Here is a 64,122-nt window from a genome sequence, read left to right on the forward strand (position 1 = left end):
TTTTGTCAAAATTCAAAATGTAGTAAAAGCAAAGTTGTTATCTGAATGAGTTGGATCTACTGATGTAAATCATATGATTTACCATTTACCAAAGATACATTCTTTCAAAAGCTGCTTATTTGTTGTAGCACCTCGTAATGGTTGACTGATGCCAAATTTGGCATGGTAGTACCAAGTCAAGCAGTTAACATACTTACAAAGTTTCATAATGATCGGTCATTCCTAAGCCTCTCAAATGGTTGCTGATATCTGATTGGCTGATGGCAGCCATGTTTTGTAAGATCTTTTGGTGATTGCACTAGGTTTTGATGCAGGACACAAAATTTCAACTCAAATTGGTTTAACTGCATTTGTGTACCAAGTTTAGTGAAGATCATTTAGTAAAAATGGCTACACCCATATAAATTGATAGATTTCTTTGGTTATTATTGATGCAGAGACTCCTGAGATTCTTTCACACCTAATTTGATGATAAGTTTGCAAAAGTAGGTTTTACAAAAAATCTTAAATGGCAGGGACTCCAATTTGGCCAGATTTAAATAGAAAATATATGTTTTGTTGGGCATGAGCGATCAAATCAAAATAATTTTTCTTCAAGAGCACAAGACTAACTCATGAGTTCTGGGCCAAAATGTTTATATTTTGTTACAGTGCCACCATCTGTCCAGTAGGCATCATTGTGATATCCTGAGTAGTGGGGGTGCATATGAACATACTGGCCAAGTTTCATATTTTATTTACGGTTTTTGCTGCCCATTCAGTTTTAGGGAATGTTACGGTTCAAGACTGCTGAGTTGCAATAACTGGCTGCCAGCACAAAGGCCGAACACGTTTAAAACACCACAGCGTCCTTTTGCACAAAAAATAAGTAATTCATTATAACATTGCACAAATCGGTAACACACAAACAGGACAGAGCCAGAAGGACAGACCTTTCTCAGACCAGAACCGATCTGAACTGACTAAAAGTAATTCTTCTGACCTCACACAAAACGAGGACGGGACAGAGAGTCGAAACAAAAGGGGAGAAAGGGGGAGGTGAGTCTTCCGGGCTGCTGCTGACCTATCTTGACTAACTGAAAATAAAAAGGTGAAATAAAGAAAACAACCATTTACCACAATGCCAACCAGCAGTGTTAACCGCTTTTAAATAAACCACTATTATTTCGATAAACAGAACTAAAATCGCAAGTACAAGACAAAAGAACAAAACCAATAGTCACGTTGTGTTGAGGTGCGTGCCTGCAGGATCAGAGAGAGAGCAGCTGCCTCGAATCGCCAACGGTACTCCGTACCGTTCCGCACTGCTCAGGACTCATGGGAACGGTTACCATTTCTGTTTCTATCTGTCGGGCTGCTAAAACCCCAACTAGGAAGTATCTAAGAAAAACTAGTGATGACAGCAAGTGATGCAGTGGATCAGCGACGCCCTTTGTGCATGTAATAAACATGCGCAAGTTGTTTTCGTTGCTCCCCATTCTGTTTTGTTTTTATGTTCTGTTTCGTTGGCTGACGATATGGACAAAGATTCTGTGTACTTTGGTCTGTTTTTGGTTTCTCTTTTTAGCGTATCCTCCACTGACAATGACACAGTTTCGGGCATTTTTATTTATATTAGCTTCTCGGAAGAGGACGTGAAGAGACCGGATGCACAAAACTGACGTAATGCTAGCTCGACACAGTTCTGTGACACGCAGGTCATTAACCCATTACATTACATTACATTACATTACAGGCATTTGGCAGACGCTCTTATCCAGAGCGACGTACAACAAAGTGTATAACCATAACCAGGAACAAGTATGACGAAACCCCTAGAGAGAAGTACCGGTCCAAGTACAGGGAACAACCGCATAGTTCAACTTGGACCCTGATGGTTAAACTGATTAACACTAACAACGAGAACGGCAACAACGCAATCTATGGAAAAATAAAAATAAATAAAAGTACAAGTACAAGTAGTCGTTAAGACAGGCGCATCAACTAACTAACCTATGAAACAGCTGCCTAGTTACAACCCTAAGTTTAGTCATTTACAGGGGGGAAGGGAGGGATGGAGAGAGGTGCAGCCTGAAGAGGTGGGTCTTCAGTCGTCGTTTGAAATTGTTCACAGTCTCAGCTGTTCTGACCTCCACAGGGAGGTCATTCCACCATCGTGGGACCAGAACAGACAGGAGACGTGTTCTGGAAGTGCAGGTGCGAAGAGGGGGAGGTGCTAGGCGTCCTGAGGTAGCAGAACGGAGGGATCTGGCTGGCATGTAGGGTTTGAATATCTTGTGAAGGTATGCTGGGGCTGATCCCTTGACTGCCTGGTATGCTAGGACCAATGTTTTGAATTTGATGCGCGCTATAACAGGCAGCCAGTGGAGGGTAGTGAGCAGGGGAGTTACGTGGGAGTGTCCGGGGAGGTTGAAGACCAGACGAGCCGCAGCATTCTGAATGAGCTGCAGGGGTCTGGTGGCAGATGCTGGTAGTCCAGCCAGAAGAGAGTTGCAGTAGTCCAGGCGGGATAGAACCATTGCTTGGACCAGGAGCTGGGTTGAGTAGGTGGTGAGAAAGGGGCGGATTCTGCGGATGTTGTATAGGAAAAATCTGCATGCCCGGGTTACTGCTGCAATGTTGTTGGAGAGGGACAGCCTGTTGTCCATCATCACTCCGAGATTCTTGGCGCAGGGTGATGATGTCACTACGGTGTCCCCTAAGGAAATAGAAAAGTCGAGGAGGGGAGAGGATAGAGCAGGAATAAAGATTAGCTCCGTCTTTCCTGGGTTGAGCTTCAGGTGGTGATTGTCCATCCAGCTCTGTATGTCCCTCAGGCAAGCGGAGATGCGGGCAGGGACCTGTGTGTCCGATGGGGAGAAGGAGAGAAAGAGTTGCGTGTCGTCGGCATAGGAATGATAGGACAAGCCATGGGCAGATATTACAGGGCCAAGGGATCTGGTGTACATGGAGAAGAGAAGGGGACCAAGGACTGAGCCCTGGGGAACTCCGGTGGTGAGGGGACGGGGTGGTGATACCTTCCCCGCCCAGGCAACCTGGAAGGAGCGGTCAGAGAGGTAGGACTCAATCCAGTCAAGGACTGTGCCGCAGATCCTTGTTGCTGCCAGGGAGGACAGGAGGGTAGAGTGGTCCACCGTGTCAAATGCAGCGGAGAGGTCTAGAAGAATCAGGACAGAGGAGAGGGAGGCTGCTCGTGCGGCATGGAGTGACTCACTGACCGAGAGGAGTGCAGTCTCAGTCGAGTGGCCAGGCCTGAAGCCAGACTGGTGGGGATCAAGCAGGTTGTTCTCAGAGAAGAAAGCAGAGAGCTGGTTAGATGCAGCACGTTCCAGTGTTTTGGATAGGAAAGGGAGGAGAGATACCGGGCGGTAGTTCTGAATGACTGAAGGATCTAGTGTGGGTTTCTTCAGCAGCGGGGTGATGTGGGCCTTCTTGAAGGATGAGGGGAAACATCCAGAAGATAGGGATGAGTTCACGAGGGAGGCGACAAAAGGGAGGATGTCTGGTGTGATTGCTTGAAGGAGAGATGAGGGGATAGGGTCGAGGGCGCAGGTGGTAGGGCGGTGGGTGAGCAGAAGCTGGGAGACTTCAGTGTCTGAGAGGAGAGAAAATGTGGAGAAACAGGGGGCGGAGGACACAGAGGGGGCGGAGGACGCGGAGGGGGCGGATGCAGTTCAGTAACTATGGAAGTTTAAACTACTTTATGATCGTGATCCTTGTAGGCTATTCATCAATTGCACTAATTAGTCATATGTTCAGTTTTATGCTGGCCAACTAGATTCTTGTGTTGACATACGATGAGTAAAACAACTCCACTAACTCTACAACTTATCGAATCATGCCAAGTAAAATCACATATTCTTATATGTAATTTGGGTATAATTGGGTTGAAAATATGACTGTAAATCACTTGCTTTGGCAGAAAAAGACAGGAGATTTTCCATTGTCGTGGATTTTACCTTCAATGGAGGCAAATGATTAAGTCAGGTCACAAAGTAATTCAGCAATACAACTTTTATTTGGCCAAATAGGAGAAACCGTTCAAGCACTCATTTCAGAGTTCAAGAAGGGAGTCTCAAACTTCTGTTCACAAGTTCTGCCTTTTATATCTTTCTGTAAGCCGTCTTACCAACTTTCTGTTTTCCTGAGAACCTTTTTGCTTCATCCCAGAAACCCTGACGAAAAGTCTAGGTTCCTGGCACCTCAAGGCGGGGGAAGGTATTCTTATTCTCTCTTGCCATCTTGTTTCATACAGCTTATCTTCATTTGACATCATACACAATACATGCAGTATTCAATAGAAATGCATAGGCTATTGATTAGGATATGACATTTTGCAAGCAATGGTCATACACCTGATTATATGCTTATAGCAATGGTACTTTTAGCTATGAATATTACACCATTTACAAAGTATCCCTCAAGTCAAGTTTACATATTCGTGACCTTCTCAGACCCCTGTGTCAAGCCTCTTGTCTCCCCTTGGTACCAAAAATTATTGCTCTTTAAACTTAGTACACACAGATCGTTATCTATCTATCTTAGCTCATCCACATGCCTTTCAGTTAAATTAAGTTTCTACTATATTTAGTGGATGATATATAAATAAAATGGTTGTTTATGGTGATTAAGTTTTCACGTATTAAGCCACACCCACATTCATCAATCATAACCAAACTGTTTTGAACAAGCACTTGGATCAAGACCATGGCTTTTCAATTTCATGATAATCTGTCAGTTAATTTCTAAGAAACAGTGTGTAGTGCCCCCTGTTAACCAATTAATATCATATCTTGCAATCCGCTTTAATGTACGATTGGAAACGTCTGCCAAGTTTTGTGATGATCTGATAGAAATTGAGAGATACAGCCATTTTTGTTTGAGGAAACCACATCAATCTCAAATTCATTTGGTTCACAGTTTCTGTGCTTCTTATCCCATTTAGTTACAAAGCGTATTTAGGTAACCCGAATATATTCTACAAGTATCGTTCAATTTGGTGCAGAAACAAGAAAGCTTTAGGGACAAAACTGTTTTTCGTAATATGGAAAATAGAAAAGAAAATCCAATATGGCGGACTTTAAACTGAAAGTAGCAGCATTGTACAGGTTACTCCTGAGATCATGTGTAAAACATTTCATATGAATTAGACAAATGGTGTAGGAATTAAGGAATTTTAAAGGGGTGACAATTTGACATTTAATTATAGCACCACCATGTGGGCCTAGGGGAAATATTACATATGTGCGTACCCTCTGTATTTGAATCTTGCTGCCAAGTTTGAAGTCACCTATGGCATGTACCCCACAGGAAATTGTGCAAATGTGAGGAGAACAACAATAGTAAACATGATGATAATAAACGCACTGGAAAACAATAGTGGTTAAAGCCATTTTTGACAAAAACAAGAGGGTTCCTGTAGCTTCACTGCTTGGAGACCTAATAATAATAACATTAGTGAAAAATTACCATTGGTGACTTTGCAACTGTTGGCAATTGGCCCCAAAAAAAAACTTGGCGAACTTCCCAGTTTTGCTGCTGGCATGCGCAGCCGTGCTTCAATGTTTGCGCAAATGCATCTGTGTACACAGTGGATGGAACCAAAGCCCTAGAAAGAGTTAGTTATTTCATTTCCTGTTATCACAGGGAAGAAATTATGTTCCTAGTTTGTTAGACATGAGCATTGCATTTTAATATAAACTTTTTTTAATGTTTAAATTTAAGTATTCTTCAGTTTACTTCCATATAATAAACTACTTTAGTATTGGGACTTCATGTCCAAGATCAAATCTGGGTCCTGAAGCAAAACCAGTTAAAAACCACTGACCTAGCAGACATGAAGAAAAAAATAAAACAGGTTTTGTTCCAAACACAAGCTTTTTATTGTTATTTAAATTTTTATTCCATAAGATTGGGAAACTGCCATAAAGATGTTGATGTGGAGCAGTGGGGGAGGGGTATGCTATTTGTAAGCCACCATCTACCTCAAAGCATCAAATACATTACCATATGACATTAGTCCTTGATTCATTCATGTCCATGATCTGACATCCAATAATATGAAATATAGAATTAAGTTTTGGCATCTTCATAGGTCAGGTCAGATGTCCAACAAATGACCTTTTCTTATTTGTATAAAAAAATCCTTCAGCCTTCGGCAAATTTGTAAATAGTACCTGGATCACTGTTCATGTGGAATCACAGCTCTTTTCCCTTTTCAAACAATTTCACTCACCTGTGTGTCATTGACAAAAACATTTTCAAAGCAAAAACCCCACTAGTTTTTCAACAATTGTATCATTTAAAACTTAACAATGAATTGCAACATTGTACATAAACAATGTCTTGCTATATAAAGCCTAATACATAACATTTGGTTTATACATATTTTTTCCTCAAGTGAAATTTACAGGACAAATAAGTCTAGCCATAAAGTCTACAAACACTGATTAAATGTTTACTACTGCTAACAGAATGAGATACTCAGTAAAAAACACACTACAACAACATACAGTTATGTATATTCCTATTTCACCAAATGCATGCAATAACTCACAAACATTAAATTACTCTACCTACCAATGAGGCAATAACTCATGAACATTAAATTACTACACTAATCATACAATGTCATTATATGAAAGTAAGACTTCTCAAATTAACAACCCATAACTTCCCAGAGCCCTTGAAGATTAAAGCCATCTTTCAGCTTCTCGATGGCTATGCCAAGCTCTTCAGAAAACACAGGTTCCCGGTCTTGTTGCTTTTGAAAGAAAGAAAACATTTGAAAAAAAGAAACTCAAAACCATTGTTTGTGTGTACCAGAAAATCTCACACACAAAATGTCTCACAAAGAAACATTACCTTGTTGCCATCAGCAAAGTATGCCTTGGGGGTGGGAGTGGGGGGGGGGGGGTAGAAACAAAACATAATTAATAAAAATGTGCATGGATTCATTCACCAAAGCATTTCAATCTAAATTCATAAAACGGATTTTTGAAGAACACTGTGGAGGTTGCAACCTGCCATTAGCAATGTGCTATTATGCTAAGTGTCAAAAAATCTTGAAGAAGAGTGTGATGCTGCCTACTTACTGTGAAGGCATCAGTTTGCTCATCTGGCTCTATTTCCATATCATCAGGAAGCTGTTCCACTGTCAGCTCCTCTAATGGTTGAGGCTGGAATTAAAGTTGGTTAGAATTAAATCAACTCCACCACCACCACACCAGTAAAAACCTAATTTGGCACAACTGATTCTGCTAATTAGTAGCTCAACAAGATCTCTAGCTGTTGAATGAGGAGTGCTTTAAGTGCTTTGATTATAGTGAAAACCTATGGGGTGGTAGACCTCCAGGAAGAGCGTTGGGCAGACCTGTGCTAGACACATCACTTAAAATTGTTCTGTGGAGGTACAGTCTGAAGGTTTTGGTGCATTTTGAATATGTTTGGCAGACATTTTTTATTGGAGTGGCTCAGTCAGAATCCAGTCTCATTTTCACTCTCATAACATTACAGTATTACCAGCTTCACCAGGTTGACATGCTAACGCGAGAAATGTCTGCCCAAATTCTGGGGATGCACTCTGATATTAAACCATTCACTTAATTTTTTTTCTATTCCGTTACTTCATCGGTCACATATTTCTGATGAATCTGAAGCAACTGAATTCAATTAAGCCACAATTTCACACATCCATAACATGCCTACTACATTTCAAGTTTTCACCATACCATTTGGGAGATATGAGCATTTTCCCAGATTAAATAATAAATAAAAAAGTAAATAAATACATATGCAAGCAGCAATGACGGGGTCCAAGCAACCTACCCTAAATAGCAAAAAAAGGAATAGGCATTTTAATGGTTTCATTACATAGTAGAAAATGTAACGTATGCTTTTTGTTCATATTTTGAGCTCCATAGCACCATCATGTGTTTTGATTTAGCCAATACTGTAGTCTTTGAGTGCCTATCAATGCATATACCAAAGTACATCATATTAAGTCAAGCCATTTTTGATTTATTAGCATTTTTGTAAAAAGTCACACCCACTGGTAGTTTATTGGCTTACTGCGGCCATGTTTTTGGCATGGCAACTTTAAAAAAAAGATTGTCTCCTGAACAAATTTTTTCATGCTGCATTCCAATATGACAAACGGCCTAGGAGGAGATTTAAGTGTTTTACAAAAAATGGTTAATATTTTCCACCAATTTTCCAATATGGTGGACTTCATGGGTCCTTAAAGCATATTTATTCACTGTGAAGACTTGTACCTATGTACCAAATTTAGTAACTCTACATCAATCTACATGCTTCCAAAATTTGCACATTCAAGGATCTGTTATAGCGCCACCATGTGATTGATAGACACCATGTTAACAGAGCTTGCACTTACTCTGACCCTCAAACCAGCCAAGGTTGGTGAGTTTTTGTCAATCCCTGCTGATATTTAGCCCTTGGTGTCAAAAACTAGAAGGAGAAAAGGTGAAAAACAAACCATCCAAAATGGCAGCCAGTTAATGATGGGGCAACCCATAGAGATGATAAATATGTTCCAAATGAAGCTATTGATCACTGGATAAAGTTAGATCTCTGCAAAAGAACTGCGATTTTATGTGAATTTTTAAATTATTTTCATAGATTGAGCTCTGTAGTCCCACCATAGGTTTATATTTGGCCAATAATGTAAAGTCTAAGCCTCTGTGTGCCTGTCAATATATATTCTCATTTTATGTCAAACGATTTTTGATTTCTAAGCATTTTTGTAAAAAGCCACGCCTACTGAATGTTCATTGGTGTATTGTGGCCACTCCGCTTTGCAGCAGCAGGGCACCTTGCACCCCCTCCCATCCGAGTAAAGGGATCACGGAGCTTCTCCACCCTAGCTCCCCAGGGGTGGAAAAAACTCCCTGTCCCTCTTCGAACCTCTCCCTCACTACCCATCTTCCGCCGTGGTCTATAGTCTATAGTCTCTACAGACTATACCTGGACTAACTGCCAACAATCCGTGAATCATTTCACTTAAAATCCCCCCTTTCATGGCACTCATGTTACATGTACCCCCCATTCCAATCTCAATTAGGCATTCAAGTGCTGAGTAAATTGCTTGAAAGCAAGCCGCTACTACCTGAAAAAATCAATCCTCTCTATCATCTACCCATCCTAACTTTTACCCCTGCTTGGAAACCCTGTATATGTTAGTTAGCTTACAGTCTTATGTTCTTCAAGCTCATTTCAACAGCTTTCTAACACAGTTTATGGCTTCCTTCTAGCTGAAATTATGGCTTAGTTATTCTGCTACATACCCAGTTACTTTCACTTTGCATTTTTGTTAACACACAAGTGGCAGCTTAGTGCACGCTTCATCAATTGTTTATTGGAGCATTGGTTATCAGTAAATCCTTGCATAAACGACACTGCAGTACTGACAAAGGGGATTATATTACTGTAAATCATTTATGATTTTATTCTATATATCTTTTAATAATTTAAATTCTCCTCCTTGTGGGCTCCGTGATCAGAAATATTGTACCTCTTTGAGCTAACAGCTACACCAGTTGGGGAAACCTTTTTACCACGCTGGACAGCTTTTTTTTACCACACTGGAGAAGGTGAGAGGTCAGCATAATCTCACTGTTATTGTAGAGGGCACTGCCTGCTCACATACGCATGTGTGTATGTGTCTGCGTGTGAGGCTGTTGTAAATTCTGTGATGCTAAACAAGTGTCTCATATATAATTTAAAAGTTGTGTGCAAAGGTACTTTTGAGGGTGGCAGTGTAGTATAATTGGTAAGGAACTGGTCTTGTAACCTAAAGGCCGCAGGTTCAATTCCCAGGTAGGACTCCAGCTGTGGTATAAATCAAGTGCTTTAGGGGATTAAAGGACCTCTAGGCCCACATAGTCAGTCTTAATATGTCTCCCTGATACTACCTTATGATTGGCTAATGACTAGTAAATTGAATCTTTGCACATGGTGATTAAATTAATCTCATAGGCTGGAACAACAGTTCTTTGTCTCTGAAAACTATATAAACTCATGCATTGCACTTAAATTTTTGAAGACTACTTGTACCTCTTCCCGACCGGTCATTTTATTAAATTATATATTTTGTTAAGAAATTCCTACAGTGCCATTTGGAGAGGTTTTTTTTGGGGGGATGCTTGGGCCCACCTTTGGGAAAACACAAGTCAAATTTTACTGCTTTGTTTAATCAAAAGTTTGTCCAAACATTTATCCTGGTGATTTATATGTCCTGGGGTACAACTGAAAAAATAAATCTCAAGGTGTCCTCCAGAATCAGAAGTGGATGTAATCGCTACAAACGATTTTTGGATTTTTCTAAATTGTTTATCGGAATAAATGTGTCCTGTATGTTTATACGATGAGACTCCCATAGGATTAAGTTAGGATTTGGTCATTTTGGTGCAAGTGTTCTTTATTTCAAGCTTTGAACCATGTCTGTATTGTTTTGGAGATAATGGGGTTCATTTACAACCCCAATTCCAAAAAAGTAGGGACGGTAAATGAAATGCAAATAAAAACAGAAAGCAGTAATTTGTAAATTTACTTTTGACTTTTATTCAAACAAGGTATTTCATGTTTTATCTAATCAATCTCATTGTTTTTTGAAGATATACGTTCATTATGAAATTTATGACTGCAACACGCTCCAAAAGAGTTGGGACAGTCGAGTGTTTACCACTGTACCATTTACTTTAATGACACTTATTAAGCGTTTGGGCACTGTTGAAGACACCAGTTGGTTAAGTTTAGCAAGTGGGATTTTCCTCCATTATGCAAGTCTAAAGCTATGCAGTTGTACGGGGCCTTCATTGCTGTATTTTGTGCTACATAATGCGCCACACACTCTCAATCGGAAAGGGATGTCCCTGGAGAAGACGGCGTCTGGATGGCAGCATATGTTGCTCCAAAATTTGTACATATCTTTCTGCATTAATGGTGCCGTCACAGATGTGCAAGTTACCCATTCCATTGGCACTGACACACCCCCATACCATGACAGACGCTGGCTTTTGGACCTGACGCTGATGACAGCTTGGATGGTCTTTTTCCTCTTTGGCCTGGAGAACACAACGGCTGTTTTGTCCAAAAACTATTTGAAATGTTGACTCGTTGGACCACAAAACACGCTTCCACTGTGCTACTGTCCAACTTAGATGAGACCGAGCCCAGAAAGGTCAGCAGCACTTCTGAACAGTGTTGACGTATGGCTTCTGCTTTGCATAGTAAAGCCTTAACTTGCATCTGTAAAAGTATCGGCGAATGGTGTTGACTGACAAAGGTTTACAGAAGTATTCCCGAGCCCATGTCATGATATCCATTACAGACGCATGACGACTTTTAAGACAGTGACGTCTGAGGGATCAAAGATCACGCGCATTCAGAAGTGGTTTTCAGAATTACCCTTTACGCACCGAGATTTGACCAGATTCCTTGAATCTTTTAATTATATTGTGCACTGTAGAGGGTGAAATGCCCAAAATCCTACCAATTTGTCTTTTGGGAACATTCTCAAATTGCTGGATTATTCGCTGATGCATCTCTTGGCAAATTGGCAAGCCTCGACCCATCCTTGCTCATGAAGGACTAGGCCTTTCTTGGAGGCTCCTTATATACTACAACATGACTGCCTCACCTGTTTAACATCACCTGTTTCACATCACCTTGTTATTTCAACTTGTCACATCATTATTAGTCCTAAATTGCCCCTGTCCAAACTTTTTAGGTACGTGTTTCAGGCATAAAATTCATAATAAACATATATCTTCAAAAAACAATGAAGTTGATTAGGTAAAATATGAAATACCTTGTCTTTGTACTGTTTTTGTTTTAATACAAGTCAAAGTAAATGTACAAATTACTGCTTTCTGTTTTATTTGCATTTAATTTACCGTCCCAACTTTTTTGGAGGTTGTAAGACAAGGGGAGATTCGTACAAAAAGCCTTAGGTTTTAAGTGGGATTTAAGGGGTTAAACAAGTATAAACAAGTTTTCTATTGAAAACTCTACCATCACAATGTAACAATTTTGTCAGGGAAATTTCATACATTGGAGGACATTACAGTGATGGCTGATCAGTGACAGACAGAAAAGTGAGAATTTTGTAATGTTCATAATTCAACAATGTTAAGGGACTCCAAGCAGTGAAATCACTTTCAATTTTCCCACATTCAAAAGCCAGAACTGTCAAGTTTTTCAAGGAACTTCAGGAACCTCGATCCAATTAAAATAAAATGCACCTTTTCCTCCATCTCATAGTCCACTCCAAAGATGGGACTTGCAGAGTAAACCTTGTGGAGAGAGTTAATCTCTTTCACTGCATCCTGTAGTTTCTCCATAGGGTCAATCTTGAAGCCAAGTACATATCCTCCTGTCTTGGACAGTTAGAAAGGTATAGAGACATCAATATAGAAATTATGTACACAGCTCATTAACTATAGCATGTGGTAAGAATGCTTTTTTAATGTGCATAGCCTCACTTGTCAGCATCAAAAACCTATTATAAAACACTTTAATTTCAGCATATTCTTAAAATTTCATTATTATAAGATTCACTTATTAGTGCCAATAAAGTGACCTACTGTGAATAAGCAGTTAAAAAAACAGGCAACACTTACACATATGGTAATGTAACTATTTACCTACATAAAAAAAGTTTTTCAGTCACTTATTTGGCTAAACTGTACTGCATGGATATGAAGCATATGAAGCTAAATTAAATACAAAGAAGGCGGCATATGCACCACACCAAGCTACAGCTTTTATCAATATTGTTACTACAAGAGTTTGTAGACATCTGGTATTAATCCCAGATCTATCTCATAGATGCATTATTTCAGTGTGTCAAAAGCTGCAAAAAAGCTACAACAGAAGCGACCAACAGATGGTGATATTTCAAGTGTTTGAGTGCTTTGAACAGTGATACTTTCTTGCTGTAATTGCCTCAATTACTCAATGTGTCAAGAGGCATCGGCCGTGTCTGAATCACCACACTTGCCGACTACTGAGAATATCAAGTGTGCTGATTTTAACACAGCAGTTGTTTCTACCATCCCAATCTAACAGTTCATCCCAAAAACAGGAAATTGATTCAGCAGTGAGTAAAGAACAAACTAAGCTGACTTGCACAGACTCATAACAGTACTGACGATGCCTGCTTGTTTTTAATGAAATGGCAAACCCCAATCCAAAATACGGATTCATATAATACATTGGAACAGGATAAGAACATAATATGTTCAGAATCACCTGCTGAGAACTCTCAATCACCAGTGCCAGTCCAAACTTTGAGTCCCTAATCCTGATGGAACGCTTAGGGGGAGGAAAGACAAAAATAAGAAGTAAAAATGTCATCCAATTAAATATGTATAAATAACTTCACAACATAAAGCCTACCATGAAAACACAATGAAGTAAAAGAAATAAAGGGCTTATGTGGCAGGCAATATTGTTTTAAAAAAAAAAAATAGAATCAATGTTGTAATTGTCTCATATCTGCATTAACAAATAACAGAAAGCTGCAGAGCCAAAGGTTTCAGAGATACTGTTGATACATACAATCTGGAGGTAAGGTATGCTGACATTGAAGCTCTCATTCATGTTGGCATGCCACACAATTCTCACATTGGTGATAAAGAATGTTCCCAGGTTTCCCTGCAAGAGAAAGATTATGTTAACACAAAAGATAAATAAACAAGAGTTTCACAGGGCAGTTGATGATTGTGTTTTAAGTATGCATGTATAGGTATAGGAAATGAAGCATCACATTTTTTATTATATACTGTCTATTTTGTTTATTTTTTATTGTTGTTTTATCTGGTCTTTTTCCACTTCTCTCTCCATCTGAGAGTGGTAAATCCCCATCTTAGGGTGTAGAAAACCCGATTAGAAAAATCCCAAACACATCCTTGTGCTTTTAGGAACCAAAGCCACAACCTCACAGCAATTTTGATGCAAAAATCCTGAAGGGATTGATGGGTTATGATTAAAAAATTGGCTTACAGAAAGTGGTATATGAACAATTATATGAAATATCGTATTGATCTTAAAGCCATTTTGTTACAACTTTGAAGGTATGCTAAGGGTCATTATCCTGCTGGAAGACCCAGTTGCGACCAAGTTTTAACTATCTAGCTGATGTCCTGAGGTGTTGCTTCAGTATTTCCAGATAATCCTCCTTCATCATGATGCCACCTATTTTCTGAAGCGCACCAGTCCTTTTCCAGCAAAACACCCCCACAACATGATGCTGCCACCCCCATGCTTCACAGTTGGGATGGTGTTCTTCAGACTAAAAGCCAGAGAACACTCCTCCAAATGGCTAGGTCTTCATCCTGGTGATCAAACTTCATTCTGGCTTTTTTATGCCAGTCTTGGAGTAGGGGCTTCTTCCTTGCACGATAGCTTTTCAGGCCATTGCAATGTAGGATTCTCTTAATGGTGGATGGAGATAATTTGGTACCTGATGCCTCCAACTCCTTCGCTAGTTGAACCTTTCGGACCAAAGTTTGTTCAGCCCTGGGAGTTAATTTGTGCCTCCTTCCTGAATGATGTAGTGTCTGTGTGGTCCCAAGATTTTTATATTTGCATACAATTGTGTGTACAGGTGCTTGTGGTACCTCCAGTAGTTTGGGAATTGCTCCTAAGGAGGAACTGGACTTGTGGAGGTCCACAAATTTTTTTCTGAGGTCTTATGTGCATGTGTGTTGTGATACAAAGTCCTATATGCAATTAAATGAATTCACAGAAATGATAGTATAAGAACTGATAATAGAGCAAAAATCAATATCTAATTAGCCTATATTTTCTAGTCAAAATGTTTAAACTCAAAGCTAAAGAGAAAAAAGTAGCACATAAGAAATGTTCTCCTGTTGACTTCTGACTTGCTGAGCTTGCAACTCTGAGACACTGCTGCAGCAAACTAAAAGGTTGGGGAAACTTTTAAATTTCCTATAAAGTGTCCCCAGACCTGTTTTCCCATCTGTCTGCAGTCCGAGGAGAGACTGATGTTATCCCTTTTCTAGAAGGTATTTCAAAGACCAATGGCATATTACTACTACTTAGAAATAGGAGGAAAACAGCTCTTCATTACAAGAGTATGCCGGCATTTAATATGTATATGTTTATATTATAGAACTGAAAGTTGTTCCTATCTGAAAAAGAGGAACTGGTATACATAAGATGATCTTAAATTGTAGTTTTCAGAAGATGGATCCTTTGATATGTGTGTAAAAGGGGTTTAATTGTTTAAAGGGGGGTTGATGAAAAAAAATCCTTTAACCCCGTAGCGCAAAGCCCCTAGTGGTCGGCACGCCGGCGTGCCGAGATTACTAAACTCAGACATTCGGTGCTACTGCAACCAAAGTATGAGTTAAAAACAGAAACGCATTGTTTAAGTTTCATTAGTAGACGATACATGACAACTATGCCGAAAACTGAGTTTCACAGCCCCACCATTGTCGCTCTGGTCGTTCATTTAACACGCACCCCCTTGACATAATGGACAATACTGTCTATCTTGGCATTCATAAAAATATTCTTTCACCACTAAAAAATCATATTCCGTCATAGCAACAAGATAAACCCGACAATAGCCCTAAGATATGCCAATACAGCAGTGAAGATGCTGATCACTGAATAACAAAATAAACAAGACAAATTCTTCTACAATTATACCATGTCATCCTACTGTCAATATCTGCGACTAAATATGGAATAAATATACAACTTTACCATTGGTTTTACACGTAGAGATGTCCCTTTCGAGACTGAGTGGTCATATATTGTCTAGGACAATCTGTTTCTGAAATATACGCTCATGGCTGGGTACCTTCCAAAACAGCTGTGCATGATACCACACATGCTGTTTACAATGTCGCCCTTTTGTATAACAATCTGGCTTGATTGACAATTAATTTATCCAATAGGTGACAGTATAAGATATCGAATGATGTATAACATGTCTAATTTCACTTTTGGAATAGCGTTTCATAAACCTGTGTAACCCAGAGCTCTGAATCATCATCACCGTCTTACGCATTCACTCCGTGGTAGCAGTAAAAGACACTGCACCTGGAAAAATGTTATCGATCAGTTTCTTCTTATTTTGTGAAATATTATTATTACTGAGGACTTCTGAACATAGCTAAGCCATATGTTTGCTGATAGACCTAGCTGACATAGTTTTCTTGAGTAAGTCAGAACAGGAGAACGACAGCGTTGATTGTCTGTCTCTGTCTTTCAAGTGAACACAAAAATAATTTCATCATTGCTATGCAAGTATTACTGGCCAAAATATTTGGGTTATATACATTATTTTTTAAATTGTGTGACTAAATAGTCCAGTAGTGTTTATGTTTTCATGCACCGGATATGACGTGAAAGCTGGAACATTTCCAAAATGTGGTGGAAGGCTGAATATTGTTTTAATGTCATCCCATCCCCATACAAGAATACATTACATACTGTAGAGTACAGAAAAACATACTAGAGTTAATGATTACACATTTAGGTACTGTACCACAATGTGTGACAATGTTTTTGCATTATTAATAAATGTGTCATCTTAAAGCTTCATAAGGAGCACATATATATGCTTTATAATGGATAAAAAGCATGTTATTCATTTTTGATGAGAGATTTTGGATATGTTTCAGGACCCCTAAATATTTTAGACCACTGTACTGATGGAAAGCTTGTAATTCCCACTTGCAAATGATGCAACAGTGAGTTTCTTGAGTCAAAACAGTTGTTTTGTAGTGAAATACATGATTACGTTGTGATTTACAGAAATGCATAATTAGACATTTGGATAGATTTGGAGATACTGGGTACACTGCTTAGTTTTTGCTTCTTAGATCTATAGTAGTCCACCCTTAGATTTCATGCTCTTGTGACCAAGGAGTTTTTGATCCAGGACATGTATATAGTTTAACCTGTTTTATATAAGGGATCTTTCAGTATTTCATTGCTAACTAACAAAGAGTAAATTGAATTGAAGTTACACTCTCCATGCTGAGTCATTGCTTTTGCACAGCTATACCGAGGGAGTGCTTGGCCAGGGCTGGTCAGAGAACCTGGTGTGTCTAGCCTGCACAGATAAAATTGTGTGTCTTGCTACAGCACTGGTGTATAGGCGAGTGACTATGAGGTACAGATATCCTGAGTTCTATGCTTATGTTAGGTCCCTGAAACTGCTAGGTGTGCAACGGTAACAGTCAAAAAGGAATGCTAGGTTTAAGTGAATGTAGTTTATTTCACAGTGTATGCAATGATGGTAATATACAGATGCAAAAGAGTGTGTGTAGTGAGATGGCTATATGCGAATGCCATGTAGGAGTATGTACTGGCAAGTCCTCCCAAACCATTTCACCTTTCCCCTTATATACTAAAAGATTAAAGCAAAACACTGTCATCAAATAAAGACACATTCTTAACAAAACAGTACAAATCAATGATCCTGTTTCCATGTTTCCTGTTTGCTTTCCTACAATACAAAACATGATTACACTGTATTATGGAGAACCTAAGTTTTACATAATGCTGATCAGTAGGATGTTTTCAACTGAGCATTGTCTATTCATCAGACCCTGCTTACTCCCTGTGAGCACAATAAACAGACTGTTTTCATTTGGGGGTCTGATAAGAGGCACACTCCTGTAAATCACTCAACAATCTCTTCAATTGTACAATTTGTATTCCACAGTGCAAGTGGCAGGCTGTTCATTGAGCAAAATAGTATCAAGTTCACAACTTTGTAGTCCTCTTGATGTGCAGCAAACAAAGTAAGTAAGGCCTAAAATAAAAATGTGCCATGAGACCCCCAACAAAAGACTACTAACAGGCAATATTCCTGAATCCTTAACATATAGCCGTACCATGAACAACATAGCCTACAGTGCCTTCGGAAAGTATTCAGACTTGCTTGTTTTGAGGGTTATTTGCATTAAGTTTTCTCTTCAGCACATGAAACACATGTTAAACTCCTTTGTTGCTTTAGCAGTACGTTTGGGATCACGGTTGATAGGTTTGAACAATTAAATTGCTTTCAGTGTCTTAACTTCACATTCTGAATACACATTCCCATACTCACACTCTGTAACGGCTTCCCATTGTTACAGACCACAGCCACAAAGCCACAAAGAGAGTTCAATCGCTGTTTAAAAGGATATACAATAGCCACAGATCAAAGCGGTGTTACCAGCAGCAGAACATTTTGGTGTCCCTGGGAAGTCTGGTGCAATGCATATTCCTTCCTGGGAACGTTCACACAAGGCAATCACCACACCTCTCAACAGAATATTTAAACCTTCACTTATAGCTGTCTCGTTGAGATTCACACAGAACGCTTGTCCTGGCATCGTGGTGAGTCTCCCTTTGCTCATCGAAATAAAACCTTTTCAATTGGAAAGTGGTCCTCAGCGTGTTACTTCACCTTTCCCGACTTGGTTCCACACGAGAGAAGATTCCCAACACTGTCTTGCCATAGGATAAATTGCTGTCCAATGAGTTTGGAGCCATTTGCTTGCACTTGAGCAGGTAAGATGTTTCTGTCAATCAATGAAGACAAGAGAGCCAGTACTCATGGTAGCCAAATCACCCCCACCAAGTTTCATAGATGAGGTGGTATGCTTGGACAGTTCCTTTTGCTCGCCACACTTTTCTCTTGCCACCACTCTGATACAAGTGATTCTTGGTCTCATCTGACCACCAGAACTTTACGATGCAGTCCCGATAATCATCTTTCATTGTTGTCAAATTGTGTGATAAGATCTGAAGAATTCTTCAATAAGAACAGAGATTCCATCCTATGATTACAGTAGCCAATGTCATCTGACGTCCACTTATCCCACACACTATTTTCATTATTATTATTATTATCGTAGAGGTTATGACCCACAGGAAAACTACGGTTAAGAGTAAAAGCTGTTCTCATGAGATTTCCCACAAAATATTGTTAGGTTGCTTCATACAGCACACAGCCAAGGTGATAACCAGACTAGGGGAATTTACCCAAACATTTACCCAAAAACCCATCTGGGAAGCTTTGATGTATGGGAGACAATGACTGATAGAGGGTATGCACATGACGTCACAGTAAGTGGAAGTCACTGCAGTTACACCCACTGAGTGGCAGAAAGACTACTGAGTGGCAGCGTTCGCGTTCAGCTTGAATGCTGTGAAAGCACAAAAAACACATCTAAAATGGGAAAGAGCTGTTGTGCGACTGACTGTACAAATAGATTCAACAAGAAATCGGAGCTATCTTTTTACAGACTGCCGAAAGCTAAAGAAAAGAGAAGAAAATGGATCACTGCAATTTGCAGAAACAACTGGAATCCAGGCACCGAAACGTGGATTTGTGGTTGTCATTTTGTGTCAGGTAGGCTAGGTTGGATTTTTGGGTAAAATCATACCTTAAGTTATGTACTGTATTGACTACTCATCAATTAAATATTTAGCATCTTTCATTTATATTCTGTGTAACTGTAAATGTTTTGTCAGCATTTATTAAAAAACATCCATGATGATGAGCCTTGTGTTCTACAAACAAAGGGGGGATGGTTAGATATTATTAGCTAGCCAAGCATTAAAATTATTAAGGTACGATTTTACCCAAAAATCCAACATACCTGAGACAAAAGAGCAACCGCAAATCCACGTTTCGGTGCCTGGATTCCAGTTGTTTCTGCGAATTGCAGCGATGCATTTGCTTCTCTTTTCTTCAGCTTTCGGCAGTCTGTAAAAAGATAGCTTCGATTTCTTGTTGAATGTCCATGGACCACTGGTTCTTTGGTAAGTTCTTTGGTAAGGATCATTGTCGAGTCCAACTACCTTTAATTTAAGCAGATAAGCGTTTGTTTTACTCCCGGTTTTGCAGTTTCCTCTACTAAAGGCAGTCATGTCGCAGCATGTTTTGCCACTCAGTCCTGACTGAGGGGACGTATTCCGGTGGGAAAGTGACGTCAATGCATACCCTCTATAGTGGATTTTAAAAGGAGGAATGTGAATGTGAGTTTTTTTTAAGGGGGAATTCATTTCAGGCATCTGGCAACATTTCACACAGCTAGCCAAGCTGCACACAACAAGCTGATTTATTCACTTGTTTGTTCATTTAATATGGGGCAAAATTATCTGAAGTGGGAGTTGTCCTTCAAGTTGTGTTCAGAGGCAATTCTGTTTTCTTTCTTTGCTTGCCAGAATTTCAGAATCCAGTTGCATGATGGCATCAGCCTTCGTAATAGCCAAAAAACTGCAAATAACTTTTAGGAATAACCCCCATCAACTCTGTCATTATCAACTAACTCCAACCATTAATTGCGACTTTGGCACATTACAAGTTATTTGGCTATTGCACTTATTGTACGTCACTTTGGATAAAAAACGTCTGCCAAATAAATGTAATGCAATGCAATGCCTATTCCTTATTATGAAATTTGCAGTTGTGTTACTGTCTTTTCAGCATCTTCTCCACAGTGTACCAGAAAAGAAAGGACACACAAACCTAATACCCTGATTTGAAACTTAGAATACAATCTCTGTATAAACTTACATATAGACTGACATATGTATACATTCTTACAAATAGTTTAATAGGATTTAAAAAAATGACTACAATACCTGGTCACTGGATAGATTCCACACTCCGTTTATTTTGTCATACACTTGTTCTTGTGGCAACAGTCTCAGCTGCTTATTCTGAATGAGAGCTCCTCTTAGTTTCAGGTCACGGTACATTTTGGAGGTTTCATAAGCCCTTTAGACAAGTGATGAATACCGCAAATTTAATAAACACAATATTTTTTCATGAAAACTGTCAGACTGTCAAAAAATTTTAAGATTGTATAAACTCATGCATTCTCAAACATAACATTTTACACAATTATGAGTAGTAGAAAAAAATTAAACTTCATCATATTAGAACATGTAAATGCTGTGTAAAACCACACAGATAAACCAACAACTACTTTTAATTGTTTCCTTGGATTAAATTACTAGAATACCTGTGGACTGCAATGACAGATGTGAACAATCTTGGGCTTCCAGGAACCACATTGGTGAAAATGAATTCAAATCTGGTATTAAGACACTTGGTCAGGATGTACAATGCTTCAGTCTGTCCTCTAAGTTTCTGCAGAAAAGAAAATGGAGAATTCTTATGCACTAACATGAACAAGCAAAGATGCAAGCAGCAATGTCAGGGGCCAAGCACCAAGGCTGAGCTGTAGCACATTGCGGGTACTTTGTCATGGACTGCAAACCTAATCCCAGGGCTTAAAACAAGGAAAATGTCTGTGCCTGAAATGTGTCCGGGGGTTAGGAGAAACAATGGAGGAAAGGGGGTTCACGAAATGAAGAAATTAATTAATATAAAATGAACATGTTTATTACCACAACTGATACAAATAACAAATAATAACAAATTATATAATAATAAATTGTGCTAAACAAACAAAAAGGTTAAGTGCACTGTCTATTTCCTGACTATACGCTCAAAACGAACAAAATATACGCGCACAAACAAAACACAAATGGAAGATATAGAGATACTTTGGTGGTACAAGATGTTAAAAACACAGCCTAGCGAGCTGTAGGCTACAAGCCAGATGGATGGCGGCTGTGGCGCATATCGCGATCCGTTTCAGAAAGACAAGAACACCAAATCTAATCGTTTCTAAATGTGAATCCTCATGTTAACTTGAAAGGTCCAAATGGCGGAAAAATGCATTATCTACTCACCCTTTCCTCAATCGGAAACCGTAGTCTGGTAATTGTATCCAAGTCCAAGCACAACTTTCAAAGCCATAAAGAATATCCAATACGCCTATCTTTCAAACTTTTCAATGCTCGTTCCTCCATTGGTCTCTAAACAGCATATGCGGCATAGGCCTACTGTTATCAAACGATTGCCAAATTAGTCCAAATGATTGCAACGATGATATGAAAACAAAACGAATAGTCTATTCATTGCAGTGCTTTTTGAAAGTAGCGCGGTCACGTGCATTATTGAGCTTGAGCTGACACTTCGCTGAGCCTCAGTGTAAACGAAGGAAGTAGGTCTACTTTATTAATACAAAATATAGGGTTCCTTATGGCTGTATACATACATCTCATAAAAAACACGTTTTCAACGTACAAAAATGGCAAGTTACTCACACATACAAGACATACCCTGTCTATAACTCATTCATTCAGACTGCCAAAATCCAGGCCTGCCATTAAAAGTACTGATATCAAAATGACGCCAAGTTACGGTACTACAAACAATATAGGCTATCTTGCCTCACCGAAATTACATAAGATGTATTCCAAAGCAATGTTACTCAATATTTCCTCAATTCCTCAAGTCTGATGAGCGTGTATCGTTTAGCAGTTTTGGTATGCTATATATGTAAAACAGTGGCTGTGACAAAGGGTGCGGTGGCGTAAGTGTAAACGCATCAGAAACGCAGGTGAAATATGGCCAGTGTATGTACTCACGTATTTGACGGCCATCCAACGAGCCTTGATTGACAAAAGAATCAGCAAGCCCGTAGAATTAGAGCTCCCTAGGTCGCAACTTGTGTACCCTTCTGTCTTGCTCCGTTGTCTGTTATTTCGTGGAGATGCACTTTTAGTGTTTGTAAGGTTTATAAGGCATTTTGATAGGCTTATCTGCAGGTGGGAATCCTCTTCGCTGTTTTGCTAAGCTAGAACCAGAAAACTTGATAGTGGAGAATAGGAGCAGACGCATATGTCCCAGCAGGCTTTGCATATGAGAAAATAACAACAGTGTGAGAGAAATTAGGATGAAATGATGAAATTGCGTAGTTGAAACAATATGTTTTTAGCAGAATGGGCATGTAGGTGAACGTTGACATGATCACAGACTATCGTGCGAAGTAAATGAAGTGACCATGAGCGAGCTTAGTCTCCTTATCGAACGGTATATATAACAGTTGCTATAAAGCATTAGCCGTGAAAGTGGAGGGTTAAGTAACGTGAAATCTATTGCACTAATGTACTTTTCTCATGTTCAGTACTAGTAGTTATAATTATGAGTGAGTCATGATTTTAAATGTAATGTTTTAATGGGGAATTGCAGAACGTACATATGTAGTAATTGTTTGTATGTGGCAAGATAGAGAACAGGGCGAGGTAACATGAATGTAGAAACGTGGCGTTTGCTGATAAGAAGGTTTTGTATGGTAGCCAAGTGATAAAATATAGTTAGTAGAAATGGCAGATTGGTGAACTTGTGTAACTTTTTAATAAAAGGAATACATTTGCCGTCATGAAATGCATATGGGTGGCCGTGAGTGAGTTTTGGTAAAGCAAATATAAGCGTAAGAAAACGTTAGTGTAAAAGGGGGAATTATCTGCCTGAGGGCGAGGCGGGATTCAATCCTTCAACCAGAGGTTTACCAGTCCGTGACTTTGTTAGTGCAGCACCATGACATAGCTATGCAATGCATGAAATATCATTAGCAAACCTGTCCGTGGTTTTAAAGAACACAGGCCAGTAAGCACAGAAGAGCTCCCGTTGAATCCATATGGCTTTGCAATATTGTAGCCGGTTAATAACTGAACGTGCAGACGGTACGTCATAATGCAGTGTATACGTTCGGTGAACGGCAGGTAGATATGGTGCAAAAGCAATAATTGGGAAGTAGTAGACAATTATGAGTGAGGGTAAAAGCAGGTTAAAGAAACGTGTTCCTAGCTGGGCTTGAACCTAGGACCCTGTGTTCCCAAGACTGTAACCTTGCCCACTAGGCCACAGCAGACTAGCTGTTCAAACTGGAAATGTTTCAGAGTAAAAAGTGATGGGTATTTTGCGTGTGTATGCGAGTTTTTGATTGGGTCGTGTAGGTGAATATTTGGCTGGTGTTGGTAAAATGTCCAATGGGGAGACATGTTGTTAGTGGGATTGGCGGTGTAGGAGAATTTTGAGACTCCCCATGATTGTGATGAAGTCACATGTTAAAGTTTTTTTTGTTAAAGGGTATTCCTGTCAATGTTGATCAGACTGTTTCCTCCAAACTCTCAATGCTTCATGATAAAAATTATATACACTCATATATCACATGTATAACTATATACTAATATAATCAATATGTAATCCAATAACTCTATATCAGTAGTTGCAGCAAAGCTTATGGAAACGCAAGAAACCACAGTATCCACTGTAGAAAAAAGGCAAACGCAGAAGGCTTAAAAAAACCATACTTACTCAGCAGAAAATTAGTGCCAAATAAATATGCTAGAAAACTAATACTTTACAGTGACCCATGTGTAACCTGAATACAGTAGAAAAGGTACAGGAGGCTATAACTCTGTGAACTTGTATGTGTAATGGAAAAATACAGAAAGCAATGACGTGTATGCATAGTGAAAAAGTACAGAGTAAGGGAAAATTGGAAAAATACAGACAGCAATGACGTGGTGTATGCGTAAGTGGGAAAGTACAAAGTAAGGGAAAATTGGGGTACCTGTCCACTGATGAAGATTAATTAAGAACATCAATAGACTAATTAAAGACATCAATAGAACTAAAAATCAGTTTTGGGGCACCTGTCCACTATGATAAGATTAATTATTGATACATTAAGAACATCATAAGGACCGAAAATCATCTTTATGCCAAAAAGGTCAAGTTGACCCACGAACAGGAAAGTGAAACTCCTTACTGTGCCAGAAAAGACCAGATGGCTGATATTTTTAGAAATGTGTTAAAGGGGGGTTGTGGGCACAATTTGTGTATAAAATGTATGCAAAACTGACAATCGAGGTTCAATTCTGCTGAATTGATCCGGCTTTGTGCACCTGTGCAATAAAGTCTGAACTTTCTGAAGAGCTTGCTGCTGTTGTGTCTTTTCCCTCGTGAAATTGTTTTTTACAGATTGACGATTGGCGTGGAAGTCTGTCGTTTCCTAGACACGACAGCGGCAGGAAAAATAAGAAGAAGAAGAAGAAGAAAACGCAAAATCCCCTTAGTTTGGGGCTTTGTGTGGACATGTGAAGTTGTTTATGAATTCTGTCTGTTGAAATGGGGTGAGAATGTATAGAATTTCATGTTTTTAAGGGCTGAGTGTCTGCGGCTGTTGTGGTTATTTCTGTGGGGAACTCTGAAAAGTGCCAAACTCTCGGTGCTGTATAGGTATGGGGCATGCCCCCACCAAGGAGTAACTTGGCGGGATGGCATACCTGCCATCCCAATATACAGCCATATTCTTGCTATGCAACAGTTAAAAAAAATACGCAAGAATATTTTTTTTTCCATAGACATAATTATAATTATCTATTTCTGAATCTAAAACGGCCCCGCGCCGGAATTCCGGCACAGTGCCGGAGAACTTTAAGCCCTGTAATCCAAATACCATCCATTCAAATTTTGGTGTGTATTGAATGCAAGAGTTCATCTGTAATAATGATTTGAAAATTGCAATTTTGAAGTGGTGCCATAGTGCTACCTAGGGTGATGACACATCACCTACATGGGTCCATCGTCAATTTGTACATTTCAGAAATTTTAATAGAGGCTAGATTTAAAGGTGTGGCCATCTTTATGCATATTTGTACTTTGTTTTCTTAAAGAATCTAGTACTGAGAGGGACGAGCTTCTCAGGAAAGCTGTCTGAGCACCCGCTTCTCAGGAAAGCTGTCTGAGCACCCCCTATAGTCCATATTGCACTTTAACACTGCGAGCCTGTGCATACTTGTCCACAATTTGGCAATACAATATACAATGAGCACCATAATTGGACAGTGACACATTTTTTAAGGGTGCTGTCATTTCTAAACGGTTCATCCGATATGTATGAAAATACCCTAAAATTAAAGCTGACAGTCTGCACTTCAACCTCACTGTCATTGTATCCTTTCAAACTCAAAGTGCTAGAGTACAGAACCAAAATAACAAAAAATATGTCACTGTCCAATGTATTATAGTGCTCGCTGTAGCTATCTTCCCCTGCACTCGTGGTTATACACATATTTTGGGAGTGGTCAGCCATTTTCGCTACATTAAAATGGCAGTTCTGCAGCCATCTTTTGACATCAAAATTTCCATCACAATTTAACATGGGATCATGCTGTAGATCATGCATGCCAAATTTGGTGAGAATCAGACAAGCGTAGGAGATGCATGATTTTTTCGTAAGATTCTAAATGGTGGAAAATCCCCTATTGGACATGCATACTGAATTTCATGAATTTTAAAGCATGGGAAAGGAATGGAAATTTAGCAAGAGGCAGAAAAAAGTAAGAAGAGAAAGCAGAAGTAGTAGAATAATTGTATCATCCTTGGTGTGGCCCACAAGAAGAAGCAGAAGAAGAAGAAGCATGCCCCTTTTCCACCAAGGCATTTCGAGGGCCGGTTCGGAGCTGGTGCCTAATCACGAACCAGTTTTTTGCTTTTCGACCGCAGAAGAACCTGCTCTCGGCCAGGAAAACTGGTTCCAAAGTGGCACCAACACTTGGCTGGTCTAGAACCAAGAACAGCTTATGTCAGGGGCTGGGGGCGGGATTATCATGACCAACCAAGACTAACTAAAACTTTGTGACCACCAGGTAGAGTGAGACCCCTTTCGTTCGACAGACAGGAAAACATAAACTGATTTGCAACTATATATGGAATAGACAAAATATCGGTAACGACCTGTACCTAGGTATGTAGTAAAAAATGTCCTTGTTATCCTCCAGTGATTATTTTTTCTGAGCCGGCAAATAAGTCAGAGGTGGTCCAGCGCTAGCTTTTGGTTGCTAACCCATATAAATGAATGGAACTTGACATAAATTTGCTAGCATACTGTTAAAGTGTCCTGTCTTGCGTATTTGAGGTTAATATGAGAAAGGGTGGTCGCTATCAGCACGTCTAGGAATCCGTACATATTCACTGTTGTAACTGCAGGATGCAAAATAGCCGTTAGCGCAAAACAAAGCTTTAGAATGTCGCCAGCAGTGTATGCGCATTTCTCACAAAAAAGGTAGTTTGTCGCCTTTTTTAGTTCATTACAGTGGTGATAGAAGTGACAAGAATTAAGTGGTACTGTGCTGTTAGCCTTTACATTCGATTATCAGCGGCACCAAAATTTTCTGTCCCAGTAGAACATTGAATTAAATCTTTCAAAGTTATATATTTTCTGAATCGTTATCCATTCCACTTGGTCACAGAGAGTGAAACTAGGCGATATGAGTGTACAGTTGCTATGTACATTAGCTTACGTGAGAAGGATTCAGCCTAGTTGTTTGCTACCTAAACTTCACAGCACACTCATCACCGTTAACGAAATGTATATGTATGAAGTTGGTACAGTTTAATAGGTAACGATGTTGCTGGTAAAGCGGAGATGTATACAGACGTATACAGTGACGTGGCTCTCTAGCCCGTGGAAAAGCAAACCGGTTCTTAGAAGGTTCGCAAGTTGAACCAGCTGTGAACCGGTAATAGCACCAGCCCAGAACCAGAACAAGGTTTGCGTTGATGGAAAAGAGGTAACAGAAGCAGAAGCAGCAGCAGCAGCAATTGGGGTACTAAGCATCCTTGGTGTTTGGCCACCTAATAATCCTAGCAAAAAAAACAGGGGTCCTATATGTATGCTTGGTGCTTGGCCCTCTAATTAAAAGACGGCTCCAACTGAAAAGCTGTTTAAAAAAGAAGACACCTACAATTTTCTTACCGAGTTTGCAGTCCTTGTTGTGATGTTGATGATGGAATTGTATCCTACAGCTACAAGAAATCACAATGATATTACTGATTGTCTAACCCCTTAGCACACATGCCAAATATGCCCAATCCTTGCCTATTTAGGGGGTACCCTATTTAAAACTATCCAAATATGAGCAGCACAGAGAAAATGGCTTAAATACTAACAAAAATGAATTTGCTCTTTTTTTAGTTTGCAAAGAAATAATGGGAGATCGCATACATAAAACAGGTATAAACTATACATGTCCTGGATCAAAAACTTGATCAGTAAAAGGTGCATAAAATCCAGGGGTGGATATGCGAAACTACTAAAGATCTATGAAGCAAACAGTAAGCAGCGTACCCAGTGTCTCCAAATCTATCCAAAATGTCTAAATTATGCATTGCTGTAAGTCACATGATCATGTATTTTACTACATATCAACTACATGTCTCAAGAAACTAATTTTGCATCAAATGCAAATTACAAGCTTTCCGTTGGTACAGTGGTCAAAAATACGTAGGGGTCCAGAAATATATCCAAAATCTCTCCAAAAATGAATAAAATGCTTTTGTCCATCATTAAACATATAAATGTGCCCCTTATGAAAGTTTAAGATGAAACACAGATATCAGATTAAAAAATAATGCAAACACATTGTTATACAATGTGGTACAGTACCTAAATGTATAATCATTAATAGTATGTTTTTTCTGTACTCTAGAGTATGTAATGTTTTCTTGCATGGGGATGGGACGACATTAAAACAATATTCCACCGTCCACCAAAACCTTATGTCGACGCTCCAGATTCAGGTCAAATCCAGTGCATGAAACATAATCACCACTGACCTACCAAGCATGCAAACGCTACAGTGTAAAACATCCTCATTTTAAAATGGCACTAACCTATTCAATTTTAAAAATAATGCATAGAACCTAAATATTTTGAGCAGTAATACTTACATACAGATGGTGAAATCTTACCTGTGTCCAATAGGCAATTTCCTCCTCCAGAGAATCATGCTGTCATTATCCACTTCTGACTAAGGCTGTCAAAAGTGCCATGAAATTGAGTTCGAATATTAGCTTTTGTAATTAGTTAAAGTTTGAATGTATTTGAATATCATTTGCCTATAATTCACAAAAATAAGCTGCTTATTGTCGGGCGCAATATGCACGTGACGTTCCCTCTAAACTGGCCTGCGTGTTATTTTCCACAAGCGGGCAGTAGAATAGAGGACATCGGAGAACTTTCATACTAGGTTACTACATCTGGGGCCTCATTTATAAAACATATTTTAGATCAACTTTGTGGCGCGTATGTAGAAAATCACGTCAAAGTAGCGAATTATAAAATTTCAACATGACTCGATTTGACCGTGGAAACGGTTGTGGCTCTACGTCAGGTCTTCACTTTGCGTATGCACGCAAGTTTATTTTATAAATGAGCCCCCTGCAGTTTCTATAGCCTAATGCGCAAATGAATTGAGCACTTTCTCGTGGATGTAATTTGCCACAACTCAGCATTTATTAATCACAATAATAGGGATATTATTGTTTATAGGAAATCCCTGTTTATTTCTTAACACAAAAACTATTCAAACGGCTAATACCTGTAGCCCAAAACAACAAATTACTTACTCTGTTTAGTTTAACTTCTTTCATCATCCAATTTTACCAAAATCTTCAGAACAGAAAGGAAACATAGCCTGCCATGGGAACATTATTTAGCCTAAATTGTTAGCTGACCAGATCAGTTGAACGAAGTGAAAAAAGAGACTGGCTCGCGAGGCTAGCTGACCAGTAACGTTAGGTGTCAGCTGAAAGTATCACGGAGGTTATTGGCAAGGAAAACCATCCACTTGCTCTGCATCCAGGGCAGAACGTTTTTTGTTGACAGAGGAAATAATGTTAGCACAGGAAATAAACTTTGCGTGCATGAACATGGTTCGCCAAATGAAATGTATATTCATGTTAATTACAAAACACGGGATCCAAAACTAATATTCGAATGCTCAAATTTAGGTTCGAACTTAAAAGATTTTCGAAAAGTTTTCGAACTTCGATTATTTTTTGACAGCCCTACTTCTGACTGCAGAAAACTATGTCAGCTACGTCTATCAGCAAACATATGGATTAGCTATGCTCAGAAGTCCTACATAATAATGATATTTTCCAAAACATGACAGCACTCAACAATTAAGTTTCGGTGGGTGCAGTGTCTTTTATACCGCTATCACAGAGTGAAAGCATAAGGCAGTGATAAGGAGACAAAAACTTTCAGTTACACCGAGCTATAAAACGCTATTCAAAAAGTAAAATTAGACATGTTATACATCGTTAGAAAGCATACTCTGCCGTCTGTTGGATAATCATCAATAGCCAGAATGTATTAAAAAGGTTGACAATGCCGCAAACAGCATGAGTTGTATTACGCACAGCTATTTTGGGAGGTACCCAGGCATTACAAATGAGTGTATATTTCATAAACGATTGTCCAACACAATATATGACCACTCAGCCTTGAAAGGGACATTAATACAACGCAAAACCAACAGTATGGTTGTATATTCTTTCCATATTTAGTTGCAGATACTGACATTAAAATGACAAGGTATAATTTTAGAAAAATCATTTTGTTATTCAGTGAGCAGTGTTTTCACTGCTGTATTGGCATATCTTAGGGCTATTGTTGGGTTTATCTTGTTGCTATGATGGAATACGATTTTTGAGTGGTGAAAGAATATTTTCATGAATGCCCAGATAGACACTATTGTCCAGTGAGTCATGGGTGGGGGCTGTATTTGCAAATGAGACTGCAGGGAGGTGCTTGGTAAATGGACGAACAGGGCGTGATGCTTAAAAACTCTGTCGTCAGCATAGTTGTCCTGAATTGTCTACTAATAAAGCCTGAACACAGTTTGTGTTTTAAACTCAGTTTGGTTGCAGGAACATTGAAAGTTTGAGTTGACCAAACTCAGGATGCCCGGTCATGGCCACTAGGGCACTGCACCAAAAAGGTGAAAAAGTGGTGAAAAAGTCCTGTCCAACTCAATTTCTGTAACCATAAATTGTAGCCACCTCCCAGGTCACATAAACTACAATGGGCTTTAGGAGAGTCATTCCAGAATACTGACCTTCTTGTTTTTAAGCCATTTCTTTGTCATTTTTGCCATTTGCTTTGCCATGTGGGAAAATGGAAGGTGATTTGACTGCTTCAGGAATCCCTTCACACTGCTGGATTATGAACATACAAAACTACTCCCTTTTTTGTCTGTCACTGATCAATCATCACTGTAATGTCCTGCAATGTATGCAATTTCACTGGCAAAATGGTTACATTGTGATGGTATTGGTAGAGTTTTCAATAGAAAAATAAGACTTGTTTATCCGTTAAACCCCACATACAGCCTTTTTGTAAGAATATAAAAAAACCCATCTCCAAAACTATATACAGTTGAGGACAAAAGTTTACATACGCCTAGGCTAAAGACATTCAAAACTCCACACATTTCATGTTATCATACATTTCCTGTGTTAAGTCAATTAGGGTTTCTACTTTATTTCCATAAGAGGTCATTTCAAAATAATAGCTACGAGACAGATTTATTTCAGTTTTTATATACTATAACATATTTTCAGTGGGTCAAAAGTTTACATACACTTTGTTAGTATTTGGTGGCATTGCCTTTTAATTGCTTAACTTGAATCAAACGCTTGAGGTAGCCTACCACAAGTTTCTCACAATACCTTGCCGGAATTTCTGCCCATTCTGTTGACAGAACTGGTGTAACTCAGTCAGGTTTGTGGGCCTCCTTGCTTAGGATCAGTGTCCTTCTGGAAGACCCAGTTGCGACCAAGTTTTAACTTTCTAGCTGACGTCTTGAAGTGTTGCTTCAGTATTTCTAGATAATCCTCTTGATGCCATCTATTTTCTGAAGGGCACCAGTCCCTTTTCCAGTAATACACCCCCATAACATGATGCTGCCACCCCCATGCTTTACAGTTGGGATGGTGTTCTTCGGATTAAAAGCCTCACCCTTTTTTCTCCAAACATAACGCTCATAATTATGGCCAAACAGTTCAATTTTTGTTTCATCTGACCAAGAACACTCCTCCAAAAGGCCAGTTCTTTGTCCTGGTGATCACCTGCAAACTTCATTCTGGCTTTTTTATGCCGGTCTTGGAGTAGGGGTTTCTTCCTTGCGTGAGAGCCTTTCAGGCCATGGCGATGTAGGATTCCCTTAATGGTGGATGTAGATACTTTGGCACCTGACGCCTCCAACTCCTTCACTAGTTCCTTTGTTGTTGTCTTGGGGTTCAGTTGAACCTTTTGGACCAAAGTTTGTTCAGCCGTGGGAGTTAATTTGTGCCTCCTTCCTGAACGATGCAGTGTCTGTGTGATCCCAAGATTTTTACATTTGCTTACAATTTTTTGTACTGATGCTCGCGGTACCTTCAGTTGTTTTGGAAATTCATGCAGTTCAAGGTCAACATTTTATTTAGTCTTTACCTATTTTGCATTTTGATCTGCTATGCTGTCTCATTTCCACACAACCTGCAAACTTTCGAAGCTAGTTCATTCACATGCGAAGCAGCTCTACATAATCTTTGATTTTACATGGTGAAACATGGCATTACATAAATCAGGTATGCAGAAATAAATTTAAAAAAGAAAAAGGGAGGAAGAGATAGTAATTTCAAGAAACCTAATGGCAAAAGAGGGAGAGCATGGCTACCTTGGTAACGAGACGACAGAGTGTATAACATTAGTACAGACAGCTCTGAAATTAACCACAAAAATCTGTGTTGGGCTTCGTAGATCTTATAGAAATGACCACAAGACAATGACTTCTTCACGGCAAGTATATTGATTTCCTTTAAGTCAAAACAGTCACATTCACTGCTGTGCCTGTACTGGTAACGTAACTACTTTTTAACTAGGCTACAGTAGCTACACTGCAACGCCGCTTTTCTCAATTAATGTTAGCTAGTCCTATATATCCTCTACCGACATACAAACAATTAGTAGGTCTGTCATGTACAATACCCCATTAAAAACACTTACATTTAAAATTATGACATACACTTTCATTCATTCGTCATTCATGTAAAGGAAAAATGATTGAATCCATGCCTAAGTGTTTCTTTCAGCTAGAATGTAGGCTATGTGTGTTTGCATGCATTTATGGGTATGCATGTCTCTCATAGACGGCATAAATAATGAATTACAATTATCACGTACCAACACAAAATTGTTTCAAGTAATGAATTCCAAAATTATAGTGTTTTTTTATATAGGCTAAGGGAAAAATGTATCCAGGCATAATGAGAAGAGCAATAGAATGTGCAAAACATGAAAAAAAAAAAAAAACCGGTTGAAAGAAATACAGTGTTTTTTTTTAAAGTAATATCTTCAGTCATAATGAGCAGGAGCCGCACATAAATTGGTTACAATACAGCAGTTGTTAAGTAGTCTATTCAGCTTACTCAAAGTCTCAATTTCAGTAAAAACCCGAAGGTATGTCAGTGGCATTATCTCTGCTGCGTTCTAAACCTACAATTTCTATAACTACAATGCCTACAATTATTTGTCCTGACCTTGAAGTCATTATCAACTTCATCACATGATTGCAATGAATGAATTTTGTGTGATTACATATGTGATGCAATTTAAGCAATTTGTATCAAAGCGTATGTGAATTCAGATTCCCAATAGAGTGCCAAAGGAGAAAGTAACACATTCACAGCAGGCCGGGTACCAAAACCTGAGTTCGAGTATTTTAATTCTAAAGTCTAAACACCCATTGGTGCCACCTCTGGCCTTTCTAGTATTTGCATTCTGATTGTAGGGGATACCGGGGTCGGCTGTGCCCCATTTAGTCTTTTACGTGATTTCTAAGACATTTTTAAGACATAATTTAGACATTTAGGGTAGATTTGGAGACATTGGGTACACTGATTACTTTTTGCTTCAGTAGTTCTGCATATCCACCCTTGGATTTTACACATTTGTGGTTACATTACATTTACATTACAGGCATTTAGCAGACGCTCTTATCCAGAGCGACTTACACAACTTTTTACATAGCATTTTACATTGTATCCATTTATACAGCTGGATATATATACTGAAGCAATGCAGGTTAAGTACCTTGCTCAAGGGTACAACGGCAGTGTCCTTACCCGGGAATCGAACCGGCGACCTTTCGGTTACAAGCCCAGTTCCTTACCCACTGTGCCACACTCCACACTCCGTGTGGTCAAGGAGTTTAATGGGATCTGTCATTATTTCATTTTTGCTTTTTTGCCTAGACAATTGCATTTGTGGCATGAAAAACGATCAAAGCCAAGTCATCAATTAAAGATACGAAGATGACAAACAATACATTAATAATCCAGCTTGTACTATCTCTGTAAGTATACCATACTAGGTTAACCTTTGTATCTGGCTGGGCGCTGACCCATACGTATCAAGATCTTTAATGAGCGCCCCACCACCAAAGACCAGCTTGTTCCCCATGACATTGGCTTTCCAACAATGCTAAACATTGTGTAATTTTTAAGAGTTAAATTTATCCTGCCGTACTTTTGTTAGAAAAACAAATGCAGGCACGTCTTCATTTTCAAATCGGTAGTTTAATGTAGCAAAGGAACAAGTGGCTCTGTTACCCAAGTACAGATAAACAAAGAACCAACAAATGACGGAGACTGTCAATACTAATACCCTGGTCCCTTCAAGTCAGACTGAAATTGCTTCGCTTATATTTTGTACTACCCCTGGTGGTAAAATAGGCAGTGTCAGCTGTTTTATCAAATCATTTACAATTCATAATTTTTTGTTTTGAATTATAGAAATTGGTGTTTTAAAAATCACTGCGCCACCTACTGTGCTTTTTTCCCCACATTTTTTAAATTGCCGCTTCTTGACGCCAGGAAGCGGTCTCAGTTGCATGCAGCCTATCACAGCGTGTATTTGCTTATGATTGACATTGAGGGCTAGGCTGCATTTGCCACTGTCAAGTCTGGCAAACATGGCACCTTGCAAGCGGAACTGTTGTGTTGAAGGATGCACAAACTCACTACACGCAACCCCCGAAGGACACAAATGTAAAAAAACAAGTGGGTAGAATTTTTATCAGGTTCATTAGCGTCAAACAACACAAGAGTCTGTAGTCTGCATTTTAAACCAGACGACTTTTTGAATTGGGCGCAAAACAGAGTGGATTTTGCAAAGAACTGCGACTGAACCCTGGAGCAGTCCCCACAATTCGATCAAGCACAGTACGGAGCAGTACGGAGGATAACCACAAAGTAAGTTTCTTATATTATTACATTTTGGTTGTATAATTACTGAGTGTATGAATTACCTTCGTCTGGCTTACAAGGAGGATAGCTAACAGCTAAAGTTGCAAACGTTAGCTGGCATAGCTGAAAAGCAATCTTAGCATCAACATAATTATCACACAAAATATAAAGCAACTGTTCAGGAAAGCCAAATATTATTTATCTAGCTAGCTACAGAGATTTGTTGACTTTGTGCAATATGACAACTAATTTAATTTTACCTATCTACTGAAATGTAGCCTGTCACCCTATTATTTTATCTTGATGGCTGTCAGTCAACATTTAACCACCACCTGCACTTTAATTTTTTCCCCACCATCGTAATTTGAGTTTGCACGAGTTCATTGTACTAGCCTACTGGGAGGGAATGCTAACTGCAGCTGTCTACTTTTCTGTCATTTTAAAATGTATTTTTAAAATAACTTTGCAGTTCATTGGTAAACGAAATGATGCCGTTTTCCAGACCGAGACATGCACCCGTGACGTGGGTTGTCAAACGGAACCAGTGGTCACTCTAGCTGTAGTCTCAGCCTCAGACGGTCCGCCCACTAGCTGTCACTCAAAACGCAAGGAGTGCGCCCTCGACCTCACCCACGCAGTATCCGACCTCCATAGTAACATGATAGTAACAACATGATATATCCAAAAGTATACATTTGTATACAAAGTATACAAAATTATACCATGTCATTCTACAGTCAATATCTGTGACTAAATATTGAAGAAATATACAACCTTACCACTGGTTTAACGTGTAGAGATGTCCCTTTTGAGACTGAGTGGCCATATATTGTCTTGGACCATCCGTTTGTGAAATTTGTAATGCCTGGGTACCTGACAAAATAGCTGTGCATAATACCCCATGTGTTGTTTACGGCGTTGTCGCCCTTTTTAGCACAGTCTGGCTTGATTGACAATTCATTTATTCAGTAGGTAAGAGTATAAGCTTTCTAATGATGTATAACAAATCTGATTTTGGTTTTAGAACAGCGTTTTATAGCACAGCGTATCCAAAGGTTTTCTCATCATCTTAAGCATTAACTCTGTGGTAGCAGTAAAAGACACATTCCACCCCACAAAACGTAAATTTCTTGGAAAATATTATTATTGAGGAGTTCTGATCATAGCAAAGCCATATGTTTGCTGATAGACCCAGCTGACAGTTTTCTGGAGGAAGACAGAAGAAAGATCGAACGACAACATTGATTTACTGTCTCTGTCTCTATCTACTGAACACAGATAACATTTCATCATCGCCATGTAAGTGTTACTGCTCAAAACATTTTGGTTATAAACGTTCTTTTTTTAATTGAGTGTCTTACATGTTGTACATGATTTTTTAATCTGATATCAATGTTTAATCATAAACCTTATGTAAATATTGTAAATGGCACAAATATCTTGCTTCATTTAAGCCATTTTTCAAGTCTCTGTGATGCTCACATCTGGAGTTTTAAAGCTTTAAATAGGGTACCCCCTAAATGGGCAAGGATTGGCCAGATTTGGCATGTGCCCGAAGGGGTTAAAGCATCAGCAATATGCGTATTCTTATAATGCAATGCAAAGGTAAAGAAGGATCTTTATTCTTACTGTGCTTAACCTCCTCCTTAACTTTCCTATTCCTACTGCAGTATTGAAAGAAACATTTAGGATTACTTTGCATCCAAGGCAATTTGCTTTTCAAAGAGCCTTTTTGCTACCCTTAGCTCACACAAGTAAAGTATATTGAATCTTGTCTGCCTAATTTTTAAATTCCATATGCACATAAGAAAACTGCGATAACAAACCTGTTCAATTTATTAAAATTGAAATTGACTACTTAAAAACCTGCACAATTTAAGTCATCCAAGAAGACTGCACCTTTGACAAAACAACAAAGGAAAAAAACAGAAGAATAAATAAATCCTCCATTTTTTTTCAATTCTGGTTGATTTGTCATAAAATGCATGCACCTACACTACAAATCATTTGATGCTGATCTTGGATCTTATTAGAAAGAGTATACATACAATATGTACAAAATACTTACGTTGCACAGAGTTCAACATCAAACATTTTGCAGCACGATGTACTTACACAAATTGACTCTGGGCAAAGCCATGGAATGCCAGATTATTCTTAAATTGGTCACCAGTAGCCTGCCTGCAAAACAGTGCAAATAAGCAAAGGGCAAAAGATGGTAGAAAAGATGGATTTTGTGGGACCGTGGACTAGGGGAGGACCCTGCCTCTGCACATGCCTGGTTCAGAAATACAGAATGAATAATACAGCACAAGAACCCATGGCATATTATAAATATTTGTCATTCCTAGGGGGTGTTGTTAGGTACAACACAAAGAGGGTGCAAGCAAACTCTCTAGACATGTCAATGTTCATGACATACCATGGGTTCGAGTGCAATATCTCATTCATAGAACAGTGTCTATTATATCTTACAATAATTTATCAAAGAAAACACAACTTTAAAGGTAATGTTTGTTATAGATGGTGTGCTGCAACCTTCCACTGAATTTCTTTGGTTATAAAGCAACCATAATTTCTTTTTTGGACCTACTTTAACTGGCTACATAAACCAGTTAAAGTTACCTTTTTAGCTAAAAGACAAAATTTAGTCAGTTAGCTAGGTACATAAACACTTTAAATATCGCCTTTCCTTATTGTAGGCCTACAAGTTTATTTAAACAGACAGTCAAGGTGCAGTTACTGAAGTAGCTGACAATGCAGGTGGAGGTGTTCATCGATTTCGCCGAAGTGCAGTGTTCATTCTCAGCCACTTAATGGATTAGTTATCATTACAATATTTAAAGTTGTTGAGCTTGCAATGATATAAAAACAATGTGCAAACATTCAATTTATCCATGTTTTATGAGGGATTATCATCATACTAGAACACAAATTGACTAATAGGAAAAATGGACAGGACCTATCCATTTTATAAATTTAAATGTACCTCTGTCTCCATTGTTCCCTTTGGTATCTTCAATGGAATCCAGGCAGTCTATCAGGACTTCACCAGGTCTCATTTTCATTTGCCTTTAGGGTAGTCAACTTTGTTAGTTACTAGATACAGTCAAGGAGGTTCATCACAACATGAATCAACACACTTTTTTTGGATTCAGAGCAGACCTGGGTAAAATACAAACACGTATTGGTATTCGTATGTGAAAAGGTAGTTAAATACATATTTGAAGTATTTTCAAATACATTTACACATGAAATACTTTATATTTGATTTATTTAAATAATTTTCATGGAAAACTAAATACTTTCCAAAATAGTATTTAAAAAATACATTCCTTTAAATAAATACTTTCAAGGGAAACCACATACTTTAGTATTTAGAGCCTTTTAAAAATACATTAAAATACAAATACAAATTTAAAATAAGTTGAAATATTTCTGTGATAGACAACAGAAATGACTGAGCCAGCAGCAATGTAGGCTTCATACTGAAGGTGGTATCCCATAGTTCCTTGGATAATCTTTGTGAGTGGCCCTCGTTATGATGTCAGCAAGTTATAATACAGAGGGCACTCCAGAGGAACTACTAGGGGCTGGGGGATGAATTCAGATTATGGGCAAGGGTAGTCTATGCTAGCAATTTTAAACAGCCGACGCACTGCCTCTAACAGACAGTAGCCTAAACGCCCATACATGTCTTTGCATGGGGGAATGGCAAACTCAGACTTCTTGATAAGCTACTTGCCAGTTTATTTGTACCCGCACAATCTTTTTAAAGTTAGTGGCCTTTTACTGTATTTCCTCTTTTTTCTATTGTCAGAGTGGTCAACAGCCATATGTACAGTTCCATCTTTTACATTTTGTAAGGTTAGACACTGATAAAAAAGAAGTTGTGCATATTCACTACCAATTAACCCCTTTGCGCACATGCCAAATCTGGCCAATCCTTGACCATTTAGGGGGTACCCTATTTAAAGCTTTATAACTCCCGAAGTGAGCATCACAGAGACTTGAAAAATCGCTTAAATTAAGCAAGACATTTGCACCATTTACAATACTAACTTAGATTAGTTTATATTCATAATCTAGGGAGAAATAAAGTGCCACAAATGCAACTGTCAAGGTAAAAAAAACAAAAATAAATTTGCTCCTTTTTTAGTTTGATATGAAACACTGAGAGATCCTCTATAGCTTATATAACAGGTTAAAATATACATGTCCTGGATCAGAAATACCTTGACCAGAAGTGCGTAAAATCTGCAGAACTACTAAAGATCATGAAGCAAAAAGTACAGGTGAGGCCAAAGGTTTACATACATCTCATTTAAAGATATTAACACAACTCCACACATTTCATCTTAACATACATTTCTTTTGGCAAGTCAATCTACTTTGTTCACATCAGAGATAATTTTAAAACAATCGATTAGAGACAGATATATTTCAGCTTTAATTCACTATATCAGAATTCCAGTGGGTCAAAGTAAAGTCATTTTGTTACAAATTTGGAGGTATGCTTAGGATCATTGTCTGGCTGGAAGACCCATTTGTGACCAAGTTTTAACTTTTTAGCTGATGTCTTGAGGTATTGCATCAGTATTTCTAGATTAGTGGTTCTCAACTTGGGCCAGAAAGGGCCGGTGTAGGTGCAGGCTTTTGTTCCAACCAAGCAGTTACACACATGATTCTACTAATCAACCTTTGGAGTCTTTACTAAGGACCTCGATACGTTTTATAAATGAGGCCCCAAATGTAATAACCTAGTATTAAAGTTCACCGATGTCCTCTATTCTACTGCCCGCTTGTGGAAAATAATGCGTAGGCCAGTTTAGAGGGAGCATCACGTGCATATTGCACCCGACAATAAGCAGCTTATTTTTGTGAATTATAGGCGAATGATATTCAAATATATTCGAACTCTAACTAATTACAAAAGCTAATATTCAAACTCAATTTCATGGCACTTTTGACAGCCTTAATGTGTAATGCCAAGCGTCGGCTGGAATGATGTAAAGCACACCGCGATTCAACTCGGGGGCAGCGGAAACATGTTCTCTGGCATTCTGATGGACGAATCTGTGTTCGGCAAGTGCCAGGAAAACACTACCTGGCTGAATGCATAGTGCCAACAGTAAAGTTTGGTGGAGGAGGAATAATGGTCTGGGGCTGTTTTTCATGGTTTCGGCTAGGCCCCTTAGTTCCAGTGAAGGGAAATCTTAATGCTACAGTATACAATGACATTCTAGAGAATTGTGTGCTTCCGACTTTGTGGCAACAATTTGGTGAAGGCCCTGTTTCAGCATGACAATGCCCCCTTGCACAAAGCGAGGTCCATAAATAAATGGTTTGCAAAGCTTGGTGTAGAAGAACTTGAGTGGCCTGCACAGGGCCCTGACCTCAACCCCATCAAACACCTTTAGGATGAATTGGAACGCCAACTGTGAGCTAGGCCTTATCACCCAACATCAGTGCCTGACCTCACTAATGCTCTTGTGGCTTAATGGAAGCAAATCCCTGCAGCTATGTTCCAAAATCTAGTGGAAGTTTTTCACAGAAAGCTGTTATAGCAGCAAAGAGGGGACCAACTCCATATCAATGCCCATAATTTTGGATGAGATTTTGAATGTTAGTTGTCCACATTGGCTATGTATCCATCGATCAATTGATAGGTTTGAATAATTAAGGTTAGCTTCAGGTTGCTTAACTGTGTCTTAACTTCATTCTCAATGCACATTTCCACACACACACCCACACACTCTGTAACAGCTTCCCCTTGTTAGAGACAGATGGCTACATATAGAGTTAAATCATTGTTTGTAAGAATATACAATAGCCACAGATGAAATGGGTGTCACCGGCAGCAGACTATGGCTGTGTCCCAATACAAAGTCAGCTGCCTCACTGTCTGCTACCTTAGAAGGCAGCTCCCTCTGCAGGCATTATCCAAACAGTAAAGGAACTTCAAAAGGCAATGGAAAATGCACTTTTAAGGCAGAATGAGGTCACAGAGAGTTCACGAAACCAACACGAGATCAGCGTATACAGTTACATCTGACGGCTTTGCCAGCTGACAAACACTACGGAAATAAATATGGATTCTGTCGTTGTAGCCACAATTATTCTGATTCTCTGTTTAAGGGAAAACAAAATTAATTTCACATTCAGCTAACTACATAGGCTAACTATCCACTAGTTTGGCTACTTTTTTTTTGTTTTAACCAGATTATCGTGATTTCAGTTGTTTACTGTATGTAAGCCAAGTTAACCCTAGCTACGTTGTTCTACTGGGAAGTAATGTGATTACAAGCAAATTAGCTGGCTAGTTCAGTTTAACTGCCTGATGCTTAAAAACATTAAATACATTACTCCAATGTATTAAATTATTAAAATGTACTTTTAGATGTGACTATAACAAATGATCGTGTATTCACATTTCCACCACTTCGCTGGTTTGAGCTGCCATTAATTTAATGGAAGTGAGAAGTCTGATGAAATCGCAAAGACCTATGGGATAGTCTTCCAGCTGAAGGATGCATCAGACGTTGCCTTCAAATTTAACCCAATTAAGGCACCTTAGAAGGACGCATTTTTTGATGACTTCGGTTTTGGACATGTCTACGAAGTGTGGAAAATAGTGAAAATTCTGCCTTCAAATGCCACCTTCTAAGGCACTTGACTTCGTATTGGGACACAGCCCATACGGGTGTCCCTGGGAAGTCTGGTGCAATGTATTCCTTCCTGGGAACGTTCACACATGGCAATCACCACACCTCTAAACAGAACACTTAAAACCTCACTTGCGGCTGTATCATTGAGATTCAGACAGAATGGTTGTTCAGGCACCGAGTCTCCCATTGCGCATTGTAATAAATCTTTTCTAATTAGAAAGGGGTCCTCAGTGTGTTACTTCACCGGTCACAACATGGTTCCACAAGGGAGAGGATTTCCAACACAATCTATCTGTCCATCTATTGATCTATCAGTTCAATGTTTGTTGAATGTGCATACATATCAACAAAGCCAATTAGAGCACAAACTCTGTAGACAGACACCAAGCACTTCAACATCTCACCTCTCTGCCTCTGTATTTCAGTCCTCCACTATTTTTATTCAAGGTAAGTGTCTAACAGTACGTTGAGAAACAATGCAGTTCTACATGGAGACTTCAATCAAGGTTGAATAGGCTACATGATACCATAGAGACAAGTACAAGCAACTATAATTCTCTGAAAATAAAAAAAGTTTTTTCCTCTTAGACAGGCAGTGAAACTTGCAGTTCTGGTAAAGAGAACAAAAATATTTATTTCTCTAAGGGAACTGATTTAACATGGGAGATTATATATTTGGCAGCATGTCTAGAACATCTTGAGCAGCCAGGAAACCACAGTAAGGCACGAAGCATAAAGAAAAACACACCAAATAAGTCGTCTTGTATTTTGTAATTTTTCACAAGAAAGAAGACTTTAAAATATTTCCACATAGTAGGCTATATTATTATTTAACCCCTTCGTGCAAGCTCCCTAGAGGCCAGAACGCTAGAATCCTGAGATTACTCAACTCATTCAGTCCTCCTGCACTGTGTTCTAGTTTTATTCGTAGACAATACACGACAACCATGTAAAATACAAAGTTTCTAAGTGCTATCATTGTCATGTAGGTTGTCCATTTAACAAGCACCCCTCCCTGCAGTCTCATCTGAGACTATACCCCCAAACATGACATGACACACAATAGCATCTATCTGGGAGTTCATAAAAATATTCATTCACCACCAAAAATTCTTATTCTCTCATAGCAACAAGATAAAGCCAAGGACAGCCCGAAGGTATGCCAATGCGGTATTCCAATTCAATATCATTCAAGATTCAGTGGTCACTTATTGTCTTGAACAATCCGTTTGTGAAATGAACACAAATAGAAAGCGGTCACGTGCAAAACCCCACTTTTACAATCAAAACTCTTTCAGTTCATTCTGGTTTGACTTTATCCAGTAGAGGACAGTATAAGGTTTGCAATGGTGTATTGCATGTCTAATTTGAAATTTATATCAAGGATTGAGGGCTTGAACTGTTTCTTCACTACAGTGTGCAATCAACCATAACATTACACAGTAATATAAAACCACTTGTTGAGACGTAATTGTTCTTCAGTTTTTGGACGATTTTACAAATGTTGCCAACTCAACAGCATGACTAAAGTTAAACACAGTTGAGGTCAAAAATATACACCTAGGCTAAAGACATTCAAACTCAATTTTTCACAACTCCACACATTTTGTGTTACCATACATTTCCTGTGTTTTAAAAGTCAATTAGGGTATCTACTTTATTTCCATAAGAGGTCATTTCAAACTAATAGCTAAGAGACAGATTTATTTCAGCTTTTATGTACTATATCAAATTTTCAGTGGGTCAAAAGTTTACATACACCTTGTTAGTATTAGATGGAAACCCCATCCCCATCCTCCTGTCCTCCCTGGCAGCTATGGCGATCTGTGGCACAGCACTAGACTGGATCGAGTCCTACCTCTCCGGTCGCTCCTTCCAAGTCGCCTGGGCCGGTGCAGTATTGGCACCTCGCCCCCTTGCCACAGGAGTTCCCCAGGGCTCAGTCCTTGGTCCCCTCCTGTTCTCCCTGTACACCCAATCTCTTGGTCCTGTAATCTCTGCCCATGGTTTTTCTTATCACTGTTATGCCGATGACACCCAACTCTTTCTCTCCTACCCCCCCTCTGACACACAGGTCTCCGCTCGCATCTCTGCTTGCCTGAGGGACATCCAGAGCTGGATGGATAACCACCATCTTAAGCTGAACCCAGGTAAGACAGAGATGATCTTCATTCCTGCTCCATCCTCTAACCTCCTTGACTTTTCTATTTCCCTAGGGGACACCGTGGTGTCATCATCACCCACTGTCAAAAACCTCGGAGTGGTGATGGACAACAGACTGTCCCTCTCCCAGAACATCGCGGCGGTGAGTCGAACGTAAAGGTTCTTCCTGTACAACATCCGGAGAATCCGTCCCTTCCTCACCACCTACACAACCCAGCTCCTGGTTCAAGCGATGGTCCTGTCCCACCTTGACTACTGCAACTCGCTGCTGGCTGGTCTGCCAGCATCCGCCATCAGACCCCTGCAGCTCATCCAGAATGCTGCAACTTGTCTGGTCTACAACCTCCCCAGACATTCCCATGTCACCCCCCTGCTCACTGACCTCCACTGGCTGCCTGTTATGGCTCGCATCAAATTTAAGACTTTGATGCTTGCATACCAGGCAGCTAAGGGGTCAGCCCCAGGATACATCCAGAGGATCATCAGACCCTACACACCAGCCAGACCTCTCCGTTCTGCCACCTCTGGATGCTTGGCACCTCCCCCTCTTCTTGTCTGTACTTCCTGTTCGCGTCTGCTGTCTGTCCTGGCCCCTCGCTGGTGGAATGACCTTCCCGTGGAGGTCAGAACAGCAGAGAATCTGACTACCTTCAAGCGCAGACTAAAGACTCATCTCTTCAGGAAGCACCTCTCCCCACCCCTCCCTAGCCTCTAGTTTAGCTCAATGTACCTAGTTAGGCTAATGCGATCTCGTTAGTTTTGTATTTGGCAGGATTGTTTTGTTTGATTCTGATTAGGCAAATGTGATTTCAGTGCTAGTTTTGTACTTGGCAGGATTGTTTTGTTTATTTGCTGAACAGGTTACCCTACAGGGTTGGAGTCCTGATCTATGTGGTCACTATGATCTTTACTTCACTCTAGTGTGTTTTTCTGCACCTCTGCACTTTGAACTGATGCACTTGTTGTACGTCGCTCTGGATAAGAGCGTCTGCTAAATGCCTGTAATGTAATGTAATGTAATGTAATTGCCTTTAGATTGCTTAACTTTAATCAAATGCTTGGGGTACCCTTCAACAAGCTTCTCACAATACTTTGCCGGAATTTTTGCCCATTCCTCCAGACAGAACTGGTGTAACTCAGTCAGGTTTAACTTTCTAGCTGGAGTTGTGAAAAACTGAGTTTGAATGCCTTTAGCCTAGGTGTATGTAAACTTTTGGCCTTTGGTATCACCTTGCTGACATGGATTTGGGCAGTGGGTCAGAAGAGTAGGAAGCAGCATGAAGTTTAGCCAGGATACATATGAACATGGCAAAGGTGTAGGCTACATATTACTGCTAGTATCATTTCAGTTATTTACGTTGTGTCATATTTTTTATATTGCTGAATTCACATTAGTCGTAAGAGACAACTGTTAGCCTTGCTAATAATGCTCAGCATATTAAATACCTGTACTAAATAGCTGTTAGTATTGGGACAATTGTTAATATACTATGAGCAGAGTTAGCATAGTCGCCTGGTGTTAGAATTCATGCCACTCAAGAGGTCTGTGCTATTCTCTAATATGGGAATTTCACATACTGTAGTGTAAGCGTTCATTTATGTGGCTCAGTTATCTGTTTGATGTTTGGTATACCATGAAGCTAGAACATCACCAATATTTTTCTTACTGTACATAATGTTGGCTATTAGTATCTCAACTTGCTATAATTGTTGCTTAGGCATGGAAAATACTCATTAAAATTTACTGTGTGCAGATAAGTGCTAGATGAACTTAAAAATGTTGACCACAAATAGTAACATTTGTAAAATGTCGTCCCATCTCCATGGAACTAAAGATTACAGTGGTTTAGGGTTTCAGTTGACACACTTGCTACTGCGGGAGAGGTTCTGTCAGCCAGAGGGAAATGCTTTGGGGTTCTGACAGTAGGGGGCAGCAGAGTGTAATTTTTCCTCATACGGACAGCTTCCACCATTCTGCATTGTACTTCACGTCACGTCGTGTTGCATTTCGGGTGATTCGCTGTCTTGATGAATTCTTAGCTCTGTGATTTGAAGACAACATTATTATTTGAGAAAAATAAAGCCCTAATACCAGCTAATATTGGGCTGGTATCAGCATAGAAGCCATTAAAATATTTTTACGGATTCGGTAACTCTTGTCGTTTTATAACAGTTAGCAACATAAAACTCGTAAGACCCTAATAGGGACAGTTTATTTTTGACTATGTCATAAATGCTACTCAAATAAAACATATAAATACCTAACTTGTCAGAAAATAACAGCTGTTTTCTTTAATACGATTTATCCGCTTCCCTCTTCCTATGTAATCCCTGTAGTTGCAGAGGGAGGTGACACTTTCTGTTCGCACATGCGTTCCACGCAGAAACATCAAAAACAAAATTGACATCTGAGCTCACTTTAACAGGTCATTTGACTTTATGAGCATTTGTGCCTGCACCTAACACTGCACTGAAGTCAATTGAAGGTATTATTACACATTTTTGCTACAAAAAAAAATTGCTGTGAAATGTTTCACGTTATTCTGTTGTTATGTATTCATGCTTTCATATTAGGTGTCCTAAAATGATAAGCTGCCAGTGTCCTCAGGAACTTAAAATTCTACAGCAATAGAGTGTTATAGTAATTACGTCTTTTTGTAGGCCAACCCGGATGTTTCTTCCGCCATGGGTTCCCTCTGCAGATTTCCCGTGTTTTTTTCCCATAGGGATTTAGTTTTATGCCAAAAATAAGGTCTGTGTGTAACGTATGCCTAAGACAGTTTCACGTTTTGTTCTACGAGATAAATTACCCCCATTAATATCTCAACTGTGAATTTTAAAACTGTTATGTGCTTTAACCTCTTAGCGCACAGCCCCTAGTGGTCAGCACGCCAGCGTGCCTAGATTACTAAAGTCAAACATTCGGTGCTACTGCAACCAACGTGTGAGATAAAAACAGAAACGCGTTGTTTTAGTTTCATTAGTAGACGACACACGACAACTATGCCGAAAACGGAGTTTCGCAGCCCCACCATTGTCGCTCTGGTCGTTCATTTAACATGCACCCCCTCCCTGCAGTCTCATATAAAAAACACCCCCCACCCTTGACATAATGGACAATATTGTCTATCTTGGTATTCATAAAAATATTCTTTCACCACTAAAAAATCTTATTCCGTCATAGCAACAAGATAAACTCGACAATAGCCCTAAGATATGCCTATACAGCAGTGAAAACGCTGCTCACTGAATAACGAAATAAACGAGAAAAAGTTTTTAAAAATGATACCATGTCATTCTACAGTCAATATCTGGGACTAAATATTGAATAAATATAAAACCTTACTGTTGGTTTTACGTGTAGAGATGTCCATTTTGAGACTGCGTGGTCATATATTGTCTTGGACAATCCATTTGGGAAATATACGCGCATCTGTGACGCCTGGGTATCTTCCAAAATAGCTGTGGGTAATACCACACCTGTTGTTTACGGCGTCGTCACCCTTTTTAATACAGTCTGGCTTGATTGACAATTCATTTATTCAGTAGGTTCTAACGATGTATAACATGTCTAATTCTGTTTTTGGAATAGCTTTTTATAGGTCAGCGTAACAGAAAATATTCTTAGCATCGCATTCACTTACGCATTCACTCTGTTAGCAGACAAATACGCTGCACCTAAAGAAACGTGTTCAAGGATATTTCGTAATTTCTTGTAAAATACTATTATTGTTGAGGACTTCTGAACATAGCTAAGCCATATGTTTGCTGATAGACCTAGCTGACATCGTTTTCTGGAGCAAAACAGAAGCGAATAGAACAGTATCATTGATACTGTCTCTGTCTCCATCTACTGAACATAGAGGAGATTTCATCATTAGCCGCGTTTCCACCGCAGGAACTATACCCCGGAACTAAGAACCTTTTGAGGAACTCAGTGCGTTTCCACCGCAGGAACTAGGGTCTAAATTTAGTTCCTGGGGCTTTATTTTACCCCCCAAAAGGTTCCTGCTTGGGGGGTAGTACTTTCCGAAAGTACAGGAACCTTTTGGGTGGAGCTTGCAGCGCTGAACATTTCTGATTGGTCGAGTACTCGCAGCATTTTTTTGTGTTTTTTGTTTTCAGGCGCCATTTTTAAAAATAAGCAGGCGCAAACCAATTTATTTTCATAATAACTTCAAATCAAACTTGTATGTTATGCGGCGCAGTAGCCTACTTTTGGTTATAGCCTGTCAACGTCTTGGAATTATAACGTGTGCTCTTCTGCTCTTTTCTTGCTTTAGTATTCGTTTTATAAAATGCTAAGCATTCGTGCTGGGACAGCATATTACGTACTAAAACATTCAAACGGATTAATTCGGTTGCTGAATATTTTCTTCCGGATTTTCTTTGTTAGCCCATTGTAATTGACTCAAAACGTTTGATACAGTTATGTGAGGTATGCGGTAGTTCTGCGTAATTAACATTGGTGATACAGTAAAAGCAAACTGGAAATCACCTTCCGCACTTTTTGTCAGGGTAAAATAAAAGGTTAATTCTAGTAACCGTCCCTTTAGCTTTTTCAGACTGCCGTAATTTTACTCCATTTTACTGCCATTCTTCAATTCCACAAAAAGACTAGGAAGACTATGGACTAATTTATGGTGCATGGTTCGCATCTGGAGGGCACACTTCGCTGCTCGGCTAGCAGTAACTTCGAAGGAAAGCAAACGGTGGCTGTACCACTACTAATTTACATTTTCACGCAAGTCCGAGTTTTCGTTCTATTCTTGTCATTTTGCGATTAGCCTATATGGAATTGACGACGAGAAAGTAATCAAACAGCAAATTGTTTACAACGTGTGGATGTTTTCTGCTGTTGTTGCCAGTTATACATATAAATGTGAATGCATTCTGTCGCTTCGGATGTCAAGACATGAAAGCAAATGTTCGCATAAAAACATAATGAATGTGTTTGAGAGGATATATGAAAATCAATAAATACAAAAGTAACCATATATAGGCTAGTCATTGTTGGTAACCCGTTGTATATAAGTGGAATAAACCCATCCGGGCTGTCCCGGTTATTAGAAATAATGTAGGCTACTTCGTGTAGTATGGGTTACAGAAGAAATCATATGACAGATGGACCGACGACAACGTCGCTTTTTCATACGTCAGTGGGCTAATTTGCCTAATCTTCACGGTACTTTAGACCCCGGTGGAAACGCAGACAACCATTGGCTGAAGGAACCTTTTAGTTCCTGGTAAAGTAGTTCCTGGGACTGAAAGTTCCTGGTAATTTTGGTGGCTATTGCTATGTAAGTATTACCGCTCAAAATATTTCGGTTATATACGTTATTTTTTAAATTGAGTATCTTTAAATAGGTTAGTGGTGTTATATAATGTGAATATTTCACACTGTAATGCAAGCGTTTTTGTGAAGCATAAAACAGTGATGAGCTGGAACATTGCCAAAACGTGGTGGACGGGTGAAAATTGTTTTCATGTTGTCTCATCCCCATACAAGAAAACATACGAGAGTACAGAGTATAGAAATACACACAAGTTAATTATTACACATTTAGGTACTGTACCGCATTGTGTGACAATATTTTTGCATTATTTTTTTATCTGATAGCAATGTTTCATCTTAAACCCTCATAAGGGGCTCATTTATATGCTTTATAATGCAAAAAAAGCATTTTATTCAATTTTGGAGAGATTTTGGATATGTTTCTGAACACCTAGCTATTTTAGACCACTGTACTGACTGAAAGCTTGTAATTCCCATTTGAAAATTATGCAACAGTGATTTTCTTGAGTCAAAACAGTTGATTTGTAGTGAAATACGTAGATATGTTGTGATTTACAGCAATGCATAATTTAGACATTTTGGATAGATTTGGAGATGCTGGGTACACTGCTTAGATTTTGCTTCATACATCTATAGTAGTTCTACATATCCACCCTTAGATTTTATGAACTTGTGGTCAAGAAGTTTTTGACCTAGCACATGTATAGTTTAACCTCCTGTATATATGCAATCTCTCAGTATTTCATTGCAAACTTAAAAAGTGCACATTTATTTTTGTTTTTTTGTCAAAACAATTGCATTTGTGGCACTTTATTTCTTCCAAAATTATGAATATAAACTAATCTGCGTTAGTATTTTAAAATGTACAAATGTCTTGCTTCTTTTAAGCCATTTTTCAAGTCTTTGTGGTGTTCACATCTGGAGTTATAAAGCTTTAAATAGGGTACCCCCTAAATGGGTAAGGATTGGCAAGATTTGACTTGTGCCTTAAGAGGTGTAAATGGTAAGTTGCTATATTGAAACTACAACAGTTGCTGCATGCAGGCGGGTGGTTGCAAAAATGCGACCATTGTTGTAGTTTCAACATAGCAACTTGTTAGCAACTTAGTTTTAAAAAGCATGCACTGTAACAGCTTCAAAATCCAACCGTCCAACAAATCGTCTCTGGTTGTCTACAATTTAGGCTAGTAATCCGCGCTCTCAAATTTCCACATATTTTTTCTACATTACTTATTTTTCTACATTCGATCCCTGGGGTTCTCTGTAGCCGCTAGACCAGACATGGGCAAACTACGGCCCGCGGGCCACGTACGGCCCGTTAGGCTTTTTAATCCGGCCCGCCGAACTTGTCCAAATTATAGTAAAAACCTTCTTTTTTCCCCTTTCCCTGCAATGCCCACCTTTCCCCAATAGATGGCGCACTCGAAACACATTGACCGTTGTTGGAGTGGCGCGTATTTCTCTTTATTTCACTTTAATTTTCACTTCGTTTCACGTCACCATTAAGCCCTTCTGTAAAAATGAGCGGACCAAAGAGAAGGAAAGTGGACAGCGAATGCCGAGTGTTTAATAAGGAGTGGACAACAAAATACTTCTTCACTGAAGTCCGATCAAAGGCTGTATGTCTGATATGCCAAGAAGCTGTTGCGGTTTTCAAAGAGTACAATATCAGCCGTCACTTTGCCACGAAACATGCAAACTATGCTAGCAAGCAGTCAACACAAGAACGGGCGGCTACTGCTCAGAGGTTGGCAGCTAATTTACAGAATCAACAGAACTTTTTTCACCGACAAACTGCAATTCAAGAGTCAAGTACCAAGGCAACTATTTGCTGGCATTCAAATTAGCAAAGGCTAGCAAGCCTTTCTCCGAAGGCGAGTTTTTGAAAGAGTGCATGGTAGAGACAGCAGGTCTCTTGTGTCCGGAGAGCAAAGCCAAGTTTGAAAAAATTAGTTTAGCACGCAGGACAGTGACTCGTCGCGTGGAACTGATTGACGAAGATATAGTCAGCGAGTTAAACAAAAAGGCGGAGTCCTTTAAGTTATATTCACTAGCACTGGATGAAAGTAACGACATAAAAGACACTGCTCAGCTCCTAATTTTTATCCGAGGGATTAACGACAGTTTTGAGATAACGGAAGAGCTTTTGAGCATGGAATCACTGAAAGGGAAAACGCGAGGAGAGGACTTATATGAACAGGTGTCTGCTGTCATCGAGAGAATGAAGCTACCTTGGAGTAAACTTGCCAATGTCACCACGGATGGATCGCCAAATTTAACTGGAAAAAACATCGGCTGCTGAAAAGAATCCAGGATAAAGTGAAAGAAGAAAACCCTGACCAGAATGTTATTTTACTTCACTGCATCATTCATCAGGAGTCTCTGTGTAAGTCTGTATTGCAGCTTAATCACGTCGTGGATCCAGTTGTAAAACTTGTTAACTTCATACGAGCAAAGGGACTTAATCATCGTCAGTTCATTACGTTTCTGGAAGAAACTAATGCGGATCACCAGGACCTACTTTACCACTCTCGCGTTCGCTGGTTAAGTTTGGGGAAAGTGTTTCAACGAGTCTGGGAGCTCAAAGACGAGATTCGCTCATTTTTAATTTAATGGGGAAATCCGAAGAATTTCCCGAGCTGAGCGACACAAACTGGCTTTGTGACTTTGCGTTTGCTGTGGACATATTTTCACACATGAATGAGCTGAACGTGAAGCTACAGGGTAAAGATCAGTTTGCGCACGACATGTACACAAATGTGAGAGCCTTCAAATCCAAGCTGGTTTTATTCTCCAGGCAAATGTCAAACAAATCTTTCGCACATTTCCCACACTAGCCGTGCAGAAAGAGGCCGCCCGAAATGCGAAGAAATACTGCAAATCGCTGGACGATCTGCACAGAGAATTTTGCCGTCGGTTCTGTGATTTTGAAAAAATTGACAAGTCACTTCAACTGGTGTCCTGTCCCCTGTCACAAGACCCCGAATTAGACCGCAGGAGCTGCAATTAGAACTGATCGATCTTCAGTCTGACTCCGTCTCAAAGGAGAAGTTCAAGTCTCTTAAACTGAATGACTTTTACGCTTCACTTAACGAGACCGCGTTTCCAAACCTCCGGAGGACGGCGCAGAAGATGCTGGTGTTGTTTGGCTCGACTTACGTGTGTGAACAGACGTTTAGCGTCATGAAAATCAACAAAGCCCATCACAGATCCAAGTTAACTGACCAACACCTCAGATCTGTCCTGAGAATTGCCACAACAAAACTAACTCCAGACTTTGATGCACTGGCAAAAAAGGGAGACCAACAACACTGTTCCCACTGAAATGGTGAGTTTTTCTTCTGTGTTTTGAAAAAATGCATTTGGAAAGTTTGGAAGTGCGTCTTTTAATTAAGAGCAATGCGTATTTACGCACAGCACCGGTACAGTAGCTCAATTAACACGCCGCACATCGCTCTTAATTTAAATTTTCAGCTACAGGTAGGATATTTAATACAGCCCATGTCTGTGTGCTTGGCAACAATACACGTGTACTGTTTGCGCATGAAGGCGAGGTCTTCCGTAGCGAGTTTGTAGAGCGCGCGGTCAAGACAATCCATTTATGATTTTGCGGAGTTTAACACAAGTAGATATTATTGAGCTTGAGTATTTCGTTGTGTAATAATATGTTTTGAATGTTGAAAGTGATTCCATTTTTCAATAAATGTTGATTTCTTTAACTTTGCACCTTAAATTGAAACTTATTAAAAACAGACGCAATCTTGATAAATCACAGTGCGTGTGTTATTTGAATCTATTTACATTTCCTCATCCCAGTATCTGCGAAATAGTATGTAAATGTCATATCTTGCATATTCCTTGAGACAAATTTATTAATTGATAAGGGCTATTTTTCACATTTGAAAGACAGTTAATAAATTGGGTTGTAGTGTTCTTACTGTGCTATGAGGTTTGCACACACTACATTTAATGCTTTAGTATATCCGGCCCAAACACTCCCTCCAAATGCACCTGGCCCGGCCCCTCTGTCAAATTTGAAAACCCATTGTGGCCCGCGAGTCAAAAAGTTTGCCCACCCCTGCGCTAGACCCTACTCCCGTGAGAAAACATAAATTATACAGTAGCATTTATGCCATTATGGATTAAAAATAAACTGTCAAACTCTGTTTGCTGCAAAATCACCAAAACAGGTTTGACCTCCCTAGGGATATGCATCATCGCACACTGGCAGAAGGTTGGGAATTGGGAATCAAAAGACACATCTCCTTATCACTGTGATAATTTTTAAAAACACCCATTTGTAAAACTAAAATGCTTTATACCAAACTGTACCACACTGAAGACATGATCTTGGTGAAGCCTAGATAATGAGCACTATACTACATACCTGATTATCTAAATCACTTATGTTGTCGTAAAATTTCCCGCGACCGCAACAGATGTGGCTCCTGAGTAAATCAATCGCTTTTTTCGTTGCAGCACTTTCGACACAAGCAATATTGGAAGCGCTGTCCTAAAATTTCTTCTTACCGTGAAGAGTGCCTGACCCGCAAACATAAAAATGTGTTAACACGGCAAAACAAGTACATCGAGAATACCATCTTTGGAAAAAAACTCTATATTCTGTAACTGCATTTAGATCAAACCTACCATGCACAAAAATATAAAAACGCACGGAAATCTGTTCATAATGCCATCATAGCATCATCGAGTGTTTAAAACCATAAAACCACCCCCTTAATAAAATAAAATACAAACTGTAGGCTACGCAGTAACGTTAAAAATAGGTCACCTAGTATGATTTTGACAACTTTGTGATTAAACTGGCTCACGTTTCAGTTCATAAAACTCAGAAGTAACTTCAACATCCACCAAGCACTAGTGACTTACTACTACTTAAGTATTTTAGTATAAATTCTGCAGCCTACTTGAGAATACTTGTGTACTAAATGTTGCAAAGAAGTTCAAGTGTAAGCTTAAGTATATTTTCCTGATGAGTAGGCCTATACTTGTTCAAAAGTGAACCAAGTAGACTCTCTTATGTTAAGAAAGAATGCTATAGGCCTACTAGCAGGGACGTGCACAGACATTTTGAGGGGCTGTTGCTCTAACCTGAAAAAGGGCAACACCCCCCCAACAATTTGTTGTTAAGACCATTAAAAGCTTAATATTATGCCATTTTGGGCTTGGGCCATTTTTTTGCCCAGGAGTGTGTATACACATCAGGAAAATATACTTACGCTTACACTTGAATTTATTTGCAAGCTTTGGTACAGCAAGTATTCTCAAGTAGGTTTCAGAAATTATACTACAATATTTAAGTAGTAGTAAGTCACTAGTGCTCAGTGGATGTTCAATTTTCTCTTGAGTGTTATTAACTAAAACGTGAGCCAGTTTAGTCCCAAAGTTGTCAAAGTCAGACTAGTGGGTCTCTACATAATGTGTAGCCTACAGTTTTTTTTTCTTCTATAGAATTAGGGCTCTAAAAAGAATTCTCATTGACTGAGGAGGGGAATTTGGGAATAAGGTGCTGTGAAATATCCTACTACTTGAATAAAGGAACTCTGAAAAGATGCACCATATAAAGTTTTATAAGCACACTAATATAGCATTCTTTCTTAAAATAAGAAAGTCTACTTGGTTCACTTTTGAACACATATAGGCCTACACATCAGGAAAATATACTTAAGCTTAGACTTGAACTTCTAACATTTAGTACACAAAGTATTCACCAAGTATTGTCAAATAGGCTGCAGAATTTATCCTAAAATGCTAGTAGTAAGTCACTAGTGCTCAGTGGATATTTAAGTCACTTCTGAGTTTTATAAACGTGAGGCAGTTTAATCACGAAGTTGTCAAAATCAGACTAGTTGGTCTATATTTAAAGTTAACGTGTAGCCTACAGTTTTTATTTTATTTTATTAAGGGGGTGGTTTTATAGTTTTAAACACTCCGCGCTATGATGGCATTATAAACAGATTGACGAGCGTTTTTATATTTTTGTGAATGGCGTGTTTGATCTAAATGCAGTTACCGAATACAACGAGCGTCCCCCCCATAGATGGTATTTCTCGATGTAATTGTGTCGCAGTGTTAACACATTTCTACGCTTGCGGGCCAGGCACTCTTCACGGGAAGAAGAAATTTTAGGATAGCACTTCGAAAGCTGTCTCCAGTTCTTGTATATCTCGATGATGTAAACAAGTAAGGCATTCTTCACGGTCGGAAAAAACTATGACAGCGTAGCCTAGCAGCCAACATATTGCATTAGCCAAGTTAATGTTAGCTGCATAATCAGTGGTTAACCTTGTAGCACTCGGTCGCACAACAGTCCGTTACTCGACATCGCTAAGCTAAAACTGTTCTGGATTTAGCTAGTCGAAGCTACAACTGAATGGTAAAATGATAGCCACCTATCCATTGAGCCAGATAAATGATAGCTAGCTAGCATTAATTTAGCCAAGTAATTTAGGCTTAAAAGGTCATGTCAGTTAGCTAGCCAATATGATCTAGTACAAATGTTGCTGGCTTGGTAGAAGCTTGCTTACACTCTTAGCTTAAACCAGAAATGGCTTAATTAGGCAACACTGTCATCGACATCAGTGAATGGAAACCTGAATGGCCAGGCTACCCGTATATTAGGTTTGCTAGCTAAGTTAGGTGCTACCGCGTTCCTAGTTACGGATAACTCAACACCTGGCAAAGAAAACCCGATAGTTAAACGTATTCATACTTACTGCGGGGTAATGTCAAATCTAACATCTCTGTCCTCCCACAGTGCATCCAACACAGAAGCCATGGTCATGTTTTTATTAGTAAAAAAAATAATAATAATTTTCTATTTGACTGGGGATTTTGACCAAACAATTCCTACCGCCTAATCATACAGCGACAAACACTTCTTCTTCTTCTTCGGTGTTGTTTACCGGCAGCTTACATCCTTGAAAGTTGCATTACTGCCATCTTTCGGAGTAAGTTAACTCCTACAGCTTATTGACTGTCACACTATCATTAACAGTCCCGTTCCCTGAAGGTAGTTAATAAAACATCTCCTCCCCTGCCCACTAGCACCACACTCCAGTACATTCCTCAATCCTGCTCCTGTTATCCCCAATCCTCCCATCTCCTCCATCATATCCTTCCTTTCGACCTATATTTATTGCAGTTAATGATAACGTGTTCTACGGTTTCTGGTACCTGACAGATTTCACAAAGACCGGTTGGATGTTTACCTATAAGATGAAGCGTGCTGCGTAAATTGCTGTGTCCTATTCTTAATCTTGATATTACAACCTCCTCTCTTCTGTTTCCTCCCCTCTTTCTTACACTGCCTACTCTATTTTGTATCAGATGTAAATGTCTCCCCCTTCTCTCCTGATCCCAGTGCTGCTGCCATTCTTTATTAATATTTCCCCACACAATGCCCTTTCCCTCTGATTTAGATAACTTGAAATTGATTTCAACACTTCCCTTTTTGACTGCTTCTTTTGCCAACGTATCTGCTCTCTCGTTTCCCGGGATATCTGAATGTGCTGGGACCCACATGAATGTAACACTTTTCCCTTGCCTAACCACTCTTGAATTGGCAAACAAGATTTCATACAGCAGATCCTGGTGATTTCTGGCTGTACCTGCCTTAATACTTGCAATGGCCGACACAGAATCACTACATATTACTATTTTGTTAACCCTACCCCGTTCAGCCCATTCTAATGCCATCAATATGGCAAACAATTCAACCGCATACACACTTAAACAATCCGATGTTTTCTTGCTAATTCCCACTTGGTAACTAGGCACAGCAACTGCAGCCCCTGTCGCATCTGTCTGCGGATCCTTTGATCCATCTGTAAAAATCTGAACACTGCCTTTATACTTACAGTCCCTATAGTTATAATATTCACTAACTAAGTCAGCATTCTTATTACTATGCTTAATCTTAAGTAATTCCAGATCTACCCCCACACTTTCTAACTCCCAGACAGGTCTAACAGGCCACACCACAGTTTCGCCAAACTCTTTATCATATACTCCCATATCTCTTGCCACTTGATCTCCTGCCCATCCAAAACTTGATTTTTCCATCCTCTCCTTCTCCCTGCTTGTCTGCAGTACCCTTTTTGTTGGATGACTATCTCCATGCCCCCTTAGATTAACCCAGTAGTTAGCCACCAGCTGTTTCCGACGCAACCACAGTGGCATTTCACCAGCTTCCACTTGGAGTGCACACACTGGGGAAGTTTTAACTGCTCCTAAACACACTCGTAAAGCCCAAGCTTGTATAACATCTAGGTCCGCCAGCACAGATTATGCTGCTGATCCATATACGATACTTCCATAGTCTAATCTTGATCTAATTAAGGCTACATAAATATATTTCAGAGATGCTATATCAGCTCCCCACTCCAATCCTGCAAGACACCTCGTGACATTTATCACTTTTTTACATCTACTAACAACATATCTAATATGCTCCCTCCATGTTAACCTCATATCAAAATATACTCCCAAAAAACGAAAACTCACAACTTTCTCTAAATTATTTCCATACAATTTCGAATTGCATTCCCTGAGTTTCTTTCTTGTAAAGAGCATAGATTTTGTTTTTTCAACTGAAAATTTAACTCCCCACTTTGTTCCCCACTTTTCAACTTGATTAATTCCATCTTGCACTGTCTTCACTATGTGTTCAACATTTCTCCCTCTTTTCCACAAAGCCCCGTCATCTGCAAACAATGGCTTCCCCATATCCATAGGGATATTCATAAATATGTCATTTATCATGATGGAAAATAAAGTTGGACTTACTACACTTCCCTGAGGTGTCCCGTTTTCCACAACATATTTGGTTGATAACTCTGACCCTATCTTCACCTGAATAGTCCTTCCATCTAAAAAGTCCATAACCCAATTAAACTTTTTCCCTCCAACTCCCATTACGTGCAGTTTGATTAGAAGTCCCTCTCTCCATAGCATATCATACGCTTTCTCAACATCAAAAAACACTGCAGCCACTGTCTCTTTATTTACTTGCGCTTTCCTTATTTCATTCTCCAGACACAACATTGGATCCATAGTATTCCTTCCTCTCCTGAATCCACTTTGATACGACGCCACCATACCTCCTTTTTCCAAAAAATACATTAACCTCTCATTTATCATACGTTCCATTAACTTACAAATGTGAGATGTCAAGGCAATCGGTCTATAGTTTCCAGGCCTGCTGGCATCTTTTCCAGGTTTCCTTATTGGAATAATTATCGCCTCCTTCCAGCTCCTTGGCATTCTCCCCTCTTCCCACACTTTATTATACAGTGACAACAATTTCCCCAGACTTCCTACACTCAGATGTTTTAACATGCTATAACATGTCTCATCTTTACCCGGTGCTGTCTTTCCTGTTTTATCTAGTGCCCTTTTTAATTCTCCCATGATGAAAGGTAAATTTTGTCCATCATCATTACTATCCTTTCTGCATAAAGCCTCCATATTTCTCTTTGCCTCTTCTTCCTTCTACTGATAAATTATTGGAGCTATGTACCCTAACAAACGTATTTGCCAATAACTCTGCCTTTTCTTTATTTGTTACTGCAGTTTCATTTCCATCGGTCAGAGCCGGATAACTCCACTCCCTCCTGTCCCCTCCCATCTTTTTTATCATCCCCCATACTTCTCCCACCTGAGTTGTGTTTCCAATTGTACCACAGTACTTTCTCCAATGTGTCCTTTTTGTCTGTCTTATTATCCTCCTTACTACTGCCTGGGCCTGCTTGTACTGAATCATATGTTGAAAATTATGAGTTCTTTTGACTAGTTTAAACGCCTTATTTCTATTTCTCACTGCTTCCTTACACTTATCATCCCACCATGGTACCACTTTCTTCTTCATACTACCTTTACTTTTAGGAATGGATTCGAATGCAGCTGTCATTATGCCTTGTTTTATTTTGCTGTCAAGTGACTCTGTGTCCATGTGTCCATCATTAACCTGACTTAAATATCTATCACTTCCTTCCAGAAATTTCTCCCAATCAGCTTTCCCAAGGATCCATTTCCCACCTGTGTTCTCTATGGTCAATGAGACAGCAATATTTATCTTACACCAGACTGGGTAATGATCACTCCCTATAGTACCTTCTTGGTACACTGTCCAATCACACACTGCTGCTATGTTGTTTGACACAAGTGTAAGATCAAGTGCAGCCTCTCTCCCTGAATTAACATCTATTCTTGTACTACTGCCATCATTTAAACATACTAAGTTATTTTCATCTAACAACTCTTCTATCACCTGCCCATTAGCATCTGTTCTGTCACTCCCCCATAATGTGTTATGTCCATTAAAATCACCACACCAAACCGTGCTACTACCATTCTGCCCTTCTATCTCCTCAAGCTTGCTTAACTCTAGTCTTTTGCATGGATTATAGTAATTCACAATCACTAACTCTTTCCTTTCTGCCCACACTTTTACTACCACATACTCTTGCTCATTACCTATACCTATTACTCTGTAAGGGACACCTTGCTTTACAAAAGTGACACATCCTCCTCCTCCCCCCTCTGTCCTATCTCGCCTCACTGCCACATAACCATATAAAACAAAATCCAAATTAGACTTTAACCAGGACTCTTGAATACACACAATGTCTGGTTTTTCTCTCCTACTGGCTACAAACTGCTTAAAATATTGCCCATTAGCAACCAGGCTTCTCGCATTCCACTGAAGAATTAAAATTATTAGTACAATCAACCCACACATGCCGTTTCTTGACTTGACTGTACACTGAGTTCATCCCTTACTTCTTCCCATTTTAAACCTATCATATCCAAGTGGTGTACTGCTGCTTTGACAATAACCTGAATCCTTTCTGTTTTAGATTTTATCTCAGCCGTTGCATTTATCACTCCTGCTATGAAGGTCACCAATTTCTTCTTCTCTATCAATCCATCCATTCTTATCTTGCTTTTCTTTTGCTACCGCTTGTTCTTTGCTACATCCTCCCTCCTCATTCTGTTTTTCCATCCTAACTGCCTCAGCAAATGAGACTTTTTCCTTCCTCCTTATCTCCTGCACCTCCACCTCTCTTCTCAACACTTCACAACCCCAATAAGCCACACTATGATTCCCTCCACAGTTACAACATTTTGTTCTCACTCCCTCTCCACACTTCCCATACTCATGTTCCCCACCACATCTAGCACACCTTCTCTTCCCTTTGCACACCTTAGCCACATGCCCAAATTCCTGGCAGTTAAAACACCTCATTGGCTTTGGTATGAACTCTCTAACTCTGTATCTCACAAATCCAAAGTATAATTCCTTTGGGAGAACCTTTGTTTCAAACTCAATCAAAACGGTCTCAGTCTCTTCTTTCTCCACCCCCCTTGTCATTCTTTTAGCACTTTTAACTAACCTATTCCGCACCCTCAAGTTCTCTACCAGTTGCTTCATGCTAACTACAAGAGGTAATCCAGAAATTACCCCCTTGCACCCACCACCCCTCTGCTCCCCCACTCTTACTACTTTGGCTACTTTAGCTTTTCCAACACTACTCATTTTCTTTGCCTTCTCCATCTGACCTTCATTGTCACATCCTATAAGCAAGTTTCCATCTCCCAAAACTCTTGCATACTTCACTTCACCAATTTGTCCTCTAATAGTTTTAGTTAGCTTCAGCAGATCAACTTTCTTTATTCCCCCCTCTCCCTCAAATCTCACCACTATGCCTTCGGGTCCTCCTCCTTCCTCTCGCTCCCCTCACTATCCGTTCCACCTGAGCTAGATCCGTCCTCTTTTCTCTCTCTTTTACTTCTACTTTCCTTCATGCCTCTGTTCCCTCTCACCACCTGCCACTCACTCGCCCCCTTCTCACCTTCCTCCATGCTGTCACCATCGGTCTCCCTCCCCGCCATCCTGTCAGGGATTGTAAGGAGGAGCAGTGCAGGAATACCGTTCCGGACCTATGCAGGCCGTCGGTCGATATTCCTACAAAAACTCCCCGGGACACCCAAACCTATTGCTACCACGTCCCGACGTCCGCAAAACAAAGTCAATATCATTTAATCACTCAAAAAAAAGCCAAACTAAGTAAAAAAAAAAAACAAACAAAAAAACAGACAAAAACAAAACCAGCGTAGCACAATGCACCCTTCCAGAGACAAGTTTTATTTTAAACTGTTGCCCGTCGACTCCGCATTAATGTTGACGTTGATTTGCAGCTAACCAGCTAAAAGAAATCACAAACGCTATCAGCCGATCTTCCCACTTCCCACTCGTTTACCGCCCGTTTCCTGAATCTGAGACAGCTACGGCAACTCCGTATGGACCAAACTCAGCTCCACCTAATCGTCGAACTGGCGCTTTCCCTATTTTAAACCTTTTAAATGTCTTTCTACACGGCTAACCCCGGCCGGAAATCCCAAGCCGGGATGTGCTCGTGCTTCTCTAAATCCTAATCCTTTCAGAAGTGTCCGCACCTAACAGTCAAAAGAAAAAAAGAACAAAACAAAAGCCATAAACTGTTTGAACTTCGCTCCACCAAAACACCACACCGCTCAACAGATCACAGCACCCGGATGTCCAGCGACAAACACTGTTCGAGTATATGAGGCGCCGTTGTGGACAAAAGTGGTTCGAAAAAACGACTGCGGTCACGCCATCCGCACTTTGAGAAAAATCAGTCAAGCTATCGGCACCAAAAAATGTCTTCATCGCTCTTTACGGTAAACTGATTGTGCCGCAATTCTACCGCAGATAAAGTTCTTGCGCTTTCCAAAAAAACAGCCTAAATAAATGAATGAATAATCTTTTTTTAAATACTCCAGAATGGAGTATTAAATACTTCAAAATTGAGATTTAAATACTCTAAAATGGCAATTGCGTTAAATTCATGCCGTTTTTAAAAAATTACATAAAATAATCAATTCAAATAGTTTTGCGAAAATTCAACTCGATTTTTGAGTTCCTACATCCCTGGTATTTGTGCAAAGGTGTTTGTGTATTTTTACTGTAGGAATCTGGAATTATGGGATGGCAAAATCCTCCAAAATGGTCATTAAATTCTATACATACCATTTTTTAAATGCAGTAAACTGATTAAATCAAACTATTTTCTGCAAAGTCAAGTATATTCTTGAAGACCACCTTCCCACGTATACATGCCATGGATTCTGTGCATTTTCACTGAATGAATTTGGAATTATGGGATGGCAAAATATTCCAAAATGCCCATTTAATTCAATACATGCTACTTTTTAAAATTAAATTTAAAAAAATTAAATCTCACTGTTTTCAGGAAACTTCAATATATTCTTGAAGACCACCTCCCCAGGTATTCATGCTATGGATTCTGTATTTGTACCACAGGAATTATAGGATGGCAAAATCCACCAAAATGCCCATTCAATTCAATACATGCTAATTTCTAAAATTCACAAAAAACAAACAAAAATAAAATTAAATAAATAATAATAATTAAACCATACTTGTTTGGCAAACTCCAATATATTCTTGAAGACCACCTTCCCAGGCAAAAAAGCTATAAAAAAATGAAATCAGATTGTTTTCTGAAAAGCCCAATACAATCTTGAAGAAGACCTTCTCAGGTATTCATGCCATGGATTCCATAGATTTTTACTATGGGATGGCAAATCAGCCAAAATGGCCGTTCTTCTTTAAAATTGAATAAAATAGTATAAGCCAACTGTTTTATGCAAACTCCAGTATATTCTTGAAGAATACCTTCACAGGTATTCATGCAATGGATTTTGTGAATTTTTACTGTAGCAATTTTGATTTAAGGGAATGGCAAAATCCTCAGAAAACAGTATTCAATGTTTTAGATGGTGCTTATAAAAATTTCCATTTCATTAAAATTTAAATCAAACTGTTTTTTGCAAACTCTAATACATTCCTTAAGTGCTGCTACCCTGGAATCCATGCAAGGGATTCTGGGCGTTTTTACAGCAGGAAATTGAAATTATAGGTTAGTAAAATCGTCCAAAATTTACTTTCAATTCCCTACATACTGCTATTTAAAGTTTAATAAAAATAATTAAACCCAACAATTTTCCACAAACTCCACTAGATTCTTGAAGTTCACCTTGCCAAATATTCATGCAGTGGATTCTGTGCTTTTTTACAGTAGAAGTTTGGAATTATTTCTTACAAAACACCCTTGATGTTTGAAGACCCTATCCATAGGCTCAGATTTATTGAGACAGAGATATATAAAGATATAATTTATCTATAATATCTGAGTGTATGGATTACTAGATGATCATTATATGAGTCTGTATAATCCTGTATGATTTTCAGATGATCATGATCAATTTTCAGATGATCATTAGAGATTAGAGATATCTTAAATTAAAGTTTTGACTAGTCATAAATTAATTACAGATATCTGTAATGTGAATCTGGAGAGGCTATTAAATGTTAAGAGGGCTTGCCATAAATAACTCAAATTCAAGATATCTCCACTTCAGTTTTGACTAGTCATAACTCCAGTTCAGGATATCTACTATTGTATTTTGACTAGTAATATCTTAGTTTCAGATATCAAAAAAGATAATTTAGATATCTTCAAAAACAAGGAATTAAAGATATCTTTACTTGGAATTATGACTAGTCAGAACTAAAGTGAAGATATTTCGAATCTGAGTTATGACTAGTCATAATTTAAATGGAGATATCTGGAATTCACGTTTTAGATAGTCAAAACTGAATTGTATATCTTTATTTGGGGTTCCTTTGAACTTAATGGCAAAATCTTACTAGTCAAAATGTAATTACAGATACAGTATGTTAAATTAGCGTTTTGACTAGTCAAAATGTAATTAGTGATATCTTAAATTGGCATTTTGACTTGTCATAAATGAATTACAGATATCTGTAATGAGAATCCGGACAAGCTTTTGGATGTTAAAAGGGCTTGCCATAGAGCTGAGATTCTCCTCTCGCATTCAGCTAGTCTATGTTTTTTGTCCGT

General features: G+C 39.2%; 1 protein-coding gene across 1 annotated transcript; it reads right to left on the reverse strand.

Annotated features, from left to right (window-relative positions):
* Positions 1-5,858: 5,858 nt before the first annotated feature.
* On the reverse strand, positions 5,859-56,058 carry bbs5 (Bardet-Biedl syndrome 5). The gene is made up of 12 exons (XM_064329901.1): positions 55,867-56,058; positions 37,992-38,074; positions 37,118-37,183; positions 27,684-27,733; positions 21,027-21,154; positions 20,644-20,779; positions 13,582-13,677; positions 13,273-13,335; positions 12,264-12,398; positions 7,095-7,178; positions 6,865-6,888; positions 5,859-6,763 (listed from the first exon to the last, which is right to left on the reverse strand). Exons 1-12 carry the CDS (start codon positions 55,932-55,934, stop codon positions 6,659-6,661), a joined length of 1,038 nt encoding a protein of 345 aa, XP_064185971.1. The 5' UTR covers positions 55,935-56,058; the 3' UTR covers positions 5,859-6,658.
* Positions 56,059-64,122: the final 8,064 nt, after the last annotated feature.

Source organism: Anguilla rostrata, chromosome 3 (genome assembly GCF_018555375.3).
Source record: "Anguilla rostrata isolate EN2019 chromosome 3, ASM1855537v3, whole genome shotgun sequence".
Classification (NCBI taxonomy): domain Eukaryota; kingdom Metazoa; phylum Chordata; class Actinopteri; order Anguilliformes; family Anguillidae; genus Anguilla; species Anguilla rostrata.

Excerpts from the sequence above, each read along its gene's own strand:
- bbs5 (XM_064329901.1), bottom strand. The coding sequence starts at position 55,934 with ATGACCATGGCTTCTGTGTTGGATGCACTGTGGGAGGACAGAGATGTT. Across the intron at positions 13,336-13,581 it reads GCATACCTTACCTCCAGATT|CGTTCCATCAGGATTAGGGA; the intron begins GTATGTATCAAC and ends CCTCCCCCTAAG. Across the intron at positions 7,179-12,263 it reads ACTATGAGATGGAGGAAAAG|CCTCAACCATTAGAGGAGCT; the intron begins GTGCATTTTATT and ends CTTTAATTCCAG.